Source organism: Lathyrus oleraceus, chromosome 7 (assembly GCF_024323335.1).
Source record: "Lathyrus oleraceus cultivar Zhongwan6 chromosome 7, CAAS_Psat_ZW6_1.0, whole genome shotgun sequence".
In the NCBI taxonomy this organism is placed as follows: domain Eukaryota; kingdom Viridiplantae; phylum Streptophyta; class Magnoliopsida; order Fabales; family Fabaceae; genus Lathyrus; species Lathyrus oleraceus.
This window is the reverse complement of record NC_066585.1, coordinates 503,379,859-503,451,947: the sequence shown is the minus strand read 5'-3', so window position 1 is coordinate 503,451,947 and position 72,089 is coordinate 503,379,859. Positions and strand designations below refer to the sequence as shown.

General features: G+C 39.6%; 3 protein-coding genes across 3 annotated transcripts; 2 read left to right on the top strand and 1 right to left on the bottom strand.

Annotated features, from left to right (window-relative positions):
• Positions 1–7,459: 7,459 nt before the first annotated feature.
• Positions 7,460–11,731, bottom strand: LOC127105677 (uncharacterized). Its single transcript, XM_051042876.1, has 2 exons — positions 11,401–11,731; positions 7,460–9,231 (listed from the first exon to the last, which is right to left on the bottom strand). Exon 2 carries the CDS (start codon positions 9,224–9,226, stop codon positions 7,724–7,726), a length of 1,503 nt encoding a protein of 500 aa, XP_050898833.1. The 5' UTR covers positions 9,227–9,231; positions 11,401–11,731; the 3' UTR covers positions 7,460–7,723.
• A 24,618-nt stretch (positions 11,732–36,349) lies between these two features.
• LOC127101384 (GATA transcription factor 11) lies at positions 36,350–38,944 on the top strand. Its single transcript, XM_051038772.1, has 4 exons — positions 36,350–36,518; positions 36,840–37,100; positions 37,342–37,404; positions 38,189–38,944. The coding sequence occupies exons 2-4, from the start codon at positions 36,852–36,854 to the stop codon at positions 38,849–38,851; spliced, it is 975 nt and encodes a 324-aa protein (XP_050894729.1). The 5' UTR covers positions 36,350–36,518; positions 36,840–36,851; the 3' UTR covers positions 38,852–38,944.
• Positions 38,945–40,358: 1,414 nt separating this feature from the next.
• LOC127104609 (uncharacterized) lies at positions 40,359–41,937 on the top strand. Its single transcript, XM_051041788.1, has 4 exons — positions 40,359–40,427; positions 40,566–41,565; positions 41,617–41,783; positions 41,917–41,937. Exons 1-4 carry the CDS (start codon positions 40,359–40,361, stop codon positions 41,935–41,937), a joined length of 1,257 nt encoding a protein of 418 aa, XP_050897745.1.
• The last annotated feature ends 30,152 nt before the right edge of the window (positions 41,938–72,089 follow it).

The window sequence follows — 72,089 nt, the reverse complement described above, 5'->3', positions numbered from 1 at the left end:
TCAAAGATGGAGGTAACAGAAAAGATGAATACCAACTCAAGGATGAAGGTATAACAAGGGCACAATAAGAATCGAACTGCGTTGACTCATGGTTAACAGCTCACTACCCACTCATTGATGAGGTAAACAGGACATGCCAACTCAAAGTTGAAGGCAAGCTTCAAAAGATTGATAATAACACTGCTAGGGAAATCAAATTCCAACTCATTGATGATGGTGTAGATGAAGAATCAGATCTAAGGATCATTGTGCAGACTTACAGTTGAATGCACACTACCAACTCATTGATGAGGTAGACAGAGAAATGCCGACTCAAAGTTGAAGGCAACCACCGATTCATTGACAAAGGTGTTTAAAATAATTTAGAACATATTTTCCTGGAGATGTTTATCATTACCGACTCAAAGATGACGGTGGAAGGACAAAATGTACCTAACTCATAGATGAAGGTACTCCATCAACTCAAAGACGAAGATGGAATCAGAAGTTATCTGTGCAGACTCAAAGATGAAAGCACACTATCAGTTCAACAAGGATCAAACATACCCTACTCATAGATGAAGGTACTCCATCAACTCAAAGACGAAGATGGAATCACAGGAAAATTGTGCAAGCTCAAAGATGAATGCATATTACCAGCTCAAAGTTGCAGGTACTTCACCAACTCAAAGACGAAGGTGGAATCAAAAGGAATCTGTGCTAAACTCAAAGACGAAAGCACGCTACCAGCTCAAAGTTGCAGGTAGAACCATGGAACTTTCTGTGAGGATGTTATCAACTCATAGATGGAGATAGTAATTAATTTATCCGAGGGATAACAAAGGTTACCACTCATGGATGTAGGTAACTCAAGTTTGTAAATGGGTACCAACTCAAAGATGAAGGTATAAAGGACTTGGACACAATATCTGTCATGTCTGTTTTACTGAATGAGAGTCACAAAGACTATATTGTTGCCTTCTTTTACTGGCAATTTCTGAGCTTTATCTGGAGACACGAGGTTCAAACTAGGATAGAACTAGAATGAAACGGTCAAACAAGACTTCAACTGAAGAGGAATGAACTCATCAGGATTTACAACTGAAACAACCATCTTCAACGAGGCATAGATCTCTGTGGGGAACATGACCAATAAAAGGTATTTTGCTGCTTATGAGGATACTCTATATGGAGAGATTGACTCAACCCACAATATAAACAAGAAACAAGGTGCATATGAATGCAAGCATGATATGTCATAGATATGCATGAATATTTAGTAATGAATGCATGATGGACAGACAAAACTAGGAATAACTAAAAATGTTAACAGCTGCATAAGGACTTGCTGGAGATTTGCACTGAGACTCGCTGGGGAGTAGTACAAAGACTTGCTGGGGAATTGGTACAAGAGCACCATATCCAGGTTTCTTTAAAAGTCTGTCTCTGCTGAGGTTTCTGTAGAAGAATGGAGATGCCTTCTTCTTCAAAAATACAGGAGATCCCCTGTGGTTTTTGAATTCATGAGGTATATGAGGATTGGACCTTTCCGAGGACTCCGCTGGGGATACAAGGTGTTATCCTCTAGAAATAAGATGATATTGTAAGAGAAGTCCTGCAATTCTTGAATTTGCTGATAATGCAGAAGGGATTATTCTTCTGGAAGACTCCGCTGGGGATAAAGTCCGCTGGGGATAGGTGGTATCTTTCCAGGGAATAAGAATATAGGGGAAATCTATCCTTGATTTTTTTGCTTTAATTATCATGGAGACTTTCTGTATCTGAAGACTCTGCAGAGGATTATGGTGTCTGATATCTAGTTACGAGATCTTTCCTCTAGGAGACTCTGCCGGGGAACAGTGATGTCTGACCTTTGAATATAAATGAGAATTCAGGAGAAATCCTGCAATTCTTGAATTTGCTTAAAATGCATAACACACTCTTCTTTTACTACAAAACATTACTGAGGCGGAGACATATCCTTCTATTGAATGGACAGAGAACAACAGGAGATTCCCTGTAGTTTCTGAATATCAACTTTCTTCACTCGCTGAGGGATGGAGACCTCTGTATTACTCCTGCTCAGGGAAATCAAATCTTCCTTCTCATCCTCTGCTGGGGACATTGTTGATCCCGCCTTAATAAATTACTGGGGAAATACCTGTAGTAATCCCATAGGCCAAATCTGTAACTTAAAACCTGGATCAAAGTCTTCATGATCAATTAACCGGGGAGTCTTCATGATCAATTAAACTGGGGAGTCTTCATGATCAATTAACTGGGGAGTCTTCATGCCCCAAGTGAAGGGAAGAAACTTCTTGAAATATTTCTTGCATGATCTCTTGAGGAAAACTAGGAAGCATAGCTGGGGATATCCAGAATCACAACCTCTGCTGGAGAAATATTACTGCCAAGACACTTGTGGAGATTTTTCATCATATACATATAAGGATAGTAATATGAACATGTCTAGTTGGAATCACATGATTTCAGAATTACTGGGACCACATGTCTCAATCCTTTTATTGATGTCCACAAATCAAAATAAATAATCTTTATATTTTCAAAAACTGTTTTTAATTCAAAACTTTTGTTTCAAAACATATTTGTCAAAGTAAAAGAACTTTCGTAAATTGAAATGAAAATTAAGAGTGCCAAGAAATATAGAAAGGCTCAAATTGATTTGATAGGATGGTAATCAGCCAACAGCGTGATTCCATAGATCTTTACAAATTGGAAAATGGTAATTTCGTGGAAAAAGGGTACGTTGAACTACAATGACATCATTCTCTCTTCCACTTTTGACCTGTATTGCAGCCTTGAGAAAGTTGTAGAACTGTTGAAAATATTCTGATACTTCAATGATCTTATCTCTGTTATGCAGTTACTTGCCTGAAATCCCTAACTTTTGCCTAGATTGCCCTTTCGGGTTTTCCATCTACCGGGATAATATTCTCTTTGTTTTTTTATGTCTCTAATTTCTGCTTGGACCGCCCTTTCAGGTTTTCAGTCCACCGAGACGCTCATTTTTGCCTAAGCCGCCCTTTCGGGTTTTCAACTTAGCGAGCTGTTCTTTTCATTTTTTAGGCGAAGTATTTCTTGACTGCATCTGTATTCACGGGACGTGGAAGCTCTTCACCATCCATGTTTGTAAGAATTAAAGCACCGCCTGAGAAGGCTTTCTTGACAACATAGGGTCCTTCATAGTTAGGAGTCCACTTGCCCCTAGAATCATTGTGAAATAGTATCATCTTCTTGAGCACAAGGTCACCCTCTTTGAATTCTCTCGGCTTAACCTTCCTATCAAATGCCTGCTTCATTCTCTTTTGATATAACTGTCCATGGCACAAGGCAGTCATTCTTTTTTCTTCAATCAAATTCAACTGATCGTATCTGCTTTGACACCATTCAGCCTCTGACAACTGAGTTTCCATTAGTATCCTCATTGATGGGATTTCAACCTCTATCGGTAACACAGCTTCCATACCGTATACAAGTGAAAATGGGGTTGCCCCAGTTGAAGTACGGACTGATGTTCTATATCCGTGTAGTGCAAAAGGCAGCATTTCATGCCAATCTTTGTAGGTAACAACCATCTTTTGAATGATCTTCTTGATATTCTTATTTGCAGCTTCAACTGCCCCATTCATCTTGGGACGGTAAGGAGAAGAGTTGTGATGCTCGATCCTGAAACTTTCACATAATTCATCCATCATTTTGTTGTTCAGATTGGAGCCATTGTCAGTGATGATCTTGTTTGGAATTCCATATCGGCAAATGAGATTATTTTTGATGAATCTGACCACCACTTGCTTTGTCACCTTTGCATACGAAGCTGTTTCCACCCATTTGGTGAAGTAATCAATTGCCACGAGAATGAAACGGTGTCCGTTGGAAGCTTTGGGTTCAATCATACCGATCATGTCAATGCCCCACATTGAGAATGGCCAAGGAGCAGAAATCACATTCAAAAAGGTTGGTGGTACATGAACCTTATCAGCGTAGATCTGACATTTGTGACACTTCTTTACAAATTTGCAGCAATCTGATTCCATGGTCAACCAGTAGTAACCAGCTCTCAACATCTTTCTTGACATAGAGTGGCAGTTTGCATGAGTACCAAAGGACCCTTCGTGAACTTCTTTCATCAACATTTCTGCTTCCTTTTTGTCAACACATCTGAGTAAGACCATGTCATAATTCCTCTTATAGAGCACATTCTGATTAAGGAAGAAACTGCCTGACAATCTTCTCAAAGTCTTTTTATCTTTTTCTGTTGCTCCAAGAGGATACTCCTGAGTCTGAAGGAAATGCTTGATATCGTGGTACCATGGTTTATCATCAAAACTGGCCTCAGCTGTAAACACATGTGATGGTCTATCAAGTCGCTTGATCACAATTCTGGGTACTTCGTTTGGAAAACCCACTTGATACATTGAAGACAACGTAGCTAGAGCATCCGCCATATGATTCTCATCCCGAGGAATGTGATGTAATTCAACCTTGGTGAAGAAAGTCAACAATCTTCTTGCATAGTCTTTGTATGGGATCAAGCCAGGGTGGCGTGTTTCCCATTCTCCTTTGATTTGATTGATAACTAACGCTGAGTCACCATAAACAGTAAGATTTTTGATGCGGAGGTCAATGGCTTCTTCAAAACCCATGATACAGGCTTCATATTCAGCAATGTTGTTTGTACATTCAAAGCAAATTCTTGCCGTGAAAGGAATATGAGAACCTTCTGAAGTGATAATGACTGCACCTACTCCATGTCCATAAACGTTGGAAGCTCCATCAAATACTAAACCCCATTGAGAATCTGGTTCAGGTCCTTCTTCAGGAAGTGGCTCTTTACAATCTCTGGATTTTAGGAACATGACATCTTCATCAGGAAACTCATCCTCATTATCATCGTGATCTTCAACGGGTTGGTGAGCAAGGTACTCAGCCAACACACTACTCTTGATAGCTTTCTGGGTATGATACTCAATGTCGTATTCTGATAACAGCATCTGCCATCTTGCAATCTTACCAGTGAGTGCAGGCTTCTCAAAAATGTACTTGATTGGATCCATTTTGGATATCAACCAAGTGGTGTGACTTAACATATACTGCCTCAATCTCTTAGCAGCCCAAGCCAGTGCACAACATGTCTTCTCGAGTAAGGAGTATCGTGATTCACAGTCAGTAAATTTCTTGCTTAAGTAGTAAATGGCATGCTCTTTCTTTCCAGTTTCGTCTTGTTGACCCAGAATACAACCCATAGAATTCTCAAGCACTGTCAAATACATAACCAACGGTCTTCCAACAACAGGTGGTAACAAGATAGGAGGCTCCATGAGGTACTCTTTGATATTGTCAAATGCTTTCTGACAATCCTCTGTCCAAACACAATTCTGACTCTTTCTCAGCAATTTGAAGATAGGTTCACAAGTGGCAGTCATGTGAGAAATAAACCGGGATATGTAATTCAATTGTCCTAGAAAACCTCTCACTTGCCTTTCTGTTTTTGGTGCGGGCATCTCTTGGATAGCTTTTACTTTATCTGGATCAACTTCAATGCCTTTTTGGCCGACAATGAAGCCCAAGAGTTTACCTGACCTGACGCCAAATGTGCATTTGTTCGGATTGAGGCGAAGACGGAACTTCCTCAATCGTTGAAACAGCTTCAATAGATCTACTAAGTGACCTTCTTCTGAACGAGACTTCGCGATCATGTCATCCACATAAACCTCAATCTCTTTGTGCATCATGTCGTGAAAGAGCGTTGTCATGGCTCGCTGGTAAGTAGCACCTGCGTTCTTCAACCCAAACGGCATCACTTGATAACAGAATGTTCCCCATGGTGTTATGAATGTAGTTTTTTCCATGTCTTCGGGAGCCATTTTGATCTGGTTATACCCGGAGAATCCGTCCATGAAGGAGAATATGTCAAACTTTGCTGTATTGTCTACCAACATGTCAATGTGAGGCAGGGGGAAATCATCCTTTGGGCTTGCTCTATTTAAGTCACGATAGTCGACACACATTCGTACCTTCCCGTCCTTCTTAGGAACTGGCACAATATTTGCTATCCACTCTGGATACACTGAAATGGCAAGAAAACCAACATCTATTTGCTTCAGAACTTCTTCTTTAATTTTGACGGCCATATCTGGATGTGTTCTTCTTAATTTCTGTTTGACCGGTGGACATTCTGGCTTCAAAGGTAGCTTGTGCTCTACGATGCCAGTGTCGAGACCAGGCATATCTTGATAAGACCAAGCAAACACATCTACATACTCTTTCAACAGGCTGATCAATTGCTCCTTGACCTGTGGGGATAACAATGCTCCAATTTTTGACTTCTTTCACATTTTCTTCCGAACCCAAGTTGACTGTTTCCAAAGGCTCCTTGTATGGCTGAATAGTGTCTTCTTCATTTTCAAGCTGGCGGGCGACCTCTTCTGGAATCTCATCCCACTCTTCCTCTTCAGCTTCGAATACAAAATGTTCAAAGTTGGGAGAGGGCATGATGTCATTGTGTTCAACGGGTTTAAGTAACCTGTACAAACAATTGTTTTTAGAGGACTGACCATGACATGCAAAAATGTGTTCTTTTTAAGGTTTTTTTTGTGTTACCATTTTCCGAAAAAGCTGAAAAGATAAAAGGACACAAGTGTATAGGAACACAAAAGATCTTTTTCATGGATAGTACGTTTTTGACAAAAGTGCCCATTTTACAAAATTAATGCTTCGCGCTTTGGGCTAAAGCGGAAGATTTTTGAAAACTGAAAAGCTTAATTACTTTGATATGTGGACACAATGTGGGATGTCAACTGCGGTCCAGTTCTTCATAACTACTCCAGTCGCCATTCTGTCTTTCCCTCGAAGAGCTTTTATCTCTTTTTGTAATTCCGCAAACTGATCCTGGAATTCATCCATTCTATCATTGAGACCAGGATCCTCACTTGGGGTAGGGCCGTGATAGACAGGTTCTCCTAGGTGAGGAGTATAGTGAACAACGGGAGGCACATTAGTGAAGACAGGAGCATTTGGTGGAACGAACTCTTGTTGATATCTATCTTGATTAAGATCCCTGGGTATTTCCCAAGGACGGGATGCTGTGATGGTAACAGAAGTGACTAGGACAGCGTTGATTTCTGAAGCGATGACTGTAGTGACGGGTGCTGCTGTTGTCTGATTCTGAATTTGAGGTTGATTCTGTGCCGAAGTCTGTCCTGAATTATGAACTTAAGCCCTAGCCTGGGCTTCCTCTGCTTGTAGACGGGCGGTTAACATTTGGTTGCGCATCTCTGCTGCCTGTGCTTACGCCTGGATCTGTGCATCTTGTGCTTCGGTAACCTGAGCTTGTGCTGTTTGAAGTTGAGCAGCTTGGGCTGCTTGGTTTGCTATCAATGTCTCGACCATAGCAGAAAGGCGATCAACCTGAGCTTTCAATTCTCGGTTCTCGTTATCTGTTATCTCCATTCTTCTTTTGTAGTTGGCTCTTGTGTTGTAATTATGCGTCAGCTTGAAATGGATCTTGGCGGCGGGAAGCAACTGTTAGAAGACTGGACCAAGACAGACAACCCGTATGCACGTGATGCATGGATATGCAAAATGAATGATTTTCCAAGGAACTCTAAGTGAAGGAAAAGATAGAATTGCAAACATTTTTGATAACAAAACAAAAAATTTCATTTTAAGCATTTTTATCAAAATATACAAAGTTATCAACCCAAAATACAACCAAGAAAACCATTTAAGGACATGTGTCATCAGGACGAGCATAAACAAGTAGGAGTTGTCCTTCAAGTCTCTCAATTCTTTCTTCATAGGCCTTCTGCATAAAAGCTTTCTCCTTCACCAAACTGTCTACAAGACCTTTCCATGCACCTGAGGACTGTGGAATCCGGGAGTAATCTGTTGTGCCTGAGGAAAATAAATCCTCTTGCACCCTTGGACGTTTACCTGCACGATCTTCTCCACTCTGCTCCTTTAACTGTCTCTGAAGTTCTTCATTTTCCATTTCGAGCACCTGGGCCTTATCCTTCCAAGCGTCTCTCTCTTTCTTGACCCTCTCCAAGGTGGCTTTGAGTTCTTCTTTGTCATCTAGCGGAAGGTAGGGGGTCTTCAACGGAGCGGGTTTGATAGGATCATGATGTGGGTATGGCATTTCCAACTGTATAGCTCTGGCTCTGATCCACTGGAGGTACGGCTCATAGGAGGTACAATCTTTCTTACCCAATTCAAGTCTCCCTTTGCGACAAACACGATGCCAAGCTCTTACTACTCTCTCTTTCATGGTAGGGTCCTCCTCGTTATCCCTCAAGAAAATACCTTCTAAAAGAATGTTAGGAGGCTTGTCCTTCATAGGGTAACCGAGTTGTCTCCTAGAAAGTAATGGATTATAAGAAATGATTCCCTTTGTGCCCATGAGGGGCACATTGGGGAACTCCCCGCAACTATCAATGATCTTCACATCGTCTAAAACTCTACTATACCCTGCAATATCTGACTGGGTAAGAGACATAATCCTCTGTGACCACTGAAGTCCTGACTTGCGATCCCAAAAAGCAGCTGACTTAGGAAGATGAGAGACAAACCATTTGTAGAGTAACGGTATACAGCAGACTATGGTTCCTCCTCCTTTCAAAGTACGGTAATGGATGGAATGATAGGTGTCTCTGAGCAAAGTTGGAACATGATTACCACTTAGGAAGATGCGTATAGCATATGAATCCACAAAACCTTCAATATTAGGAAATAGTAACAAACCGTAGATCAACAAGGCGAACAGATGCTCCACAATAATATCACAACCTTGACTGGCAAAATAAGAAACCTTCCCCATTAAGAACTTGGCAGTGAAACCTGGAAGTCCTCCTTTGGTGGTGAAGTTATTCTTGAATTCTGACTTCTTCATGTACAACACTTTTGCAAGAGAACTGTGCTCGGGTAACTTTTCTGAACCAGAGAAAGGTACTGTATCAGCAACTGGGATGTGAAGCAACTGGGCATACTCTTCCAATGTAGGCATGAGTTGATAGTCTGGGAATGTGAAACAGTGATAGACTGGATCATAGAACTGTACTAATGTCTGCAATAACCCTTCTTCCATCCTAAGTGTCAATAAATATATAAGTGCCCCATATCTGTCTCTGAAACCAATAGGATCTGCGATCGAAGAAACCAGTTTCTTTAGTTCATCTATCTTTGGATTGATGAGATTGTACTTTTTCACACTTCTCCGTCCAAAATCCATGTTTCCTGCAATATTTGCAATCCTCACTTTAAGTTCCTTGGAAAAAGGTTGAAATGATGGGAATGAATGCATGTCATGCATGAATGCAACAAACACAAACATGGTCAAACAATACAAGGCTCAAAGTTCATCACCAGCATGGAGTTTAGGACAAAGCCCCAAGATAAGTTCTAAGGTTCACCTGCCAAACGGGTTCTAAAAGTTCCCAAGGTTATGGATCCTTCTTCGGATAATACCGGGTTAAGCAACTGCTCGCTTTCCAATATTATTCTCAAAAGAATCTCGCTTGAGTGTGATATCGTGTATCAACCAAACCAGACTTTTGGTCCGAAGTGGTCACCGCATCACATCCTAAGTAAGGCCAAGATAAGGTAAAGGTAAACTAAGGTCCTTGGCTTCACGGGCCCTTCGAAAGCAACAATGCCTCACAAATGACTTGTTTTAGCACTATCACCCTCAAAGAGGCCTCCACCAAGCGGACAAAGGCTCAAGTCAACTCGGTAAGGATTGTCTCCTATCAAGTCAACCTGAATTATCATCCATCCTATCTCAAATGTGCCCCAAATCCGGGTATAGGATTTATCACAAGTATCCCCCAAAACCCAAAATAACAAACATTACAAACAATACAATTTAGCAAATATTCACAAAGCAAACATATAAACAAGCAAAGATAGGCTAAACCCTCAAATAAGTTTAAGCATTGTTATCCCCAGCAGAGTCGCCATTCTGTCGCGGCGGGATTTTTCACGAGATTAAGTATTGATTGAACTTAACCCGTTTGAAAAATATTTTAAATGCAAGAGTCGCCACCGTCTTTTATTTTATCCAAAAAGAGGAAGGGAAAAATAACGATAAATCCCTTTAGAGTTACGGGTTCGGGGGTTGGTTATGCAAAGGGAAGGTATTAGCACCCTCTACATCTGTGGTACTCCACAGGAACCTTTTTGCTTATGTTTATGTGAATGCTTTGCTTTTTTCGCTTTGATCGTTTGATTGGGGAGATGAGAAAAGAACTTGATTTTATTGCTTTTGGACTCGATAAAGTCGTAGACTTCATGCCTACGTATCTCCAAGGCGCAATGGAGAAATCAGAATCCACGTAGTTCTCCCAAAAGAAAAGGGGAAAGTCTGTTTTGTTGATTTTAGATTGGCGTGTCTTGCCATCTCTTGCTCGACCTAGGCGGGAGGCTTCGAGACTGACACGTCCTTTTGAAAATGTTTTTAAACTGAAAAGCCAAAGCTGGCAAAAGTTTTGAATGAGCCTAAACCCTGAAACAATACATAAATGGGCTCATCATAAGGAAGCCCAAGAGTAAGCTTGTGAGTGTGTGAAAAGGGTTTCTTAAATGGCGACCGTTGGAATCGCATCGGGTTTCTCTTTTTTGGATTTTTCGATTTTTACATAAAACGTGAACAATACGATTAAACACACAATACAGAACATAAAAAATGCGAGAAAGTAAATTATTACAACATAGTTAGCTATGAATAGTTAGTATTACGACTAGTTAGTATTACGAATAGTTAGTGGAGTTAATCGAGCTGAAACTGAAACGAAACGGTTAGTAACAACATAAACAAATATAAAAAAAACAATATAAACATTTACTTTAGACAAAATAAACATTTGATATAAATAAACATTTAATTAAAATAAATATTTAAACAAATAATTAATTTAACTAACATTTAAATAAAACATATATGCAAAATAATAATAAAAGATAAACAATATTTAGTAAACAAATGTAATATATATATATATATATATATATATATATATATATATATATATATATATATATATTTTTATATATATATATATATATATATATATATATATATATATATATATATATATATATATATATATATATATATATGTAGACAAAAATAATATATATGTACATTTAGACAAATAGTATATAATAGACAAAAATAATATATATATATATATATATATATATATATATATATATATATATATATATATTTAGATATATAATAGACAAAAAAATATATATATATATATATATATATATATATATATATATATATATATATATATATATATATATATATATATATATATTTAGATAAATAATATATTAAAACACACATGTCGGCAAGCCGGAACTTTGCCGATTTCAGAGATAAGTGAAGAATATTACCTTGTGTGAAGAGGATGAACTTCTGATCGTCCAAATGATCGACCGAAAGCTGGAAACCGTCACCGACGCAGTGCTGGCTGCCTTCGTGAGTACCTGACTTCAACGTCGCTTTTGAACGGTGAAACGACGCCGGAATGAAATGAACCTTGGATATTTGTGATCTGGACTCAACGAACTTCAAAGATATGAAATCGGTTTTGTGTTTCGGTGAATAATCGGGACGATTTTGGGTTACCGAAAATGAAGAACAAGTGAAATACGGTAATGCTTTTGGAAAAATATTTCTTTTCAATTCTCTGTTTCTCTCACCACGCGTTTTTTTCCTTACTGATCCACCTCTTTTCTTTTTTTTCCTTCTTCTTTCTTACTAACCACATCTATATATATATATTTAGATTACTTAAACAATAAGAAACCTAAAAAAATATCTAACATAAATTAATAATATATATTTAGATTACTTAAACAATAAGAAACCTAAAAAATATCTAACATAAATTAATAATATATATTTAGATTACTTAAACAATAAGAAACCTAAAAAATATCTAACATAAATTAATAATATATATTTAGATTACTTAAACAATAAGAAACCTAAAAAATATCTAACATAAATTAATAATATATATTATATATTATATAATAATAATAATAATAACCTAATATAATATTAATCCTAATTAAATAAACTAATTAACAACTAAACACAATTAATATTAAGCACAAATAATATTAAACGGCACACGATTAAAATACGATAAAATCGAGCGACACGAACGCGATAAAAATGATGACAATTTGCACAGCAAAACAGACAAATTGATAAAACCAATAAACCAGTAAACCGGTTAATCAGTAAAATCAACAACACGACTCAAACAGACTCGATTAAATCACACGGCACAACACGTAATTAAATAAACAACCCTAGGCAATAATAAAATCAACACGACATCACGAAAACGCTGACAAACACAATCACAAATAATCGGACAATACGAAAACTCTAATATATTCGAAATACAGTCAAAATACCGACAAACAAACAATTAAATAGATAAAAACGCACAAAACCTAATCGAAGCGATGCCACGCACAAAAGAGATAAGCGAGATAAATACGAGGCAACGATATCGGCCAGGTTTTGCTAAAACAACGAAATACAACACGGTAAGCAACGAAAACACACAAAACCTAATCAAACCAGTTGTCACGCGAAGTTTAAGAAATTGAGATGAATACGAGACAACGAGATTAATCAAGATGTGGTCAACAAAGCCAAAGTCAAATTTTGGGGTGCGACAGATAAAAGTGCTTAAGTACACTAAATTTGGGGGAGAGTCTAGTGAATCGACAATAGAGCACGTCGCGAGATACTTAACAGAGTCAGGGGATCTAGCTCATAATGAATGTTTAAGAGTAAAAAACTTCCCCTCCTCTCTGACCAAGGCTGCCTTCACATGGTTTACTTCATTGGCCCCGGGTTCAATCGACTCGTGGGCCAAATTAGAAAAGAAGTTTGTTGATTCTGAGTGTTGGCAGCAATCTTGGTAAAACAAAGAGTGTTCACAAGATGTTATGTGTGATGTCTTAACATGAGATATCCTATGTACCTGCTGGAGTTCAAGAACATGTTCATGCAGGATTGTTTCAGAATGCCACATACATTACCATGGCTTCTGATATTGGATGTACCTGTTGGAGCTTAAATGAAAGACATGTTCATGCAGGATTGTTTCAGATGACATACACAAGGTCATGGCATCATATATGGCTGTACCTGCTGGAAGTTATAAAAGGAATTATTGGATTATGCAGGATTTTTCCAGGATGCCAGACCCGATGTCATGACATCCTGTACACAGAACATTCAGTATGAATGTTTGGTGTTTTGTGATTGCACAATTAAAGGCAATCTTTGTATGATTGAAGATCTGATTAGCTGGCGCATTCAATCATGGATTACAACCAGATTTACTTATTTTCCAAGGAGATCTAACCAGCTGTTATAAAAAGATTTGATTGGAAAATAGATTTAGGGTTTTCAAGATGTCCAAGCCCAGCTGAATGCTTCTATAAAAAGGGACTTAGAAAACCTGTTTGATTACACAACCAATACTGAGCGAAATATAGAGAGAGATCTAGGGTTTATGTTTGTTTAGTCGTGAGACTTGTAGGTCATTCAAATCATCCATTGATGATTGAATTGGACTGATTTGTGGTTGTAATTTGTCACTCTAAAGCTGTTAAGCAAGAGTGTGTGTCTTCTTGATCAAAGTTGTGAAGCAAGATCAAGAGTGTGTCTTCTTGATTGAAACTGTGAAGTAAAATCAAGAGTGTGTAATTGAAAAGTATTTTCTTTTCTCAAGGATTGTTGTTTAAAATCACTGGTGTGTGATTGTAGGGAAATGAATGGGTTCTCATATCTAAGAGAGCTTAGGTAAAAATTGCACGGGTAGAGATTAGGTGAGAAAGACTGTAACTTGTTGAAGTGTACGGAGAGTCTTTGAACTAATTCTATTTTAGTGAATTTCCTTCCTGGCTTGGTAGCCCCCAGACGTAGGTGAGTTGCACTGAACTGGGTTAACAATTGCTTGTATCATTTGCTTTACCATTCTGTATCTTTATCCTGTGTGTGTGAACAGATATTAGTATCGTGACATTACCTTCGACATCTTATATCTGATACCAGAATTGCAATTGGTATCAGAGCAGGCATCCTGCTCTGGTTCTGGGTGAGATCTAGGGACAATACTTTCTGGTACAATGGAGAGAGATGGAGGATTTGTTCATAGGCCACCAATTTTGGATGGTTCTAACTATGACTATTGGAAACCTCGAATGGTAGCGTTTCTGAAATCCCTTGATAACAAGGATTGGAAAGTTGTGTTAACAGGTTGGGTGCATCCTGTCATTACTAAAGAAGGAGAAGCCACCACTGAGAAGAAGCCTGAAGAACAATGGTCCAAGGAGGAGGATGATCTTGCTCTTGGAAACTCTAAAGCCTTGAATGCAATATTCAATGGGGTAGACAAGAATATTTTCAGGTTGGTAAACAACTGTGAAGTGGCTAAAGATGCTTGGGACATTCTCAAGACCACTCATGAAGGCACCTCTAGGGTAAAGATGTCTAGACTTCAGCTGCTCACCTCCAAGTTTGAAAACTTAAGGATGAAAGAAGATGAAAACATTCATGAATTTCACATGAGTATCCTTGAAATTGCTAATGCCTTGGGAGCCCTGGGAGAGAAGATGACAGATGAAAAACTGGCAAGGAAAATACTCAGGTCACTCCCTAAGAGATTTGCAATGAAGGTGACTGCCATAGAAGAGTCTCAAGACATTTCCAACATGAGGGTAGATGAGCTAATTGGTTCCCTCCAAACCTTTGAGATTGGATTGAATGATGGAACTGAAAAGAAAACCAAAAGCATTGCCTTCATATCAAACACAGAAGAGGAAAACAGTCAAGATGTGGATGAAGAATGGGCCAATGAAGTTGCAATGTTGGGGAAACAGTTCAGCAGATTGTTAAAGAAAATGGATGTAAGATCCAAGGCAAATGTCAAGAACATCTCACCTGACATCAGCAATGGAAGAAGAGTAAGGTCAAATGAGAAGCCCAAAGAAGGAAAAGAAATAAAGTGCTATGAATGTGATGGGTATGGACACATTAGAACTGAATGTGGAACCTACCTCAAGAAGCAGAAGATGAGTCTTGCTGCCACTTGGTCAGATGAGAGTGATACAGAAGAGGCTGCAAATCTGGTGACTGCATTAACAGGAAAATGGGGTTTTGATGAAGACTCAAGTGATGAAGAAGTGACTTTTGAAGCATTGGCCTCCACCTACAGAAAACTGTGTCACAAAAGTGTAGAGTTGTGTAAACAGGTTGAAAGCTAGAAGAAGGGGATAACTCAGCTGGAGAGTGAGAAGGGAAAACAATTGGAAACCATCTCCAAATTGAAAACGGAAGTTGTGGCTCTGAAGGTCAAGCTAGATGAAAGTCAACAAGTTGAAAGCCAGAAAATAGTACAGCTGGAGAATGAAAAGGCAGAACATGTGGAAGCCATCTCCAAGCTAAAAACTGAAGTTATGCTCTTAAACTCAAAACTAGAGGAGAAAACCAAGTATGTAAGGATGCTAACCAATGGATCTGTCTCCCTAGACAAGATTCTCCAAACTGGACTAATCACAGGAGCCAAATCTGGTATAGGGTACCATAAATCTAAGGCTGAAAGCATTTACACTAGTTGCAAACCTCAAGCTAAACCTAAATGCAGCAATAGTAAGAGCAGTCCTAAGATATCACATCATATGTCACATCATCAGAAGAGAAAACAACAGAAAGGCAAACACCAAAGATTGAGATGTCATTACTGTGGGAAATTTGGACACTCAAGGCCCTTCAGCTATAAGTTGTATGGCTACCCTACCCCTGTTCATCAATAGACTCACTATCAATCCAGACCCAAACAACACAGGCCTATCAACAAGAAGCAATGGTTTCCTAAGACTAATGTTACAAGTCTATTAGCTCACATTCCCCTCAAAGAAGAGTGGTATTTTGATAGTGGATGTTCTAGACACATAACTGGAAACTCAAACTTGATAACTGATCTTTACCCTCATGACATAAGCTATGTAACCTTTGGTGATGGAGCAAAGGATGAAATAAAGGGGATAGGCAAGCTTGAGTGTCCTGGAGCTCCTAAACTTGACAATATTCTACTGGTCAAGGGCTTAACTTCAAATCTAATAAGCATTAGTCAGCTAGGGGATCAAGGTCTGAATATCATCTTCACTAAAACTAAATGTTTGATTATTAACAAAGACAGTGAAGTAATTATGGAAGGAATCAGGACCAAAGACAATTGTTACATGTGGAACTCTCAAATGGATGAGTCCTCTAAGATGAGTACAGTTGCTAGAAGAACCTTCGAGGGTAATGAAAGACAAGTCTGTGGGAAATGTCAGACAAGGATGTTACACCAGAAGCTAAGACCTAACCTCAAGGAAGAGAAGGTCATGATGGCCCAAACATCTGAAAAAGGGGAACATGTGACTGGTTATATGCAGTCTGAAGTTAGTGAGAACTTGGTTGGAACTGGGCCACAAGGGACTATGTGTGCAAGGAAGATTGAGATAGAAAGTGAAAGGACACCTGATCCTACACATTTGAAAGATGAAACTGATGTTTATGATGAAAATATATCAGATGAAAGCAACAATTCTCAACAAGGTTGGATGAAACTACTGATAATTATATACAATGTCACACTCGATGTCATGACATTGTATTATGACAACCTGTATGGTACAACTATGTCCAAAGATCATATTCAGCACAGCTGGACCAAGTACATTATTTGATGTCATCACTCAATTAGAAAATATGTGGAAAACAAACTCATAGTTCTACAGCATGAAATGCAACTAACTAACAAGGCTGCAAGAGATTTGTATGATGACCAACTGAAATATGAAAAGGGGAAATTAGGGGCTTAGTTTCTTGAGAAAATATGGCAATTAATGTGGAGTGGAAAAGGTAACAAAAATATTGTCTGCCCAATGAAAAGAAAAAGCCACATTAATAATGAATCATCACCTAGTATTGGAAATAGTATCTATTTCATTTGCACGCTCTGCCTGAACACAATTCTTACCATCTTCGTCAAACTACTCAGAGAACCTCTGCTAGGGCAAAGAAATTTTCCTCAAAAGTTCAACAACATGTCTCAACGTCCGTCATCATCTAGCTCAAAACCCCTTCATACAAGAACTCCCTCCATGGAGTTTCTAGATGAAGATTTGATGGACGTGACTCCTCTGCGTATGATACCAGGTGGCGTCCCAGGCTCCTCTTTCATGGCTGGAGCTAAGCAAGGTAACACTCCTGAAAAATCTTCTGATCAAGAGGACATGCACTTTACTGATCGCACCATAAGAAACCTAGTTACTAGGATACTGAATGAAGAACATGGAGTCAAGGATATGTTTACCCCTCTGTCCAGAAGGGACCCCTCTCCTGAGGTGGAAACCCAAGCTGAGAAAGATGATGACTCATCTAAGACAGAAAAGGAAGTAGCTGCTGAGGGACTATGTTCTCTTGGAAAAAATTTACCTAGCAGGTTTCCTGGTACTGCTCAGGATATTAAGGAAGAAAGGTCTGAGGAAGAAGATGACACTTTGGCCAATCTTGTGAAAACAAGTGTAGCTAATAAACTGAGAAAAAGGAAGAGTATGGCTGAGATAAAGACAGCTAGGAGAGATAAAAAGGTTGTTGGTATAGGTCCCTCCAAGTCGTGGAGTAAAGTAGAGGTCAGGAAGAGGAAAGAAAGTGAGAGCTATGAATCTGATGAGGATGTCGAAGACGATGTCCCAAACATCTCCCCTGTTAAAAGGAAGGCTTTAAAGAAGTCTCCAAACAAATTGGTTGTTGTTCATCTAGACAATATCTCTTTTCAAGTAGAAGATGGTGCTGCCAAATGGAAGTTTGTGACTCAAAGAAGGGTAGCGATTGAAAGAGAATTGGGAAAAGAGGCAGTTGAAGTAAAGGCAACTGGTCTTATGAAAACTGTTACTGCTCTGCCTCAGTGCTATGAGGGGATAGTAAAAGAATTCATGGTGAACATCCCTAAGGAGATTTGTGAAAGGAGCAGCAAGGAGGTCTGCAAAGTTTTTGTAAGGGGTAAGTGTGTGAAACTTTCACCAACCATCATCAACAAGTTCCTAGGGAGAGGAACTGATGAAGGAGTAGATCTAGAGACCACAGACAATGAGGTCTGTAGGATTATTATAGTTGGCCAAGTTAAGGAATGGCCTAGTAGGAATCACTCATCAACTGGGAAGCTCATTGTTAACTATGCCATCTTACACAAGATTGGTTCAGCTAATTGGGTGCCTACTAATCATGTCTCTACTATCTCCATTAATCTTGGAAGAATCATTCATGCAATTGGAACAAGGGTTAACTATGATTTTGGCAAGTTCATATTTGATCAAACCATCAGACATGCCTCTACAAATGTTGTGAAGTTACCCATTGCCTTCCCCTCCCTTATTTGTGGCATTATCCTGAGCCAACAACCAGGTATCCTGAGTACAAGTGACATTCCAAGCAGGAGAAAGTCCCCTCTATCCATTCATTATAAGTTGTTTGAGGGAAGTCATGTCAATGATGTCATGACATATGCCAGAAGGGAGCCTATATCTCAAGGGAGCTTGGTTGATCAACTAAAAGAAACCTGCAAGGAATTGGATAATGGCATAAGGGTGACCAAGGCTAGAAAAGAAGCTTTAGAAGTTCTTATCTATAGCCTGGAAAAGGAAGAAGTGGTGAAGGCTGGTAAGGATTCAAAGGCAAGATCAAAATCCCAATCCAGTGGCAGATCTGAAAGTTCTGAAGGCTCTGAAGGTGAAAGTGAAAGTGAAGGTGATACTTCTTCTTCTGATTAATGGTTCCTTCTTGTGGTAAAGAATAGTATGATGAGATGAAGATGGTGCAAAAGGTGTTGTGAAACTGTTCTGCTGTTGCTGTATGGATGCTGAAGTTTTTTGTTGTTTTTTTGGCAATTGTGTAATATGTGGAAGTCCTCATTGATGCCTGTTTTGTAATTTTTAGGGCTCTTAAAGAGTTCCTTGGATTTGTTCATTAACTCAGCTATCACAGTTGTGTATAATGAGGATTTGTACTTCCTGAATATTATGTTTTAACATGCTTAATGTTATAACATCTGATCTAACTTTCTCTGCTAGGCTAATGGACATTTATTTTGTCTGATTGGTCACCTTTGGTCAATTTTGACTAAAAAGGGGGAGAAGTGCTGATATGGAAGCTGTTTGTGGAAGTTGTGAGATGTATATAGCTGGAGGACAACTATTTTTAAAGAAAGTGCACAGATGTTAAAACAGAATGTTATTCTGTTTACAGATGTCAAAGAGGATGTCTGATATGGTGCACAGGTGGTGTTGTTGAAGCAGATGTCAGAATGACATTCTGGCTGGTACAGGTGCTGGAGTTACAGTAGCTGTTATGTTCATGGAGATTGTTTGTTGTGTGCATAGATTTAGGGGGAGAATGAGTACCCTTGTGCATTTGTGTGTCTTACTAGTTGCATCCATAACTAGTAATTCTGTTTATGTTGCACAGATTTAGGGGGAGGAGAAGTACCCTTGTGCATGTGTGCATTACTAGTAGCCATAAGTAGTAATTGTTTTGCTTCTGCTGCTGATTAAACTACTGTTATGTTGTTTAACTGTTGATAGTTTACCTTGTGAACAAAAAGGACAGATATATGTTTTAGCCAAAATTTGCCAAAAGGGGAGTTTGTTGATTCTGAGTGTTGGCAGCAATTTTGGTAAAACAAAGAGTGTTCACAAGATGTTATGTGTGATGTCTTAACATGAGATATCCTATGTACCTGCTGGAGTTCAAGAACATGTTCATGCAGGATTGTTTCAGAATGCCACATACATTACCATGGCTTCTGATATTGGATGTACCTGCTTGAGCTTAAATGAAAGACATGTTCATGCAGGATTGTTTCAGATGACATACACAAGGTTATGGCATCTGATATGGTTGTACCTGCTGGAAGTTATAAAAGGAATTATTGGATTATGCAGGATTTTTCCAGGATGCCAGACCCGATGTCATGACATACTGTACACAGAACATTCAGTATGAATGTTTGGTGTTTTGTGATTGCACAATTAAAGGCAATCTTTGTATGATTGAAGATCTGATTAGCTGGCGCATTCAATCATGGATTACAACCAGATTTACTTATTTTCCAAGGAGATCTAACCCGCTGTTATAAAAAGATTTGATTGGAAAATAGATTTAGGGTTTTCAAGATGTCCAAGCCCATCTGAATGCTTCTATAAAAAGGGACGAGATCCTCTTCACCAGGAGGAAGCCCTGTTCGTAGAGCCAGTCGAGATCAACATGGTCGAGATCAGCGAATATGATGAGGCCAACATGCTGGAGAAAACTGGGGAAAGCCCAGATGTTGATATAGCTGAAGTTTACCCAAGGGCTGATGAGGACTTGGTGGATTTTCTATATCGCTGCAAAAACAAGGGTTCATAGGTGTGCCTGTGCCCAAGGTGTGGTGCTGTCACCGACAAAATAGCAGCAGAGAATTTCCAGAAGCTGCAGCTGGGTAAGAGCAAAAGGAATGTGCCAACCAGGGGTTACCAGAATGAAAGAGGCTCAAAAAGGGTTGTGGGAAATAACCCAACAAGGCCTAAAAGCTACGTGTCGTCGGCAAGTGATCCTAGAGGCACTTGGATCAAGCCTCAGGAAAGACAAGACACCCCACAAGGGGTTGTTGCTGATGCTAGAGGAGGTCTAGCAATAAACTACAGGCGTGAATTCAAGTCTGAAAAGAGGACTCATATCTCTGAAAACTATTTGGGAAAGAACCCCATTACGAGGACTCAATGGAGACGTTTTCAGAGGCGTAAACAGGCCGAAAGAGACGCTGCAAGGGGCATGACCAGCGAGGCGAATACTGGGAAGAAAATTGTTGTGAAGGTCGACACAGCGCCGAAAGAATGGATAAGAGAGTACGTCCGTCGACCAGTTGAAAAATGTTCTGATGAAGTGACTAATGACTTCAATTCAGAATCTGAAGCAAGCCTCGACATCCTGGTCAACGTGGTGTCAATCCTACCACAAGAATACAAGTATGTGACTGAAGTCGAAGGATCGGTGGACAATGCTGACGCTGGAGAAATGGCTTTGCACCAACCAAGATGCTATTTTGTGATGAACGATGGTGCTGCTGAAAGCCAAGAGGCAGTATTCGAAAGACCAACAATGAGCATGAAAAACCATTTGAAACCACTGTTGATCAGGGCAAAAGTGGAAGGCGTAACCGTCAACAAAATTTTGGTCGATTATGGGGCCATGTAAGACCCCAATTTTGACCCTAAGATCCCTCATGGCATCATAACATTGCATTTGCAAAGCCTCATAGATCATAAGCATCTTGGTTCCCTTTACCTTTGGGTAGGACCTCTTGTAAGTAGGTTTGAGATCACCAAGCATGCTTGAATTGTATATTATTTCTTTTCTTATTTTGTTTACTAACCAAAAGCACAAAAATATGTCACTAACATCTTTTGTTTGTAGCTTGAGTAATCACAAGGTCAAAAGCTTCAAGGGGATCATTGGTACAAAGATATGGTCAAAAGAAGAGGAAAATAAGCATGGTAATGGTTCCCAAAGCTCTCATCCATCAAATATGCCTCCCTAGTATCTCAATTCATCATTTTGATCATAGCAAGTCAAAGGGTTTGAAGTTTGTTTCTCAAGGAAACCCTAATTCATCTGTGCACCATAATGTCTTGCTCTTGAAGCAACCTCAGCCCATGATCAAATACAATGAAGGGAAGTTCTTAAACTCATCATTTCATGCATATTTGAACTTATTTGAGTGTCCTCAATCATCAATTCATCAAGATATGAGTTGTAGACTTGAGAAGTTGATCAGTCAATTCATCTAACTAATTTGAAATGCACTGAGACCTAAATTTTTATGTGTTGGTCAAATGGAGATGATCCCAAAATAAAAATTGTTCTTAAGGACAATAGGAACAACTTTCATGTTCATCAAAAATTTATTTGAAGCTTGGAAGGTCATCTCCCATTCCAAGACATTATAGGTCATTTTGACTGAAACCCTAATTTTGGGTCAACTTCCCAAGGACATAACTCATTCATTTTTTATGATTTTGAGGTGGTATCAAATGCATTAGAAAGCAAAAGATGTCTACTTCAAATGTTATGTTGAACAAAATTTCAAAATCTCAAAGGAAATACATGTGATAATGCAAGACATTATAGGTCCTTTTGGACCAAATGCATTGAAAGGCAAAAAAGTCCAACTTCAAGTGCCCATAACTCTTTCATCAAAAATACAAATGATGCAAAATTTAAGTCCATTTTTATTGTCTTGAAAATTTCTACAACTTTTATGTTGGAGGTTTTTTCATTTGAAGTTTTCATCATCAAAACAGAGGGGCTTGAACATTGGCCAAATTTAGAAACTTTGCCTTTACATGTTTTGCACCTTGCACTTTAAACTCCAATTTCACCAATTTCCACACTTCAAATGGATTTTTTCCCAACATAACAATTGTTCCTTACATCAAAACCTTTCCAACCATTACTCACATGCTCATGTTTGGATTTGGGAAATGGCATTTTCGAAGAGGAGAAGTTTTAGGCATGATTATGCATAACATGTTGGAACTCGTTATACAAACTTGTGCATTGCCAATTCCACGACCATTTCAGATCAGTTATGAGTCAGAGTGCATTTGGCATTGAATTTGGGCCCTTTTGAATGATCATGCAAGCCCAAGAAATGAGTATCCAATTCCATGCACACGACTTTGATCACACTTGCCTTGCCTCTCCATCTATAAATAAGAGCCTCACTCCATTCAAATTGGATCCATGAATCAACCTGAAATGCTGCTGAACTGAAAACCTAACCTCTCACCAAAGGAGCTATTTCACTTTTCTTCAATTTTTTCTGATCTAAAATTCAACTACATCTGGTTGAATCTTTGGATCTAAAGCTCCTCGACCTTCATCCTTTAGTCCATTGCACTTCTGTTTTTCCAAAGGAAGCAAGGAAGCAAGCTCAAATCTCCAGAATCCAAGGTTATTCTTCAACTGGTTTTTTCTTCGAAACTCACCATTTATTGATTTATTTGCTTGTATATTGTGTTGGCTGAAGTCCTCTTCATAGAGGCAATTGTTTTGAATGCTCAATTGTTGAAATCCATGAAGTTCACTTGAACACCACAGAATTTCCATCTCTGATTTCTCTCAATATAGAGATCTAGAGTGGAATTGAGTGGTACATGGATGATGTACATCATCCCAGCTTTTCAATGATGTATGGATCGTGTATTTTGGTTAAGCTTTTGAAACCTGCAAATGTCACCGGAATCTTCATGCTCACCGGAGAAGAAGGTGGCTCCGGTGACCGTCCCTTTGCCAGATGCATTGTGGACCGTTGGATGCTTTCTCCAGTTTATATCACAACCGTTTGATCTAATGATTTTTAATAATGCCATGTGTGATGCTGTTGACTCAAGTACACCATGCGCGCGCGTCTCCCTGCCTTCAGATGTGCCACGTCAATTAATGAATCCAGATCTGACGCCTCTGGATTTTTGGCATTTTCTATTTTCTGATTTATTTTCTTTTATTTCCATTATTTTCAAAAATTCATATCTTCTTCATTTTAATTCCAAAAAATATGGGACCAATTGCATTCTTCTCCAAATAATTTCTAGTTTCTGATTTTGATTTTTAATATTTTTTATTTTGTCATTTGGTATTTTTTGTGAATTTTCTCTTTTCTGGTTATTTTTAATTCATTTTAAATAGTTTTTGATATTCAAAAAATACAAAAATATTTTCCTAACCTATTTGAATGATGATGAATCTATGAAAAATATTCTCATCAATTTTTTAATTGATTTGAGATTTATTTGAGATTTTAGTTCAATTAGGTTATTTTTATTCATTTTTAATTGATTAAAAATAGTTTCTGACTTTTAAAAAATGCTGAAATTTTTTGTCAAACTTTGTTTGACCTTGTTGAACTTGGGATAAATCACTTGGGCCTTTCAAGGTTGATTTGAAGTGATTTTGAAGTTTGACCTTTCTTTTATTTTTAATTCAAGTTTATTTTAATATTAAAAATGCCAAAAATATTTTGCTTATTGCTTGACCTCCAATCTTCATCTCATTTCTGATTTCTCATTGTTTGACTTTGACTTTCAATGTCATTTGTTCAACACACATGGATTGGTACATTTTATTTCACCTTATGCACTTTATTCTTTCTTTTTTTCCTTTTCCATTATTCATCTCTTTCTCCTTCTTCTTCTCTTTATTTTTTTGATCAATGAGTTAAACGTTGATAAGTTAGCATTGATTAGGGAGACTTAACCTTCCTTGATTCAAATCTAATTCATCTTGATCAATTGATCAAGTGAATGGCTTTGCATTAAGGATAGGTTGTTTCCTAAATTATGCAAAAGACTTAAACCAATACAAGATCAATTCTCTTCTTCTTTTTGGCATGGCAAGTTGTTGGAACTTGGTTCACTAATCAAGACTTCTAACTTGTGTTAATGGCTACATTATTATTGACCGGCCTCAGATAGTTGTGACTTCTACATAAGTCCAATTACGATTGCTTAACATAGCGCTAAATTTGCCTTATGGCACACTAACTACTAACACTAACCATTAACAATTAACATTTACTTTTGCTCTTTACTTTTAATGCAATTTACTATTCTTGCACATATTATCCATTTGCTTTTCTCTTTGCTCACTTGAGCACATGTTTATGTTAATGCCATTTGCCTTTTGCTCACTTGAGCACATAATTGTGTATATACTATTGTGCTTGTGTTTTGTTTTGATTGTTGTGAACCAAATGCAAAGAATTGGACAAAATGGACTTAGACTTTAGGACTTTCCCTATGCAAATTTGGAGTCAAAGAGCAACTAGGCATTGGGCCTTTAGAGTGTTATAAAAAGTCAAAGAGCAACTAGGCATTGGGCCTTTAGAATGCTTAAGCTTGAAGATGAACATTGAAAGGACCATATTCTAAACTCCCTCTTGTCCATTCTTTGATTGTATTATAGAACCTTTTGATCTGTGTTTTCTTTGTGCTAGGGATTCCCACTTGAGCTTAATTAAGGAACCATTACCATGAGCTTCCAAAAGAGAGAGATCCAAGATGCATTGAGGATTTTTTCCAAGTTCATTTGATTGTTGATGGCTTGAGTTTATGCTTATTTGCTTGCTTATTCCAAAGGATGGGAGCTACTTGGATCATCAATATGATCTCAAGAGAGGAACTCCTTTTGTGGTTTTGTTTCTTATTTCTTACCTCTTGCATGCTTAGGACTTTATCCCTTCTTCTTCTTCTCTCCACTCTAACCCAAGCCAAAACTTTTGTGCAAACATCTAACACTTGTTCTCAACATTAGAAATCTAAGCCTTATGCTTTTTATCTTCAAACTTTCTTTTCATAATACTTATTTTGAATTGAATCTTTAAGTCAACTTTGACCATTTTGTATATACTTCTAATTGGTAAATATGACTCATTCAAATGTCTTTTTGTGGTTTCAATGGCAACTTTCTAATCAAAACTTTTTCATAACCTTTAGCTATTAGGTTTGAATTATCTTTGTGGTAGATGTAATACTCACCTATATCCTTAGTGATGGACAATGAGTTTTCCATGCTTATTATAGGGTTAACCCGTCACTAGCATGTTGAAGCTATCCTCACATGGTGGATTTGTGGTTTTAGGTTGAGTGTTCTCCCTTTGATAACTAAAGACCTTAAGGCTTTTGGACCAATCAATTCACCCACTCCTTTTGAAAATTTTACCCCGAACTACGAGGTTTAGATCCTAATCTTTTTCAAGATGGTACGTAGGCAATGGGTTTATCCATCCAAACACAAAAATGTAAATAACTTGTATATTCTCTTCTCATCTCCTCAATCATGTTTGCACAAACAAATTTTCACAAAAACAACAATCTTACCACAAGTATGAAAAGGGCTCCCTAGGAGTACCTAGGATGTTTTGGGTGCCTAACACCTTCCTATTGCATAACCAACCCCCTTACCCAGATCTCTGACTCTCTTTTACTAGTTTTTGTTAAAACTTTTAGGTTTTTGTTCGCTTTCTAACCATTCCTTTGGATAAATAGAAGTGCGGTGGTGACTCGACTTGTATGATTTACCTTGGATTTAGTCAATATCTCTAATGGTAACGAATACCCCGCTACAGGCCACGGTCAACATTATGCCACACCATATTCTGAGGAAGATTAGCAAATATGATACCGACATCAGGTCTAATAACGTGGTCCTGTCGGACTATGGAGGAAAGACAAAAAGCACCATGGGAGTGATTATGGTGAATGTCACAGTAGGTTCAGTGACCAGACCGACACTATTCATGGTGATAGACGCTAGGCCAAGTTACAACTTGCTACTTGGCAGAGAGTGGCTACATGGCGTCGGAGTTGTACCATCTTCAGCACATCAAAGGCTGGTGATTTGGAGAGAGGATGGGGTGGCCGAAAATATCGAGGCTGACCAAGGATATTTTATGGCCGACGTGAATAATGTCGGCAAGAAGGAGTTTGAAAGAAAGTTGGCCAACATCTCTCCTTGCTTCCCAACTGAGGATGTATATGCTAATCTAAGTGAAGCTTTCGTCTCTCTAACTCTACATGAGACTCACGGCTTCATTTGGGATGTGGAACGCCTAGATGATCCGCCATACACAGGTATTTGGCCGACAAGCTGGAGGGACGTCAATGATGATGTTTGAGTTAGAAGCTCTAAGAAAGATTTCGGCATACGTTGCCGAGAACAAAATAAAGTCGGCCTTAAAAGCTGAAGAAAACATGGTTGTTGAAGCCTGTGTGCTGAATAAAGGGGGGCATATGGCTATTGGGCCAAGATCCCTAGACAAACCAACTTTGGCTAGAAAGGACATCGACATGCAGCGTCTGGACTGCATTTACGACAGCGAACCTTTAGGGTTCGAAAAAGACCCAAAGGCACCAGAGAAAATCCGACCAAAAGACCCCTTGGAAGAAGTCAACCTTGGCGAGAATGGCGAGAAAAGGCCAACATATATAAGCGCCAACATCGACAACGAACTAAAGTCTCCTGAAATCAGGCGTTTCGCCCCAAGATCATGGCAAAGATAAAAACAGAAGTAGAAAGACTCCTGAAAAGCAAGTTTATTCAAACTGCAAGGTATGTCGAATGGTTGGCCAATATTGTGCCAGTCATAAAGAAAAATGGGTCTTTGAGAGTATGCATTGATTTTAGAGATCTAAATGCTGCCACCCCAAAAGATGAATATGCCATGCCCGTGGCTGAGATGCTGGTCGATTCGGCCGCTGGTTTTGAATATTTAAGCATGTTAGATGGTTATGTTGGATATAACCAAATTTTTATTGTAGAAGAAGACGTGCCGAAGACGGCGTTTCGATGTCCAAGAGCCTTAGGGACATATGAGTGAGTTGTCATGCGATTCGGTCTGAAAAATGTCGGAGCAACGTACCAGAGGGTAAAGAACTCAATGTTCCACGACTTCATTGAAGATTTCATGCAAGTCTACATTGATGACATTGTGATAAAATCCAATGGTCAGTATACTCACGTCGACCATCTCCGAAAAGCCTTCCTGAGAATGAGGAAATGTGGATTAAAAATGAATCCATTAAAATGCGCTTTTTGTGTGCAGGCAGGTGACTTCCTTGGTTTCGTGGTGCATAAAAAGGGTATTGAAGTAAACCAAAGCAAAACAAAATCCATTATGGACATCAAGCCTCCGTCGACCAAAAAGGAGTTGCAATCCTTTTTGGGAAAAATAAATTTTCTTAGAAGATTCATATCAAATCTAAGTGGCAAAACAAAAGCGTTCTCCCCACTACTTCGACTGAAGAACGAAGAGTTCAAACGGCAGGATGCACACCAAGAGGCTTTCGACAAAATCAAAGAGTATTTGGCTAAGCCTCCAGTATTGGCCCCTCATGTTAGGCATAGGCCAATGAGACTGTACATTGCAGCCTCGGAATCGACTATAGGAAGTATGTTAGTCCAAGAGGATGAAAATTGTGTCGAAAGACCTGCGTATTACCTTAGTCGAATCCTTAATGATCCTGAAACTAGGTATAGTGATATAGAAAAACTATGTATATGCCTGTATTTCTCTTGTACGAAATTAGAGCAATATATCAAGCTTGTTGATGTTTACGTATCTTCTCACTTTGATATTATTAAACATATTCTATCTAAACCAATTTTGCATAGTCGAATTGGAAAATGGGCTTTAGCGTTAACAGAATACTCCCTGACATACGTACCCTTGAAAGCGATGAAAGGGCAGGTAGTAGCAGACTTTCTGGTTGACCATTCAATGGTCGAAATGGCGCAGAATTACGTAGATTTAGCACCATGGAGGTTATACTTCGATGGATCAAGACATAAGCATGGAGCTGGGATATGAGGAGTCATAATTTCTCCAGATGGAATTCCAGTAGAGTTCAAATACAAAATTGAAGGGATATGCACCAATAATGAAGAAGAATACGAGTCATTGATCACCGGACTTGAGCTACTGCTGGAATTGAGGGCAAGGAATGTCGAAATTATGGGAGATTCGGAGTTAGTGATTAAACAAGCATCGAAAGAGTATAGGTGTGTTAAAGAAAATCTGATCATGTATTTCGTGGTCACCATCAAACTACTCAAAAGGTTTGAGCAAGTTAATCTCCAACACATACCACGACAAGAAAACCAAAGAGCAAACGATTTGGCACAGGAGGCTTCAGAGTATAAAACGTCGAAAGACCAGGACGAAGAGATCCATGTAAGAGAGAAAGTACGGGCGACAGTGTTGTCACCGTCAGATCTGGCGATCATGAAGCTGGGGGCAGTAGATAAAAATCATTTTGAAATTTTGGCTGTCGACGACGAGGGAGGGAGTGATTGGCGTAAACCGCTAGTCAATTACCTACGTAATCCCGTGGGGTCGACAGATCGAAAGATAAAATATAGGGCCCTTAGCTACGTCTTGGTAAGTGATGAATTATTCAAAAAGACAGTCGAAGGAGTGTTACTAAAATGCCTGGGGGAAAGTGAGGCATACGTGGCTGTGTCGAGCATACATAGTGGGGCGTGTGGGGCACATCAAGCAGGTTTGAAGATGAAGTGGCTCTTGATGCGTTCAGGAGTTTATTGGCCTTCAATGCTGAAAGATTGCATTGAGTTTGCTAAAGGTTGTCAAGAATGCCAATTGCATGGGGGCATACAACATGTGCCTGCAAGCGAGCTACACACAATTGTGAAACCATGGCCATTTCGAGGATGGGCTTTGGACGTTATAGGAGAAATAAAGCCAGCTTCGTCGAAACAACAAAAGTATGTGTTAGTCGGTATCGACTATTTCACAAAATGGGTCGCATCCATAGCATTACCAAATGTAAACCAAGAAGTTGTGATAGACTCTGTCCAGAGTTACATCATTTGCAGATTTGGAATCCCAGAAACTATTACAACCGACCAGGGGTCAGTTTTCACTGGTCAAAAAGTGCAAGAATTTGCAAAAGAAATGGGAATCAAGTTACTGACATCTACCCCCTATTACGCACAGGCGAATGGCCAAGTCGAAGCTGCTAATAAGGTGATCATCATCCTAATAAAGAAACACATAGGAAAGAAGCCAAGAAATTGGTACAAGACATTATACCAAGCCTTGTGGGCATGTCGAACGTCACCAAAAGAATCAACTGGAACAACCCCATTTCTACTGGCTTATGGGCATGACGCATTGTTGCCAGTAGAAATTCAGGTCCAGGCGGTCAGGACCCAAAGGCAGTATGAAATACCTTCTGAAGATTACTGGAGTATGATGATAGATGAATTAGTCGATGTAGACGAAGAAAGAATGCTAGCATTAGACTCTCTACAAAGACAGAAAGAGAAAGTCGCCCGAGCCTACAACAAAAGGGTGAAAGGGAAAGTGTTTGCTGTCGACGATCTGGTTTGGAGGGTGATCTTGCCTATGGATAGAAATGATAAAATTTTGGGTAAGTGGTCCCCAAATTGGGAAGGACCGTTTAAGGTTTTGTAGGCCTTTTCTAATAACGCCTACGAGGTCGAAGAGTTGGCACCAGACAGGCGGATTTTAAGAGTGAATGGAAAGTACTTGAAAAAATATAGGTCTCTCCTTCAAGAGGTCAAAATTTTGGCAGACTAAAATAAATATCGAAAAATAAAGTTGGAGATAATTATGTTAGATACCAGCTGCAAAGGCACAGAAAATAAGTATACAGTGCTAAAGGCAAGAAAGATAACATTAATGTGGCAAGAAGCCATTGTTTAAATATTACAAAAATGAACTGGTACAATCGATAAAAGACGGTCAAAGCTAGCCGAATTTGGATTGGAAAGATTTAAGTTCAAAATTATAGTGCAAAGACACAGGCTCCAAGGTGCCGGCATGGGCTTTGAGCTCTTCAAGCTTCCCTTCAACGGCCATAAGCTCGTCAACAACCTCTAAAGCATCACTGGTGGTCTGCTCCATGGTGGCCTGGGCAGATTTTAACACTTCGTCGACAAAACGTAACTCCTCCTGGGTAATGGACTTCAATTCACCGTCCAAAGTGGCAATTTGACGCCGAAGGGCATCAATTTGTTGACGTATCTCAGCGGCCCGTGTTTGTTTGGAAGTCAATTCTGTCTTTCGCTCCTCTATAACCCTCAACATACTGGCGACTTCCGCGTCGGCATACGTCACCAACTCCCATTTCTCCTTCACAGAGGCCTCAGTATCAGCAATTTGGCACTCAGTGTCTCGAACGCTGTCAATATGGCGCAACATAGGCACCAAAAGTTATTCTAGAGCCGCCATTGCACATTAGGCGTAATCAGAGAGTTGGAGATCCTTTAGCTGGGCAAGTGCGCTCAAAATCTCTGGACCGACAGCAGGTTCATGCATGAGCACGAAAGGAAGGTCAGAGTTCAATGCGTGCACGCGGATTTTGTCCATGAGAGCCTTAGTTTTCGTCGCCTCAGGGCCCATTTTGCCAGAATGGAATTGCTCAGAGTTTGACGAAACATCACGCGATTTCACCAGATTGCGGAGTCTGGAAATTGCCTCTAAAGCAGAAGGCTTGATCGCCAGCCCCGGGAAGGTCGAAGGAGAAGCTGCTGACGGAGAAGTAACCCGAGGAGAAGCAGTCGACAACGAAGTAGCCTGGGAGGATTGTTGTTTGTTGGTGTCGACACCGACTGGCTCCCGTGGATCCTGCAAGGAAGATGAAGAGAGACTCGAGTCAGAACTAGTCGAACTGGAGTTCAGATGCGTCGCAGGACTAGTGACCGAATCAGAGTCACTATCACTAATTTGGAGAGGAAATTCAATGGACTCACCAGCGGTGTCGACAGATTGAAAGGGGAGATCTGAAGAAGAAACCGGCGACGCGGGAGTATAGTCAGCTGCAGGTTGAGTCGGCTTAGTAGAAGCATCAGCCTGCAGAAAGAAAATGTGTAAGAGAAGCGCAACAAAAAATCCAAAGGAATAAATAGGAAAATGGGTAAATACCTGTGTCGATGCAGGAGAGACTGCATCCTGATTTGTTTTCCCCAAGACAGTAGCGGGGGAGGGACCAATCGACGGTGAAGCTCCCGCGGTTGGAGCAGGGACCGCACCAAGGGTGGAAGCATCGACCACAGGAGTGTCGGCATCTTCGACAGGAACCTCTGAAGGAGGCGTTGTATGATGCCTCTTCTTTTTATTTTCGCCATTCTTGGAAGGAGAGTCATGTTTCTTCCTCTTGTGGCCATGATAGATTTTGGATTTATGTTGGGAGGTGTGCTGGAGACACGAAGAGAGGTTATAAGCAAATAGTCTAGCCAAAAGAGAAGACGAGCCGACAAGAAATACCTCAGTGCCCGCGGGAGCAGAGCGTTTGTGTTTTTTGGATTTTTTGGAGGCAGAAGAGACAGTAGGTTCTGTCGAACGTGGTTGACCCTGCACATAAGTGAAACATTAGCAACCACGTAATGTTCCCCTTTAGGAAACAAAAGCGAATAGAGATGCTTCAGAGAGGAGCATACAGAAGAGCTGGGTTTCTTTAAGACTTGAGATATGGGGCGCCCATCATCGTCAGAAGATTGCTTAGGAGCAGCCTGCAAGAAGAGAAAGACGGCTAAGGATAAAAGTTAGGGTCAAAGGAAATAGTATTTCAGCCAGAGTCGAACCTGAGCCTTTTGTGTCGAAGGAGTAGGCTGGTCAGCAGATGCAGAACCTGCAGGATTTAGAGGGAGCGCTGCAAATAGATACAAGAAACGCAAATAAGCGATGAAGTCCAGTTAGAAGGGAGTGCCAAAATTTCCAGAAAAGCGTTACCAAGTTGCGTGGTTTCATACACGCTAACATATTGAGGATCAATATGAAGCGGCCCTGAGTATTCAGGCAGATAATACTTCGTTGGGACCACTCTGTCGGCTTTTCTCTTTTTAGAAGCATTCTGTATGTACGAAATGGGACAATCGAACCACACCGGAACCAAATGACCAAAGGCTAAGGCCAATGGACTAGATGGCAGGGGAGGGAATATGAGTTTTCCGAAGTGAAGGGCGTAAAGATATTTGTCTTTCACGTAACCAGGGATTTTGAGTTTCAAAAGTTGGTCGGTCATTTTCGCTTTTAGTTCGACCACAACCTCCCAGATGGTCCCACGAAGATTATCTAGTCGATACACAACTTGGAAATAATTCTGGAAAGCACGAATCTATTTGACATGGAGAGCCTTACATTTGGTCGACTTCGCCTGCAAACAAACAAAAGCCTCAGTTAATTTAGAAAGTTTGGCATCAGGATCGCCAACATAAAGGGCAAAATAAGACTGCCACCAATCATGGAAATCTTTGGTACAGTAGTAGGCTGGCCGAAAAGAAAGAGAAGGAAGACGTGGTTGGTTTTTCCAAATGTTTTTAAGTTCTTCTTAGACCTCACTCCAAGTTTGACCACAGAGGATGTTGGCAAGTAGTTCCTGAGAAGAGAACAGAGGTTTGGGAATGAACTAGCAAAGGCCAAATTGCCTGGCCACAAGGTTAGGTTGATAAGCCACTAGGCCAGGATTGTTGTTGGTAGTCTCCGCCGACAAGAAGCGAGGGACTAAGAAACGCCTCAAAATGAGGAAGGATTCATTCCTATGTTCCCCGTCAGCCGGAGGGAAAGGTCTAGTAAGCCACTCAGGACCCTCAGTTCGACGGCTAAAAGGGGCCATAGAGGGTAGGAAATCGACACGAGTCAAAATGATATCGAAGATGAGGCGAAACACTCGAAGGTCTGGAAAGTTCTTGTCGATGGGTGTCAAGGGGATCAACTGTTTCCAGATAACATGTCGTTCCTATGGGGGACACGCAACCCTCCTCATGCCATAGGGGGCTACATCTTTGGAGAAAGTGGCATTGAGCCACAATTGTAGAAACCAGAAAGGGCCATGAACCAACACGTTCTTCTTTCTGGAGTTCTCAGGGTCGAAGAGTCTAATCTGGCAGACAACCTCAGATAGAGACTCGTAGAGAGAGGCTAAGATCAGTTGGCCCAAAGCAACGTCACGTTCTTGGTGCAATTGAGTTGCCAGGAGAGCAAAATGCTTGGCTATCTGCATAGACCTTGAGCAGAAAACAAAGCGGGACAACCAAAGGGTCAAGAAAACGATGTGTTCCTCATCGGTCACAGGGTCTGCAGAAGTGGCGTGATGATCAATAAAGTTGTTGTATGTTGGTTTGTGAGAGTCGCCAACGTCGAACCTCAAGGAAACTGGCGCTACAGCTTCGCAGTCGAAGACTTCGCAAGTCGGTCTCAAGCCAGTGATGGCAGCAATGTCTAGAAGTGTCGGCGTGATCATGCCACACCTAGTATGGAAGGAGTTGGTCGAACTCTCCCAGAATTGAAGGGCGGCTAATAACATGCCACAAGACTGGGGAGGGCCACAACGAACAATCTATAAAAGGGTATAGATGCCTGTCCTTTTCCAGTGGTCGATTTTCTCCGTTTCCAACCGGTCCGTCCAGGCACAAAACTTAGGACAAATCCTAGGAGGAGCGGTCTTGAAATTCCTATCGACGTATCGAAGGGAGAAGGGTTGTTGAGCAGAAATCACAGGTTCAGAAATGTGACCGGCGAGAAAAAGGGAAGAGTCGTTCTTGGTAACCTCTGGGTGTCGGTTTTCTGGGAGAGGACCTAGAAACGCTAAGGGTTCATTAGCCAGAGAGAGGAATTAATACCTGAGAGCGCCAGATTTTCTCCTTTTCTTCTACCAATGAAGGCTCAAGAACATACTCCCTGCCATCAATGTTGATGGGGCGCGTGAGTTCAGCAGCAGAAGGTTTGTTAGAGTTGGCCATGGAAAGAACAGAAGGTTTCTTCGTTATGGAGTGGAAGAGTTTTCACAAAAGCAGAAAAATAAGTGAATGCTGAATCAAGAAAGCAAAAAAGAGAAGAAGAAGAAGGAATGAGGATTTTATAGAGCTTAAACCCTGAACAGAGAAGTGGGAGCGGTTGAACTTCCAGGGCCAATATGTATACTCATGTTCTCACGCCTACAGACACGTGGAGGAGAGATGGCAAGCGAAAAGACAAACACGTTCAGTTTTGAAGACGTGAAACGACGTAGACTTGATTTTGTGCGTGTCGAGGAGAAGAAGAAATGTTCGTCATGATTGTCTGACGTCACCCACGTAGGGTAAATAGAAGTCCCACTAAGTAGAAGCGGGAACAGTAAGGGGTAATTCGACACTTTCAGAGATGCCATCATCTCATCAACGTCGACAGTCGAAAATGGCATCTCTGGGGGGCACTTTGTTACCACGAAATATTCCTAAGGCAGGTTGAAAACATGAGTAATGAAAGAGTCCTATGAATGTGGGGATCATACCCTACCAAAGATAAAGAGATGTTGGAAGCAAGCAAGAAAGGAAAAACAAACCAAAGGACGAAGCCGACAAGGAAAGTTGGCTCCGTCGACAGGCCATTATGTCGACCAACGCGAGGTTTGGGACTTAAAGAATTATAGTCAAATGTGCAGAAGACAGCTTCGCCATAACGTCTGGGCGGGAGAAATTTGAAATTTAAAATAAAATAGCAATTTCAAAAGGAATAAGAGCGCCATAATGTGGAGCAGTTAGCAAGACATGGGTGCAGCGGTTATGCAGATCGTGTGTCATAACATCTGCTAGTTTCTAGGAGTTAGCTTATGAGTAGTTTCCTCTAGTTTAGTATAAATAGGAGTATCCCACAAGGGGCTCGAGGTATTCACTTTGTACTACGAAATCACTTGTAAGAAAACTTCTCATTCCCAGCGCGAGGAAGCAAGAGTTTTTTCTGAGAGTGCTATGTACGTGAATCACCACATTTATTTCAATGCAACTTCCCTACTTTTCAATTGTTCCCGTTGAACATTTTATCTTAATTTCTTTTACTTTTGAGTTATCATTTTGCGTTGTCGTTTACGCTGTCGACACAGATTCTATTACGATAATAGAGTTCACCAAAAGCGTGTTCGTCATATACCTCTTTTGAATGTTGTAGCGCTGTCGGTCACGAGTCACCTATATGCGATAACATTGTTTAAAACCGTTCGTGTGGAAAAACCCTACGCTTGTTCGACACTTTGTTAGGAGCCGTTCCTCACAAAGTCATTCCGTCGAAGTCTGGACAAGCCTCACTTGCACTAGCACATGTCCCAGGATCAACTGGTCGATCCTGCAAGTAACCCTTCGTTTTAAAACCTAGGGAGGACCGGCAGTTGTTTACCAATTTCCACAGTAAACACCTGATCGATGGAAATCTTCGTGCATCACGTGAAAATCCTATAGCACCTCCACGACGCACCCATGTGTTGAATCAGTGTCCGTAATTAACTACAAACTTGTTGTATCTGAACGTTATTAACTAGGAACATGTGGTATATCTTAAAGAAGCTTCCTTAGTAGGATCCCCATCCCATCTCCACCATGGAGGTACGCCTCAATAACGACCCTGGTGAATCGTTTCAAATTGGAAAAATAAAACTTAAAATAGCAATTATATCTTTTCAAATTGAAAAAAAAAAACTAAATTAAATCTTACTAGTTTTTTTCATAAGATCAAAATAGATCTTCGCGCATTATCCTCACAACTTTTGTTATTTTCCGTATCAACTATAGATCCTACTACAACTTAGTTTCAATATTAAAAAAAACTATCACCCAATAATTACTAAAAATAATATTAAAAAACATTCTCAATCAAAGAAAACAACAAACAATAAAAAAAGTTTGTAACGTGGAATATGAGAAGAAACATGTCACATGGGGCAACTAAGAAAAAGAGGCAAAGATTCATTTATATTACAGTTAGGACAGCTCAGACCAGACAGCATCATCAATCAAGTGCAGCAGCAGATAAGGGCTTCCTCATCTCTTCATCATTCACTCTACCGCCACCGCCGTTTAAACTTCCAGTTCAGTTCCGGTAAGTGTTTTCAAATCTCAATTTTGTTTGTTTTTTCCGACACACTCCCTTTGTTGTGTTGGTTCTTCAATTGCAGTATGAACATTGTACACTAGCTGGTTATCTTATCAAATTTGTACATGCAGTTGTTTTAAGTTTAATAACTAGGAGTAGTAGAATAAATGTGAAGTAGCATAAGATCCAACATCGGTAACAATTTGAAAAAATGAATAAATTCAAGTGTCGGTGCAGATGTCCGATACGACACGGACAGGTAGGTGCTATGTGTTATGTGTTATGGTTGAATTTCCAACCACTCATGGACGGTTTTGACCTTTTCAGGATAATGCTAATATGAAGAACTGTTGGTTTTTCGACAACAATTTTAACGGTGTGTCGGATGAGATTCTTGGTGATGTTGTTGAGTTTTTTGATTTTCCACTTGATGATGATGTGGAAACTGATGTTGTGGAACAAGATTGGAATGACCAATTCAAACACATTGAAGAGCCATCTCTTGGTGTTTTCTCAGTACCATCGTTTGATTTGTGCGGCCAAACTCAAAATGAGAAACCAAATCTTGTGAACAATTTCTCTGCTTCTGTGAGTTTTTTGTTTCCGTGGTTGATACTTGATAGATTAGTTATGTGCATGGTTTGAATATGAGCATTGGACCATACATTTTGATTATCTGGGTCATGTTTTCGGTGTTTGGTTACTAGGGAAGACTAATTTGTTTGATAGGGTTTGAAACTTTGATAGGGCTTGCTTTGATGACTATATGACGTTTTGTTGGTCAGGATTTTTAGCGGGAATTGAGAATTACTACAATGATGTTATGCAGGAACTTTCTGATATTGACAGAAGAAATATTGTTAATTCGAGCTTAAAAGAACGACGAGGACTAGTAAGTGAAAAGGGAGAATTTGATGATTATAATGATTAAGTATCCTTTGATGAAACTGTTTTTTAAATGTCTTTTGATGATTTTAATGATTAAGTATCCTTTGATGAAACTGTTTTCTAAGTGTCTTCTAGGGAGATTGATCAATACGATCTCTTATCAAGTATTAAGATACAAGTATGTTTCTTTGTATAATCTTATCCTACTCAAACCTTAGTTTCTCTAAAACTTTTGTATCACGTACCCATACTTGTATCCGGTACTAGTACCGAACCCGTACAACCTATCATAGACATATATAGACCCTGACACATGTAGAACATCAAACACACTCTTAATTTGTAGTGCCATTTTTAGAATATCAGACACTCTTAATCTCAAGTGTCACTACGTAGAACATCATACACACTCTTAATCTCACATTCTTAAAAACGAACATCAGACACATTCTTAAAAACGAACATCAGACACACTCTTAATCTGAAGTGTCACGTGTAGAACATCAGACACATCCTTAAGAACGAACACCAGACACACTTTTAATCTGAAGCGTCACATGTAGAATATCAGACACATTCTTAATCTGAAGTGTCAGAGTGTCTGAAGTGTCACGTGTAGAACACATTCTTAATCTGAAGTGAAGTGTGAGTGCTACGCACATATACTATTGAAAATTTATCCTTTTTATATCCATTGCTTCGTACACATTTTTAATCTGAAGTGTCGGTGTCTGTCTGTCATTTGTGTATCTGATTGTATTATATTTTGTGTTTCCACAATAAAACAGCTTCCAAAGACTGCTGGAGCTAAATATGGCAAAACTATTCCAATCCAAAACTTCTCTTTCAAGGGAACAAATTTGCTCCAATGCCAAACCTACAGCCCAGTTTCAGTTTTTGAAAGCAGTAGTTATTCCTCAGTTGAGAACTCCAACTTTGAGTTACCATTGATCCCGGCAAAGCGTCCTCGCAGTAAACGCCGGCGTCTCTCAAGCTTCAACAAGCTTTTCTTAATTCAATTCATACCTCCTTTTCAAAAACATCAATCCAAAACACAGCGTGCTGGTAAGCAAAAAAGAAAGGATATCTCGCAGCGGAGAGTCCAAAGAAAGCCAACGAAAAAGGATAATACCTCACAGCGCGCCGATGATATCAAGATGAAGAGATCCTCATTACAGGAATCAGTTACCCCCAGAAAATGTACTCATTGCGAGGTGACAGAGACTCCGCAATGGAGAGAGGGGCCTAAAGGTCCGAAGACCCTATGCAACGCGTGTGGAGTTCGATACCGGTCGGGCCGCCTCTTTCCTGAATACAGGCCTGCAGCTAGCCCAACCTTTGAAGCATCATTGCACTCAAATTCTCACAAGAAGGTTATAGAAATCAGGAACAAGGTGAACAACGAGACTGATAAAGGTTCTTCTATTTTGTATTTATCATCAAACTTTTGAGGAAATTTTCTAGGATAATATTATTATGTTAGAGATATTATTGAGAAAGAACAAATGTTAGTCCTAGACAATATTCTATTTCTTTAACGTTAATTTTTGTTTTTTTTGTTTTGGAATATCTTATTTTTGCTACCATTATTTTTTAAGCAATTCTTAAGAGAAAATTAATCAAAATCTAAATTCTGCTATAAATTCAAATGATTGAATATTATACTTAACACAATTTTAAGGAATGGGAGTGTTCACCTGTTTTTTATGCGGTGCTATTATATATATATATATATATATATATATATATATATATATATATATATATATATATATATATATATATATATATATATATATATATATATATATATTTTGGTTTAAACTATAGTTTAACTAATTTTAAAGTTTCTAACCTAATGACCGATCATTTTTCCAAAAAGATAAATATAATGACTGATCCAGGAATCGAAAATAATTTTTACTAAAAGAAACTAAAGAATATTAGTGGACCCAATTTCTATAAAAGAATGTAATGGACCCAAGTTGGTCCAACCCAAAATAATGGACCAGATTCCATGTAGATTGAGCCCATCCCTTTGATGAAGCTTGTCGTAAAAATTAATTTGATTAATAACGTGTTTTTAATATTTTAAAATGACACCTCACTCATACACCCTCACTCACACTTTTCACATTCACTCCCACTTTTTACATTCAATCACATACGCTCGTTATAAAAGGAAAGCACTAGCATGAAGAGAAAAGGGGAAACTCATTACAAACCATAATCATTACCTCATTCAAACCTCACTTTTCACCTCATTGAACCTCCATAACCATCATTCTTCATCCTTTATAAACCATTATCATCTCCACCACTCATCACCACCAATTCACCCTCACCATCACTACTTCACCCTTCATCACCTTCATATTTAACATCGGGGACATATGTTTGTTATGTTTTTGAGTTAATGTTAAATTTGGTGTTTGAGAAGTTTATTAACTATTTATGAAGTTATTTTGTTATGATTTTCCGCTGCATCTTGATAAATATTTTGAAATTTGTTGTGGATTGTCGTTGGTGACACCTTGAATTATCGAGTAATGATTTTATATAAGTTTCAGGGTTTAGGGTGTTACGTTAGTGGTATCAAAGCAGGTCGGTCCATCTGGTCAGTTTTTTATAACATTGTTTGTTCCCTAGTATGCGATGAGTGTATGAACATCGTCGATGCATTGTTTCTTCTAATGTCTGTTTGCTAGTGTGCATAATGGCTGGAAGAAACCACTTAGCGGTCATTGATGCTTTGGAAGCGATGACTCAAGTGATGTAAGGTCAGCATAATCAGATTGGTGATGAGTTCCATGGATTCTAAAGTTTCATAGAAACAATCTAATGACGTTCAAGGGCAGATATGATCCTGACGGTACTCATACATGGCTTAGAGAGATTAAGAATATTTTTCGAGTGATGACTTGCACTTAAGTTCAGAAGGTGCAGTTCGGTACTTACATGTTGTTAGAAGAGGCCGAAGACTGGTGGAATAATGTGCGACAAAGGCTAGAGGTTATTGGTACTGAGGTTACTTGGGCTGTGTTTAGAACTCATTTTCTAGAGAAGTATTTTCCAGAAGACATGTGCAGTAAGAAGGAGATTGAGTTCCTCAAGCTAAAGTAGGGAAATATGACAGTTACTGAGTATGCTGCTAAGTTCGAATAGTTGGTGAAGTTTTGTCCACACTACAATGATGCGAGTGCTAAGGGGTCAAAGTGCATCAAGTTTGAAAGCGAACTGCATCCTGAGATCAAGCAAGGTATTGGTTATCAGGAGATTCGTCGATTTGCGACACTGGTGAATAAGTGTAGGACATATAATGATGATATCAGGGGCCTTTTTGCTCACTATAAGAGTCTTAATGAGAAGAAAGGGAACAACCAGTATCGTGGAAACCATATAGTGCTCCAACTGAAAAAGGGAAGCAGAAGGTCTCAGATGAGAAAAGTCCAAGTAGGGGAGAGACTCCCGCTTTTATCAAGTTCTTTAATTGTGGTGTCACGGGTCATCGTGCCAATGAGTGCAAGAAATTCTGAGAAGAGATGCTCCAAATATGGAAAGACTGGACATCTTACTGCTGATTGTAAGAGTAATAGTCTTACGTGCTTCAACTGTAGGGAGCCAGATCATATTAGCACTCATTTCCAGAAACCCAAGAAGGTGCAGTTTGGAGGGAAGGTCTTTGCTTTGAATGGGTCAGAGATTACTAGCTCAGAAAAATTAATTCGAGGGACTTGTTCTATTAATGGTATTTTGCCGATCGCTATTATTGACACATGTGCAACGCATTCTTTTATTTCTCTTGAGTGTGCTGAGAGGTTGGATCTAAAGTTGTCTTCTATGGTTGAGAGTATGGTTATTGATACCCCAACTAATGGTTCGGTGACTACGTCGTGGGTGTATTTGAAGTGTTCGTTGACTATTTATAGTATGAGTTTTGGGATGGACCTAGTCTGTCTACCATTGGATAAACTCGATGTTATCCTTGGAATGAACTCGTTGGAGTTCAACCATGTTCATATCAACTATTTCAACAAGTCGGCGTCGTTCCTAGAGTTTGATGCAAGTGACGACTTATTTGTGTTTGCCAAGAAAGTACATGAGTTCATGAAGGATGAGGTTGTGTTGTTTATGATATTAGCTTCTATGAAGGCTGAAAGCAAAGGTGTGATTGGTTAATTACAAGTGGTGTTTGATTTTACATAAGTGTTTCCAGATGATATCAGTGATTTGTCACCGGTGTGTGAGGTTGAGTTCACCATAGACTTAGTACTTGGTACTAGTCCTGTGTCGATGGATCCGTATAGGATGTCTGCTTCAAAGTTGAGTGAACTGAAGAAGAAATTGGAAGAGTTGCTTGATAAGAAGTTTTTTGCGAAATCGGTATTTCATCCCTTTTTTAGTGTCCTACTGAGAATTTTCATGTTGAGACTTCTTGTATTTCTTATAAGACCTTCCTTCCATCTTCTTTTATCAAAATTTTCAATAGGGATTTGTAAATACTTCCATGTACCAGCAATCTTCAATGAGCGAATAAGAACAAGCCTTTCTTTGGATCTTTAATTCCTTTTTTATATCTTCTAGTAGTTTTCTTATCGTGATGTATTTAGCGATGTGTGTCATTCAACTAATTTATAATTCTCCTTCACGTTCTTCATCGATGGCACATATAGTTTAATTTGAGGATAACAATTCCTAATGGATCACAATTTTATTGTAGTCACGTGTCTCAGAGTTGAATGCTTTAGATATGAGGTATGCCTTCAAATTTTGTTCCTTTACTATGTCAAGGATTTCTTCTTTTTGGAATTTGTCCATGGCAACTATCACCATAGTCAAATATTTCTGCATAATTGCATTTTTGGCTTGGTATTCCCCCTACACCTGTGACGTGACCTGTTATGAGTCAAACTTTATCACCATTTCATCCTCCATCTCAAGTGTTATGCGCAGTTCGACCAAACAATATTGACGTTCACTTTGGTAGTTAGAATTAGGGAAGTTAAATCTTATTGTAACTACCAACGTGAGACCATGATCACTTCCTAAAATAAGTTTAGCCCTATCGCCTTTTGCATTGAAGAGGCGTCCATAAATATTATCCACTTGAATAACGTGTTTTGTTCCTCGGTTGTGGTTTTTGCGATGAAGTCGGCCAAGGAAATGCTTTGAGCACCTTCTTTGGTTCTTAAGAAATATCAAACTAAAAAAGTTCCAAAACTCAATTTTCCATCCTTCCTATTAGGCCTAGTTTGAAGAGTGTTTTTTTCATGGGGTAACATGTTTTTATCATAATGGGGTATGCTTGGAAATAGTGTCTAAATTTACTTGACTTGGTTACAAGTATTAAGCTGATTTTGTCTATCTTTTGGAAGTGTACTTCTGACCCTTGTAGTATATTTTTGATGAAATACATTAGATCTTGATAGATGTCTCATTCATGTACCAAGACAACCACTAAGACTTCTTAAGAAATGAAAGATATAAGATAAGTAGAATATTGTCTTCAAAAAAATACACCTCTTTCAGTTTAGTTTATAGGGTTGTCGTATTAACAATGACCTAACATTTTTCCAGGTTGACTTCTATTTCCCCTTTCTATGAGGTAGTATCCCATAAATTTCTTTGTCCTTAATCCAAAGATGTATTTGTATGAGTTTTTACTTGTTAAAAGTACAATACATGACAATCCCTAGTGAATAGGGGTTGTTAAAGACTTTAGGGTTTGTTGTAAGGTTTAAAGCTAGCACACGTAAGAAGATGAGAAACTCCATTTGTATATTATTTGTGTGAATATGAGATTCTCCCCTCAATCTCTGGGTTGGGGTATTTATATGATTTCTTTGGCCTGGATCCCAAGTGCCTAGAAAATAAAAACCACTTCTAATAGAACGTGGGAACGGGTAGTTAATCCCATATTATTCAGAAGACAATGTTTAATTACCCATAACGTCTTCCACATTATTATGGACTAGAGACATATCACTTCCCAAGTTTTTTCGTCTCTAGAAAGCTATCCCAAACATGGGCGACATATCTAATAAATGGGTGATCGATCTAGAATACTGATGATTAAAAAATTATTATGGACGAGGCTTTACATCACAAGCCTCTCACGTCGCCCCTTGCGGGCCCTTCATAAATATACAAATACACAGTCCCTTAAGCATTAGGGTTTGGAAAGGGCAAAGTGATTGAGTATTGTTTTTCCTCCGCTTATCAAGACAAGCCCCTATCGCATGGGACAATATCCTATTGTATGAGGCGAGTCCCTATTGTATGAGGCAATTCCATTCTTTGTGAGGTAATTCCATCTTGTATGAAACTGAGATATGTCTCCAAGTGTCCAAGAGATGAATCATACATCATCTAGGGGAAACCCCAAAGATAAGTCGATGGGAAAGCATGCAAGGTATTTAATGCTATCAATGATGACCTAGCATTGAGACACCAAATTAGATTTAATCTCTCACTTGTGTCAGAAACATGTAGAGTCTTTTATTTATTATGAGAAACACAGGAGACTCTTGATCATCCCTATTTTCCTAACCCTTATTAAAGGGATTCAACCCTAATTCTTCCACCTCTTTGCACATTTTCTCATTGAAGACCCCAAAAGTCTCTTATGTTTTATTCAAGAACTTTTTCATATCCTCAAGTTTAAGCCCCCTTTTTTATAGGTACATGTTTGATATCATTCCTTATCCATTTTACCTTTATAGTGATAATTAGAGGTTTATACGAGAATGGTGTAAGACCTCAATTTTGACCCTAAGATCCCTCATAAGCATTAGCATTAGGATCATACATTGGCATCCTCCTTACCCCTCTTTCATTGGGTTTGTTTTGGGAGAGATCACCAAGCACTTTATGATCATATTATACTTGTATTTTATCATTTCACTAACCAAAATACCAAAAATATGTCTTTGTATTTGCCTAACTCTTTTGTAGGTAGGGCATGATCTCATTGATTCATCAAGATCACATCTAGGGTTTGAGACCCTCATGAACAAAGAGAACAACCAAGAATTGATCCAAGAATGGTTATGAACATCTATATGAGTCCCAATGTTCTCTACATGTTATATTGATCAAGTTTGCTTCAAGAGTCTGAGGGTGATTTGCCTTGGAAACCCTAGTTTGACTGGGTATCTTGAGTAACTTCTCCAGCAAGCTATCTCACCAATTGATCAAATTTATCAAGGGGCACATCAAATTTCATCATATTATTCATATATGATCTACCATGAGCCAATAAAGTCAAGAGATTTGGAAATTAGCAAGTTGGTTAATAGTGGTTGGCCAGATGAATTCATCTAATCAAAACTGGGTCTCCCTAAACCTTATCTCCTACAATTTTCACCATATGAAAATGATTCCAAGAGAAACCTTACTCTAAATGACATTATAAACAACTTTCATGTTGAGACCTAGAGCTAGTTTTGCTTGGAAAGTCATTTTCTATGTTGAAACATTATAGGTCATTTTGTCTAAACCCTAATTTGAAAGTCAACTTCCCAAGGCCATAACTTGCTCAATTTTTATGAGATGAAATATTTCCAAGTTGTATAATCAAACTCAATGTGTCTACTTAAACTTTTATGTTTGGAGTGGGAGCTGATTCAACTTCTTTGAACATGTGATATGAGGCTACATTATAGGTCACTTTTGACCTATACCATTGATCAAGTGATTTTTCCAAACTTCAAAAATGCATAACTCTATCATTTCTAATCCAAATGACATCAAATTGGTGACCATTTTGAAGGACTTTGATATAGATATAACTTTTATGAAGACACTTTTCTCATTTGAAGCTCCCATAAAAAGTTAAGCAAAGTGGAATATTGAGACATATGGCTTGACACTTAGAAAATTTTTGATATGTCGAATTTTTCCAAACTTCCACCTCAAATTTATCCAAGTTCCAAGCTCCAAATGAAAAAGTGTTTAACATAAAACTTGTTCCTCTTGATCTCACCTTTCCAAAGAGCTTAAACTCATTCATTTTGGACTTGAAATGCATAGGCTGCACATGGCTTAAACAGGCTGATATCATTTGGCATGGATCCAACTTCAAACATCAATGTTCAATTGCCTTGCATTCTATGCTAGCTCCAACACATCTGATAATTCATTTTGGACTTCAAGCTATTAGTTCATGGGCCTATGCGCGTCCATGCACCATGCTATCATCCTTTGCCAAATTTGGAAGGTTGAAAAGAGTGTGCAAATATCACATGGATTTGGCTATATATACAACTGCATTTGCTCATAAATGACACACACATCGCGCCAACTTTGAATCTTCATTGAAAACCCTTCACTCTCATAGGATAACCCTGATAAATTCATTTGAATTTGAGCTTGAATCTCCACTATTTTGGAATTTAATTCTCCAGGAATCCATTGCTTCTAAACCTTTCCATTCCTCTCCTGCAAGAAATTGAAGTGAAGCCAAGCACAATTCAGATCAAGATCCATAGTGTTCAGACCTCCATTGAAGGTAATTTGCAGAAATTTTAAACTCTTCGATTCTCTCAATTTATTGCTCAATTCCATTGATGCTTGAGTTGTCTGAAGTCCTACCAATGTAGACAAGAAGATTGAGTTAATTTGAGGCCAAATCGAAGCAACTCAGATCATGAACCTCATTTTTCAATTCCATATATCTCTTAATATATTTGGAATTGGAGTAATTGGAGGTCATATTCGTGCTCAATGATGTTTTTTCTTTAAGATCATGTCCCTGTTTTGCATTTTGGCGATGGTTCATCTCAACCAGTCTGGTGGAGCTCACCGGAGAAGACAACCGGAGCTCTGGCTTCGGTGATGATATGTCTTGAGTCTGAACCATGGGATCCATCTTCCACGTTTTAATCTTAATCGTTCCTTATGAATACCATGTGTACAACGCTGTTGACTTGAACATATGTGGAACGCGCATTATGGATCATCAGATCTGCCACCTCAATTAATGAGGGAGATCTGATGGTCCATGTATTTTAGCAATTTCTGAATTTCATTTTAATTCCATTTTCTTCAATAATTCATAATAAATTTAATATTGATCCAAAGAATATGAGACTTTCACCAAAAAAATTCAAATATTTTTCTCTTCCATTTTTGAATTAAAATTATTTTTTGGATCATTATTAATATTTTTAATGAATTAATTGATTTTGGATTTGTTTTTAATTATTTAAAAATATTTTTAAGTGTCCAAAAATTATGAAATTTTTTCTCCAAGGTCCTTTGACCTTGTTTGACCTATGATAAATCTCATGGCCATTTATTTGGTGTTTTGATGAGATTTTAGGATTTGGACAAAACATATTTGAATTTAATGCATTATTTTATTATTTTTAATTGAATAAGTGCCATTTTAATTGTGTTGACCATTTGTATTTGTCGCAACCTACAAAAATAGTGTGCAAAAAAACAACCGGCGAAAAAGAAATGACAGAAGAGTCGCCACCGTGCGTTATTTATCCCAAAGGAGGGAAAGGAAACGCTCAAAGTAAACCTGGGGAAAGGAAAGGAAAAGACAAGGTCTCGCAACCAAATCTTGGGATCGGGAGTCGATTATGCGAAGGGAAGGTATTAGCACCCCTACGCATCCGTAATACTCTACGGGATCCACTCTTGTTGTTCTTGTCTAAAGGGTGTGTGTTTATATAATGTATTATTTACTAAAAGAGGGGTCAAAAGAAAATGACTCGCACGGATGTCGCATCCACTGCATACGTATCTCATCTGAATATGAGAATCAAAGTTCTCGTAGCTCGGCTACCTATGGGTTAAAGAGAAGTGTGCTCGCTAAGATATCGCGTCTTATGCCTACGTATCTCATCTGGAATGAGAATCAGAGCAAAATGTAGTTCAGCTAACTACGGGAACAAGGGTCTCGATTGCAACTAGGGCAAGAGAAAGGGAAAGTCTCGATCGCAACGAAGGCGAGAGAAAAGGATCGCAGCAAGGGCGAAAGCAAACAAGGATTAGTTGTTAGTTGTCAGTCAAACTCGGTAAGACATCGCATTTTGTGCCTACGTATCTCATCTGAACATGAGAATCAGAGTTGCCGTAGTTCGACTACATATGGATTGCCATCTGAACATGTACTTACAAAGGAGGACACCAGTTTGTCAAAGGAGAGTGGACAATGTTTTCACGTCCTAGCAGCAGGTGTCGCAGCTCGCTGAATCGAGTCTTAGGCAGTTACCTCTTTGCAATAGAACAAATTGACATGCCACAGGATCGGAGACGCACAGAATAGTCTAAAAAAAATGGGGAAGCTCTGCCCTAGAGTTGTCATGCAATATGGACCTAAGTGTTAGGATTTACAAATGGGAACATCTACCTAATGTTAGCATGCAAAAGAATAAGGGAATTCTACCTATGTTATCATACAAAGAATAAGGGAATGCTACCTATGTTATCATACAAAGGGTTCTACCTAATGGGTGTTACCTAAACGGAACAAGAATCAACGAATGGAGCAAGGAGAGGATAAGGGTAGATGGCGATGCATGAAGCAATCGACTTACAAGAGAAATGGCGATGCATGAAGCAATCAACTTACAAAAGGAAGGATGAATACGTGCTGGTTCTGTTAAGTTTGGAAAATGATTACTCGACGTTGGATCGAGGTTTTGATCTTGTTATGAAATGGTTATCAGATGTTTGTTTTAGTTCTTGTATTAACAGGTGAATAAAGAATGAAAAAATAAACATTATACACTTCATGGGAGAGGGGTACATTTGTTATGAATGGGGATTGTCCATGGCAATCAAACAATAATATTATGTGCCTCATACATCATACAAGTAGGCCACAGTTATCAAACAATCAGATAAGCAATCAAGCATATGATCAAATCAAAGAATTAAAGAATGAAATAATGAAGCATTAGACAATGCATGAGAAATATAGACATGTTAAGCAATCAAACAATAGAAGCATGGATGAAAGAAACAAGTATAACAAATATCAGATGAATCAGACAAGTGAAACTATGCACACAAAGGATCACTAAATAATTTAATCGGAAAATGATGCAAGGCTCAAATAAAATCAAGATGAAAGGCCTCTAATATGTGGCATATGAGATGAACAAGGGAGGATCAAAAGATCTCTTCAATTTCCATAAGCAATCCCTAAGTCAAACATCAATCATAGAAAAGTCAACCGAAAAGTCAAGTCAACTTGAAAATTATCAAATAAATAGTAAATTAATCACAAAAATTATGAAAAATTAAACTAACTAAGGTGGGGTCAGGACATCATCATCCCCCAAAAAGATTTCAAAAATAATGATAATTGATTATTGAATTAATTGAATCAAAACAAAGGTCAAACCAAAAGTCAAACAACAAGACTAGATTAGAAATAAATCAAGAATAAATAGTAAATTAATCACAAGAATTATGAAAAATTAAACTAACTAAGGTGGGGTCAGGACATCATCATCCCCCAAAAAGATTTCAAAAATAATGAAAATTAGTATATAAATTAATTGAAATAAAACAGAAGTCAAATGAAAAGTCAACCAAGAAAACTAGGTCAAAAATAAATCCAAAATAAATTAAAAATGGGAAATAAAATTCCAAGAAAAGGTCAGATTGACCATGAGACATTGGTCAACTCTCATCCCAAAAATCAGAAGTTAAAATTAATTCTAAGTCATGAAAATAAAATAAATGAAAAAATGTGTATCAAAATGAACCATTTGAAATAAATAATTAAAATAAAATATTAACATTAAATAAAATATGAAAATAAAAATTAAATAAATTAAATAAAATATTAAGGAATATAAAAAATATTTTTTGGTATTTTTATAAATAAATAAAATATTTTTATTAATTAAAAAGCAAAACAGAAAATAAAATAAGAATTAAAGAAAAATAGAAAATAAAATGAATGTATAATGGTTGATGGGCCTGAATGTGGGAGTGTAGGTAGCAGCGCTTGGTAAGGCCCGGGTCCAGCAGGAAAAAACGTGACAGCAAAATAAAAAAAGGTTCAATTAATTAAATCATGTCACACATGCAGTCAATTGGGCAAGGGGAGTTTTAGTTACTAGAAGACAAAAAGAGGCGGACGGACGAGATTAAGGGATATGCACGCGATCTGGCGGCCACGAAGGCGCCACCTCACCGTCTCCTCATGCAATGTGAACGAATTAGTAACATGCAACAAAAAACGCGAAAATGCAGGCCAATTTTCTCCAACTTCTACACAACATATCTCACTCTATGGTGCTCCAAATGAGATGATACAAAAAGAAAAATTCAAGTTTGGAACATGTAGAACACAATGGTGTCTTGTTTTATGAAAAATAATGACTTTAACATAGAGAAAAGCGAACAACAAGGGGGGCTCATGCACATTGATTCAACAAAAAATAAATGTTACAAAATCCAACTTAAAAGCAATGTCTCATATTGAAGGGTTCATGGACAAGCATGGCACAATAACAACATAAAAAATAAGCATGGAAATAATGGCAAACAAGCATGGTAATGGCATGATAGTATGGTGAACAAGTATGGTTAGCACAAGTGATGAACAAGTATGAATGAGCATGGAATGAGCAAGGCCATGGAAGAGAGTAGCAAACTTACCTAGTGGAAGACAGTCTATTGCCTCTTGATAGTGGAGGAATGGAAGGAAATGAGATGCTCTTCAATGATGCTTCAATGCTTGTGAAATTGAAGAGGAATGCAACATGAAATGAAAACCAAGCTTGCCTTTGCTTTCCTTGCCCTAAAGTTCTGCAGCCACCACCCTTCAAGTTAGGGTTTCTTGTGTTTATATATGTTGGATTTAAGTGTTCTAAATGGGCTTGAAAGGTTTGTTTTGATTATGTGCAACATGTGCCAAAAGTGAGGTGTATTAGAAGATCTAATTGTGGCTAAAGTTAAGTGAGTAAACCAAAAGCAAATGGCCAAATGAGGTAAAAAGTGTGTGTTGGTCGTTTTTGGTTTGTGCAGCATGGCATGGAAATAAGTCCAACAGGGTGACTTTGAGGCTTTGTATCTTGATGAGTACATGTCCAAATGGCAAGGCAATGCAAACAGTAGAAAGAGGGCATGGAGCTTAACATCTTTCATGTTGAACATAAGTTGAAATGATGAGTGGAAAGAGGTGAAAAATGGCCATAAAGTTCAGGTTCCATAGCTGCAAAATGGTTGGGCCAGTTTGGCCTAAATGCTGTCAAAAAATTCAGTCTATGATACCAACTTTAGATGAGTGTATCTTTCAAACCAATGATCCAAATAGGGTGGTTCCAAAAAGGTGTGAAAAAGGACATATCAAGGTACAATTGTCATGAAGAAAGTATTTTCAAAAGATTCCTTGAAGTGCAAGAAATCTGGCCCATAAGTCTTGACAAATTTTGGACTTAAAATTTTTTCTAAGTGTCCTAAAATAATGTCTTACTTTGACCAAGCATAACTTTCTCAATTTTAATCCAAATGAAATAAACTTTATATCTCTAGAAATCTTGGAACAAGAGGAACAAGTTTCATGTTGGAGAAAGTTTCAAATGGAGCTTGCATCTTGATGGAAAATGGGCTTAAAATGGGTGCAAAAACCATAAAAAAACTTGCCTTAAATGGAAAGTCAACTATTTCCAAATTTAGTAACTTTTCCAACTCCTGATTAAATGATGAATCCATTATCCAACCTTGATCAAATTTCACATGTAGGCTCCCTTAGGCATGAATTTTGAGATTCCACTTTCAAAATGTCAGGAGTTGACTTTTCTGGCCCCACAGTTGACTTTTCCCAAACTGCCTGATTCCCGATTCCATTGATCAATTGAAGCACCTCTGGCTCAAATAAAGAGCTGATTTTTTGTATGTAGACCCTTGTGGTCATATAGAGGGCCATGGAAAAGAGTTTCACCCAAGGAATCAGAAATAAACCGATTTTATACCAAACCCTAGTTTAGGGCAAAAATGACTAGGAACTGATTGCACTGATTGCCAATGGATCTTTGTGAGATAATTGTGGATCTTCTTAGGCCAAGATGCCTCTATAATCATGACATGAATGAGCCCCTTCACTTCCAACCAAACCTTGCCTATTGCAGGTAGCCATGAAACCCTAATTTCTTGATTAAGTGCAGATGCACACTTTGAGAGCTCTGAATCTTCCACTGATGAACTGAGGACCATAATAAGACATATAGAACCTCTTGAGACCCTTGAGACTTGTATACATAGAAAATGAAGTCCAATTCTCAGTCTTGCTTTGTGTGGGCTCCTTCTGTTAAGGAATGATCAATCAAACCCTGATTTCCCAAGTCACCGATGTAGTATGCAATGAGTATGATCTAGTATGATGCTAATGCAATGTGAAACATAATTCCATGCTTCCATTAAAAATGAAGGGTAAATTTTGGGGTATTACAGCTGCCCCTATTTAATCAACTAGAGACCCGAAAGGAAGATAACAACGACTTTCGCACTTTTGAGGTATCAAGGGATTGAATACAATAAAAACCCGGAAATTTACACTGAAGTGAAGTGAAGTAACAATGCCTGTCAGAATCGGCAAAGAGGTAGTTTTGAAAAAGGAATCTGTCTGGTACGGTGAGAGTCAGTCTGATCACCGAAAAAGAGTGGTAGTCTGAATATCAAAATAAATGGTCACAGAGAAATAACCCATGGCCTGAATGCCGCTCATTAGTCTGAATCCTGGAAATGACTTTGATCTGAGCATCGGGAGATACAAGATTATCAACAATCGGTCTGAACACCGGGAAACTGGCCTGAATGCCAGTTCGGTCTGAATACCGGAAAATTGGCCTGAATGCCACAAGTTGCGTCGACCTGAACGTCGGAAACTTCTTTGATTTGAACATCGGAAAACTGGCCTGAATGCCACTTCGGTCTGAATACCGGAAACGGGCCTGAATGCCATAAGTTACATCGACCTGAACGTCGGAAACTTCTTCGATCTGAATATCAGAAAGTTGGCCTGAATGCCACTTCGGTCTGAATACCAAAAACTGGCATGAATGCCATAAGTTGCATCGACCTGAACGTCGGAAACTTCTTCGATCTGAATATCAGAAAGTTGGCCTAAATGCCACTTCGGTCTGGATACCGGAAACTTGGCCTGAATGCCATAAGTTGCGTCGACCGGAACGTCGAAAACTTCTTCGATCTGAATATCGGAAAGTTGGCCTGAATACCACTTTGGTCTGAATACCAGAAAATTGGCCTGAATGCCACAAGTTGCATCGACCTGAACGTCGGAAACTTCTTCGATCTGAATATCGGAAAGTTGGCCTGAATGCCACTTCGGTCTGAATACCGGAAAATTGGCCTAAATGCCACTTCGGTTTGAATACCGGAAAACTTTACATGCCTGTCAGTATCGGGAAAAATAAGGAAAAATATAATTGAGGCGACACGTGGGCCAACGACCTATGTTGGGGATAATAAGTCATGAACAACCTTCAGTCTGAGTATTGGAAACAAGCTTCTGGTTTATCACTTGGGATACCAAGAATGTTTTATGCTTCACATGCGTATGTTTGAATTTTTCAATGGCGTAATGCTCCATGAAAATGGAAATGCTATGCGATTTGGGAGGATGCAATGCAATATGATTCTACACGCAGGGATGCAAAATGCTGGGGAGAATGCCAAGCCGAGGCAAGGAAATCCGCTGGGGAAATGATCATAATGTTCTGGACCCAGGCAATGGTGTTGGATATACACAACACGATGAACTCTATGGGGAAATGACCGGCCATGCGGTGTTCTGGCAATAACAAAATACCGAGACTCTGACTGGGGAGAGAATGGCACTGAAAGCTTGCTGCTGAGGAAAGCGATAGTGGTTCTGGCAACCAAAATCTGCGAGAAAGATGACTCAGTCGGGGAAGCAAACACCGATACAGTACCGAGATTCTGCTTCAAGGAAAGAGACCATGGGTCTAGCGTCGAGATCATCGATCTGGCATCGAACTCTGAGGAGCAGCTGCTTCTGCTGGGAAGATACAGTCTGGCACTGTCAACTCTGTTAGGGATATACAGTCTGGCACTGTCACCTCTACTGGGGAGTGTATAATCTGAAACAACCGCGATCATCTGCTGGGAACCTTAAGGAAGTGCCCCGAGTGTACCTGTTCTGGATAGACGATCCAAAGCACTTAAAATTTACGGCAATTTTAAATGTTTATTGAGCATGTACCTGTAAAGCTCTTATGTTTCATGATGCAATGTTTATCAAAAATTCGGATGTCATTTTTGCAAACAAAACAGTAAAATGAAAATGAAAATCGCGATATACTGAATAACGTGATTTTATTGATTGAATGGCCTCTGAATAGGCATTTACATCAGGAAGCAATCCCTGGAAAGAGGCAATCACACAAAAGATAAAAACAGAAATTAATCTAATGGCAATGTGAAATGGATTTCTATCGGGTTCCAATTCTGCTATGACTCGCTCGTCTTCAAGATCCTCCAGATGATCAGCTTTTTGAAAAAGGTGATTGGACTGTTTCATATCCTTTGAAAGTTTCCAGTCATCGACACAAGATGAGATTCAGAACTACTCATAACGCAGTCATTCGCTTAATCCCTAACTTTTGCCTGGATCGCCCTTTCGGGTTTTCAATCCACCGGGATACCTATTTTTGCCTAAGTTGCCTTTTCAGGTTTTCAACTTACCGGGTGTACAATCTTTTCATTTTTAATCCCTAATTTTTGCCCGAACCTTTTCATTTTCTTGGTTCGCCGGGATGCCCATTTTCGCCTGGACTATTCTTTTTATTGTCCAGCGGGTCTATTTTATGCGAAGTATTTTTTAAGTGCGTCTGAGTTCACAGGGGAAGTGAAGTCTTCACCATCCATAGTTGCAAGCATTAAGGCTCCACCATCAAAAATCTTGGTGACAATATATGGTCCCTCATAGTTAGGAGTCCACTTTCCCCTGTGATTTGTCTGAGGAGGAAGGATCCTTTCAAAACTAGATCTCCGACTTGGAAACTCCGACGATGCACCTTCTGACCAAAGGCTCTCTTCATCCGACTCTGATACAACTGCCCATGACAAATGACTGCCATTCGTTTCTCTTCGATAAGACTCAACTCGTTGAACCTCGTCCGAATCCATTCAGCTTCATCTAACTTGACATCCAACAAGACTCTTAGAGAAGGAATCTCCACTTCAACAGGTAAGACTGCTTCCATACCATACACAAGGGAGTAAGGGGTTGCCCCGATCGACGTACGCACTGAAGTACGGTACCCATGCAAGGCGAAGGGTAGCATCTCATGCCAATCTCTGTACGTAACGACCATCTTCTGCACAATCTTCTTTATGTTCTTATTCGCTGTCTCAACAACACCGTTCATCTTGGGACGATAAGGGGAAGAATTGTGATGTTGAATGTTGAAATTCTGGCACAACTCCTTCATCATTTTGTTATTGAGATTAGAACCATTATCAGTAATGATTCTTTCGGGAACCCCATAGCGACAAATGATTTCTTTCTTGATGAATCGGGTAACCACATGTCTGGTGACCTTTGCAAATGACGCTGCTTCGACCCACTTGGTGAAATAGTCGAGGGCAAAAAGGATGACGCGATGCCCATTGGAGGCAGTCGGCTCAATCTTTCCAATCATATCAATGCCCCACATAGCAAACGGCCACGACAAAGACATCACATTCAGAGGATTTGGCGGCACATGCACCTTATCAGCATAAATCTGGCATTTATGACACTTCCGAGCATATTTGAAACAATCAGATTCCATGGTCATCCAGTAATAACCCGATCTCAACAATTTCTTAGCCATTGCATGTCCACCGGCATGAGTACCGAAGGAGCCTTCATGAACTTCCTGCATTAACATGTCCGCTTCGTGTCTATCCACGCATTTGAGCAAAACCATGTCGAAGTTGCTCTTATACAGCACACCGTCTTTGTTCAAGAAGAAACTGCCGCCAATCTTCTCAAAGTCTTTCTGTCATTGTTGGATGCCCCTGTAGGGTACTCTTGATTCTTCAGGAAGCACTTGATGTCGTGATACCAGGGCTTGTCATCAACTACCAGTTCAGCAGCAAACACATACGCGACCCTACCAAGGCGCATAACATCGATCCTAGGAGCATGGTTCCACCGAATCACCTTGATCATGGAGGATAAAGTAGCAAGAGCATCTGCCATCTGGTTTTCATCACGAGGTATATGATGCAACTTTACTGTTGTGAAGAAAGTCAAAAGTCTTCTCGTGTAATCTCTGTAGGGGACCAGAGTAGGCTGGAGAGTATTCCAATCACCATTCACTTGATTGATCACCAGAGTTGAATCTCCGAAGATGTCCAGAGTTTTGATTCTCAAATCAATGGCTTGCTCAATTTCCAAGATACAGGCCTCATATTCAGCTTCATTATTGGTGCACTCGAAAGTCAGACGAGCGGTGAAAGGCATGTGGACACCTTTCGGACTAGTAATGACAGCACCAATTCCACTTCCTTTGGCATTGACGGCCCCATCGAACGTTAAAGTCCACTTTTCATCTGGATCAGGTCCCTCCTCAACAACTGGCTCTTCGCAGTCTTTCATCTTGAGGAACATGATGTCTTCATCTGGAAAATCAAACTTCATTGGCTCATAGTCTTCAATCGGTTGTTGAGCAAGATAGTCTGACAGAATACTCCCCTTGATGGCTTTCTGGGATGTATACTGGATGTCGTACTCTGTTAGTACCATTTGCCAACGAGCAACCCTTCCGGTGAGAGCTGGATTCTCAAATATATACTTGACTGGATCCATCTTGGAGATCAGTAAGGTTGTGTGAGTCAACATGTATTGTCTCAAACGCTTAGCAGCCCATGCAAGTGCACAACATGTCTTCTCAAGCATTGAGTATCTTGACTCGCAGTCTATGAATTTTTTACTCAGGTAGTAGATGGCATGCTCTTTCCTACCTGTCTCGTCGTGTTGACCGAGAACACAACCCATGGAATTATCGAGTACTGTCAAGTACATAATCAGCGGTCTCCCTGGGACTGAAGGCATAAGGATAAGAGGATTCTGCAAATACTTTTTTATCTTTTCGAAAGCCATTTGGCAATCATCATTCCACCTGATAGCCTGATCTTTTCTTAGCAACTTGAAAATTGGCTCACACGTGGCTGTTAGGTGAGAGATGAACCTTGCAATGTAGTTCAACCTCCCTAAGAAACCACGAACTTGCTTCTCTGTTCTTGGCTCAGGCATTTCCTGTATCGCTTTTACTTTGTCAGGATCCACCTCAATCCCTTTTCCACTAACAATAAAGCCCAGTAGCTTTCCAGATCTCACCCCGAAAGTGCACTTGTTCGGATTAAGCCTTAGCTTGAATTTCCTCAAACGCGCAAACAGTTTCCGCAGATTCACCAAATGTTCTTCTTCTGTCTGAGATTTGGCAATCATATCATCCACATAAACCTCGATTTCATGATGAATCATATCATGGAAAAGAGTTACCATAGCCCGTTGATACGTCGCCCCTGCATTTTTCAGACCAAACGACATCACCTTGTAGCAGAAGGTGCCCCATGGGGTTATGAAAGTTGTCTTCTCCATTTCCTCTGGTGCCATCTTGATTTGATTATAGCCAGAAAAGCCATCCATGAAGGAGAATACCGAGAACTGAGTCGTGTTATCCACCAAAACGTCGATGTGAGTTAATGGGAAATCATCTTTAGGACTAGCTCTATTCAAATCCCGGTAGTCAACACGCATCCGTACCTTTCCATCCTTCTTAGGTACGGGGACAATATTTGCAACCCATGGCGGATAATTGGTAACTGCTAGAAACCCCGCATCCAATTGCTTCTGCACTTCTTCCTTTATCTTGACAGCCATCTCTGGTCTTGTTCTTCTGAGCTTCTGCTTAACTGGAGGACAACCCTCTTTGAGAGGCAAACGGTGTACCACAATGTCTATGTCCAGCCCTGGCATGTCCTGATAAGACCAAGCGAAGATGTCAACATACTCTTGCAGCAATTCAATCAACCCCTTCTTCACATCGTCTTCCAAAGCAGCCCCTATCTTGATTTCTCTCTTGGCGTCCTCGGTGCCGAGATTAATCACTTCAGTAGACTCTTGATGCGGTTGAATGACCCTTTCCTCCTGTTTTAACAGCCTGGCAAGTTCTTCAGAGAGTTCACAGTCTTCATCACCCTCTTCTTCAGCTTGAAAGATCAAATTTTCAAAGTCGAAGCGATCCATAGCAGAATCGTTATCAATAGGATCCAGTGACGTGCATCTGCATGAGTGATGGTATGTGCTTATGAGTGTGAACAGTGACTGAAAACTAAACAAAACATTGCCAATTTTTTTTAGAGACTGCAAAAATAGAAAGACAGTGAACAAAATTTTTGAATGCAAAAAGACGTCCTTTATTTATGATAAAAAATGCAGGTAGTCACATAGATGAGCCCTAGAATGAGTCATTACGCCCTGGGCGGAACGTAAGACTTGGACATGCATGAACAAACAAGGAAAATTACTCTTCAAGAAGAGTGACTTGGACGATCTCCTCAGAAGACCAATTGTTGATGACTTCACCCGGGACCCTCAGATGCACCCAGTTGTCAATGTCGCAGTCACTATCCCCATCTTCATCGTTGATTGCAGATATCTGGCCATACTGTATGATGTCAGCACTGGAGAAAGTAATCGGCCCCTGACGAGTATGAGGCATTGAAGCTGTAGAAGTGAGAGTTGGCTGATACCCAATCCCGAACTTATCTTCCTTCATCGGTAACTCCACCAGACATCCCCAACCGGGAGCAACACCTGAATCTACTAAGGCCTGTGCCTGCTTGAAGGATGAGATAGAGGCACCTGCTTTAACCTCTTCCACTAGAGCTGCATCCTTGATCCGAACTTCCTCGAAGGCCTGACACAGGGTCTGATGAATTTCACCTTCTACCTCTACATACTTGAATGTAGACAGGTTACTGACCAGAATGTCCTCCTCACCATAGACGGTGATAATTCTTCCATTGGCTGCGAATTTGATCTTCTGATGCAGAGTTGAGGAGATTGCCCCAGCACTGTGGATCCAAGGACGACCTAGCAGGCAGCTATACGAGGGACTGATATTCATCACATAGAAGACGGTGTTGAAGGTTTGTGATCTAATCTGAATTGGAAATTCTACCTCTCCAAACATCGACCTCTTAGAACCATCGAAGGCTCTCACAATGAGATCGGAAGGCTTCAAGACCAAACCTTCTACTTCTAACCTCGACAGGGCTCTCTTGGGTAGCACATTGAGAGAGGAACCTGTATCCACCAGAACATGTGATAACACAGTGTCTTTGCATTCCATTGAGATGTGCAAAGCCTTGTTATGATTGCGTCCAGCTGGTGTTAAGTCAGAATCAGTAAAACCCAACCTGTTGCTTGCATGAACATTGACAACGATCCCTTCTAATTGGTTTACTGAGATCTCCTGAGGCACGTATGCAGCATTGAGAACCTTTAGAAGTGCCTCCCTGTGTGCCTCCGAGCACAGCAGGAGTGAGAGAATGGATATCTTGGACGGAGTCTGAATCAACTGATCGACTACCTTGTAGTCGCTTTTCTTTATGATTCTCAAGAGCTCATCCACATCCTTCGCAAAAGTAGGCTCAGAACCAGCCTGGTGTGTAGAGGTACCCTCATTCGTAACTTGTTTGCCTTTGGTCTTCGCTGTGGTATCAGCATTATAAGTTTGGGTGACGGGTGGTGAGAACAATCTACCACTCCTGGTGAATCGCCCGATTCCACCAACATTGTCCACTGCGGGATCTGTTACTTCCACTTCAGATTCAAACTTCTTCTCTATTTCCAATGGCTGCTCCACTCCATGATCGTGCGTGTACACACTCCCCCCCATAATGCCAAGGAATGGCCCTTTCGCTGGTGAAAGGTAAAGGACCAGGGGTCGTGATGGTCATAGTGGACGGTCGCACTGGTGGCACCGGTTGCGCTTCTGACACACTGATCTGAGCAGTTGGATAGAAAATTGTGATAGTGGCAACATCACAGTCGTACTCAGAAATCTAATTCATTGAAATGCAAGCATTCGAAACATCGGAATCAAGTTCAATTACATCAGAATCAACCACATTGTTTGGGATATCAGCAACAACATTGGAAAAATTAAATACATCATTATGAATTACACAATCAACAGGATCAACATTTGTGAATTCATCAGCAGCATCTTCAAACACCTCTTCATCAACCCCTTCAACAGACTCTTTGACAGACAAGTCTTCAACTTGGAGGATACCATTGTCAAGCAAGGCCTGGATACCCTGCTGCAGCTTCAAACAACCTTTGCTCTGTGTAGCACAATCCAAACAACCCTTCCCACAACCGGGGAAAACATCGGCCTTCAGCAAGTAACCTTTGATATCCAATAACGGAGGCTTCAACTTCAACACATCTTTGATGGACTTGGCTTCGCCTTCCACCATATTAACATTTGCACCACCATGCTGCGGCATGGGATTGTTGACGACATTAGGAGCTGGCGCAAAGTTGATGGCCTTTGAGTCTATGAGGTCCTGAACTACGTGCTTAAAAGCTTTGCAGTTCTCAATATTATGGCCAGGTGCCCTAGAATGGAAGTTACACCTAGCTTTGGCGTCATAACCCACCAGAAGCCTGTCGACAGGAGGAGCCAGAGTGCGTAACTGCACAAGTTGTAGTTGTTGAAGACTAGGAAGTAATTGAGCGTACGACATTGGAAGAGTGTCGAAACGCCTGTCCATCATCTTTTGCCTCTGTTGGTAGGCGGGTCTGTTACCCTGTTGCTGTTGTTGGTACTGAGTTGGTTGACGTTGTGGTTGTTGTTGTTGTAATGGTGTTGTAGCCGGAATGGTCACAACTGCAACATAAGGTTGCTGATGGTAGGTCTAAAAACTGTTCCTTCTGATACCCATGTTCTGATAAGGAGACACAGCATTAACATCCCCTTCTCTTCTCTTCTGTCCCTGAATGAATGGCTTCTTTAAACCTGATGATGATCCAACTCCATTCTGGATCTTGCATGTTTTCAAATAGTTCTCCACGCTCTCACCGGTAGAGACTACATCAGCAAAGTTGGAGGCGTTACAACCCACTAGGCGCTCCAAGTAAGATCCGGGCAAAGTGTTCATGAACATGTTTGCCATCTCCTTCTCCAACATCGGAGGCTGAACACGGGAAGCTGTCTCTCTCCAGCATTGAGCATATTCCCTGAAGCACTCATTGCTTTTGAGAGACAGATTCTGAAGTTGGGTTCTGTCCGGTGCCATGTCAGTGTTGTATTGGTATTGCTTCACGAAAGCCTCAGTCAAATCCCTCCAGCAACGGATGTGGGCTCTGTCCAGCCTCATATACCATTCCAGGGATGCCCCAGCTAGGCTGTCCTGAAAGAAGTACATAAGCAACTTTTCATCGTCAGAGTATGCAACCATTTTGCGGAAGTAGGCTTGCACATGAGTCTTTGGGCAAGAGCTGCCATTGTATTTGTCAAAGACTGGGACTTTGAATTTCGGTGGCACCCTCACGCCCGGGACCAGCCCCAAATCAGCAACATATACCCCCAGAGGATTTTGTCCTTCCACTGCCTTCAACCTCTCCTCTAATCTTCTAAACATGGGGTTCATGCCATGGCCCATGCCAAAGTCTTCCTGCATCAAGGTGAACTGATCGTCCTGATCATCATGGACGGGCTGTTGACCGGAGTTGACATGTGGGATCGGGGTAGGCCACGGTCCACTGGGTCCGTTAACCTCTCCAGCTGGAGGATCAGTCACCGTCTCTGGTTGATTAGTGGCAGAATTCCTCTACATCATCTGTCTGAGCTCTTGCTGTCCTTGAGCCACCCCTTGGACCACATCCATGAATTGGTTCATGCGGATTCTCATCTCAGCGAGTTCTGCTTGTAGGCCCTCCATAGCTCTCTGCTGGTTTCTGTGGGTACCGTACCGGTGAATTCCTGAATCCGCTATCCTGCTAGTGGAACACCCAACCAAATGAGAACACCGCGGCGGTACCTGTCATGCAAGACATGCTATGGATATGCAAATGCAATGACATGTTTATCAATTCCAAAAGGTATTCTAACCCCTTGATTCCAGTCTCTCGTCAGATAAAAAGTGTAAGAAAAACCCCGACTAGAATCAAGAAGAAGATATCAACCCATGGGAATAGATAAACATGTGTTGAATGATGTGAATGCAAAATGATGTGATGTAATGCAGTGACATGGAAATCAGGACTGCCATATCTGCTTGAACATCTGTCCGGTTGCACTGTCTGAAAAGGAATCCACCGAGGAATATAATACGAGATCAAAGTTCTGCTCCAGAAAACCGGGTTGATTGAAGGTTAAGGTTTCCTGAATTTAGCCCGCCCCTCACTGGTAGGTTCTAAGAACAGAAGTTTGTCAGCTTCAGTCCTTCAGTCGAGAATAATACGTTTACCCCTGAAGGTTTAGCATTATTACAAGATAAAAGACCTCCACCGACTCCCCTTAACAGGATATCCTAAAGCAAGTTCCCAGCCCCGGGGTCCTCGGATTGAGCAGCGAGAATGCGCCCACCAGAGCTAACATAAACACGTCTCAGAGGAGAGGCCTCGACTGAGTTCTCGGGAAATGGTCACCAGAGTCGATGATTTCTAGAGGAACATCTGTCGTTATGGAACACCCATAGGACATAATATATCCAAAAGAAACCTCGTCTGGGTGTGGGTCTCATGAACGACTTAACGTAGCAACATGCCACGTAAGCTTCATGACTATCCACTTTAACACCTGTGTGTACACTCAAGCTTGGGTAGTGGGCTTATCTCTCATAAAACATCCCACCCCAACAAACAACCAAACCCAACAACAAATACAACAAATCATATGTACATAATGCAATAAGATAAAGCAGGTAAATGCTGAAAAATAAATAACTGTACAAAAGAATAAACACCCAACAAACAAGAAGCCTACAAAAGCTAGGAGGGACTCGCTTAGGGAAACCGGGTCCCCAGCAGAGTCGCCAGCTGTCGCAACCTAAAAAAATAGTGTGCGAAAAAACAACCAGCGAAAAAGAAATGACAGAAGAGTCGCCACCGTGCGTTATTTATCCGAAAGGAGGGAAAGGAAACGCTCGAAGTAAACCTGGGGAAAGGAAAGAAAAAGACAAGGTCTCGCAACCAAATCTTGGGTTCGGGAGTCGATTATGCGAAGGGAAGGTATTAGCACCCCTACGCATCCGTAGTAACCTACGGGAACCACTCTTGTTGTTCTTGTCTAAAAGGTGTGTGTTTATCTAATGTACTATTTACTAAAAGAGGGGTCAAAAGAAAATGACACGCACGGATGTCGCATCTGTAGCGGGGTATTCGTTACCATTAGAGATATTGACTAAATCCAAGGTAAATCATACAAGTCGAGTCGCCACCGCACTTCTATTTATCCAAAGGAATGGTTAGAAAGCGAACAAAAACCTAAAAGTTTTAACAAAAACTAGTAAAAGAAACAGAGATCTGGGTAAGGGGGTTGGTTATGCAATGGGAAGGTGTTAGGCACCCAAAACATCCTAGGTACTCCTAGGGAGCCCTTTTCATACTTGTGAAGGCTGTTGTGTTGTGAAAAATTTGTTTGTGCAAACATGACTGAAGAGATGAGAAGAGAATATACAAGTTTATTTACATTTTGTGTTTGAATGGATAAACCAATTGCCTACGTACCATCTTAAAAGATTAGGATCAAAACCTCGTAGTTCGGGGTAAAAATCTCAAAATGAGTTGGTGAATTGATTGGTCCAAAAGCCTTAAGGTCTTTTGTTATCAAAGGGAGAAAACTCAACCAAACCACAAATCCACCATGTGAGGATAACTTCAACATGCTAGTGAGGGGTTAACCCTATAATAAGCATGGAAGACTCATTGTCCATCACTAAGGATATAGGTGAGCATTACATCTACCTCAAGGATAACTCAAACCTAATAGCTAAAGGTTATGAAAAAGTTGATTAAGAAGGTGGCCATTGGAACCACAAAAGCACATTTGAATGGGTTATATTTACCAATTATAAGTATGTACAAAAATGGTCAAAGTTGACTTAGAAGTTCAATTCAAAGTAAGTATTAGGAAAAGAAAGTTTGAAAATCAAAAGCATAAGGCTTAGGTTTCTAATGTTTGAAAACAAATGGTTAAATGTTTGCACAAAAAGTTTTGGCTTGGGTTAGAGCGGAGAGAAGAAGAAGAATGGCTAAATCCTAAGCAAAACAAAAAGAGAAAGGATAAAGGAATCAAAACCACAATGGAGTTCCTCTCTTGAGATCATATTGATGATCCAAGTAGCTCCCATCCTTTGGAATAAGCAACCACAAAGTATAAGCAATCAAACAAGTCTCATAACAGATCCTCAATGTATCTTGTTTCTTCCACTTAGATGAACATGGCAATGGTTCTCTAATTAAGCTCAAATGGAAACTCCTAGCACAAAAGCACACACATCAAAAGTTCCATGAAGTAAAAGAAGAATGGACAAGAGTGAGTTTAGATATTTGGTTCTTCTAATCCATCTTCACCATTAAGATCCTTTTACTCCAATTTTGCATAAGGAAGGTCCTAGAAACTAAGTCCAATTCTCCATTTCTTTGCATAGGGAAAGTCCTAGAAACTAAGTCCATTTCTTTGCATTTGGTTCACAACAATCAAACAAAACACAAGCACAATAATAATATATACACAATTATATGCTCAAGTGAGCAAAAGGCAAATGGCATTAACATAAACATGTGCTCAAGTGAGCAAAGAGAAAAGCAAATGAATAATATGTGCAAGAATAGTAAATTGCATTAAAGTAAATTGCATAAAGTAAATGTTAATTATCAATAGTTAGTGTTAGTAGTTAGTGTGCCATAAGGCAAATTTAGCGCTATGTTAAGCAATCGTAATTGGACTTATGTAGAAGTCACAACTATCTGAGGCCGATCAATAATAATGTAGGCAACAAACACAAGTTAGGAGTCTTGATTAGTGAACCAAGTCCCAACAACTTGCCATGCCAAAAAGGAGAAGAAAATTGATCTTGTATTGGTTTAAGTCCTTTGCATGATTTAGGAAACAACCTATCCTTAATGCAAAGCCATTCACTTGATCAATTGATCAAGATGAATTAGATTTGGATTAAGGAAGATTAAGTCTCCTTAGTCAATGCTAACTTATCAACCTTCAACTCATTGATCAAAAAGAAAAAAAAAAGAAGAAGAAGAAATAGATGAATAAGAGAAATGGAAATGGCAAAATTAAAATGCATTAATTGAAATACAATGTACCAATCCTCATATGTTGACCAATAACATTGAAAGTCAAGGTCAAACAATCAAAAACAGAAGTGAGATGAAGATTGGAAGTCAAGAAAAGAATAAAATATTTTTGGCATTTTTTAATACTTAAAAATAACCTTGAATTAAAATAAATGGAAAGGTCAAACTTCAAAATCACTTCAAATCAACCTTGAAAGGTCCAAGTGATTTATCCTAAGTTCAACAAGGTCAAACAAAGTTTGACAAAAAATTTCAGCATTTTTTAAAGTCAGAAACTATTTTTAATCAATTAAAAATGAATAAAAATAACCTAATTGAACTAAAATCTCAAATCAATTCAAAAATTGATGAGAATATTTTTCATAGATCTATCATCATTCAAAGAGGTTGAGAAAATATTTTTGCATTTTTTGAATATCAAAAGCTATTTAAATGAATTAAAAATAACCAGAAAAGAGAAAATTCACAAAAAATATCAATTGATGAAATAAAAAAAATTAAAAATCAGAAATAGAAACTAGAATTTATTTGGGAAATAATGCAATTGGTCCCATAATTTTTGGATAAAAAATGAAAGAGATATGATTTTTTGAAATAAAAGGAATTTAAGAAAATAAAAACAGAAATTATAAAATGCAAAAAAAGGAGGAGCGTTGGATCTGAGCTCATTAATTGAGCTAGCAGATCACACGCTCCTAAGGCGCGCGCCTATGGTGATCCACGGTCAATGCGTGCACATGTGAAACAATAGAAAGTCATAACAAACAATGGCTAAGATTCAATCTGGGAAATAGATCCAATGGCCAGGATTTAAACTGGAGATGATGAAGCCACCGGAGCCACCGTCTTCTCCGGTGAGCTTGGATTTTCCGGCCAAATTGCAGAAATTAAAAAGGCAAACAAAACGTGCGATCTATACATCATTAGAAAGCTGGGATGATGTACATCATCCCCGTACCATCCATTTTCCCTCTAGATCTCCATAGTATGAGAAATCAGAGATGGAAAAATCTGGTGTTCATCATGAACTCAATGAATTTCAAAAATTAAAAGCATAAACAGATGCCTCCATTGAGAGGACTTCAGCCAACACAAAATCTAAGCCAATAGGTCAAAGGATTAGGAGAATCGAAGAAAATACCAGTTGGAGTGTATGCTTGAATTCTGGTAGCTTGAGCTTGATGCCTTGCTTGCTTTATCAAAACAGAAGTTCAATGAAGTGTATGATGAAGGTCTAGAAGCATTAGATCTGAGAATACAACCAGATGAAGCTGAATTCTAGATCTGAATTTTTTTGAGAGAAATGCAATTGCTTCTTTAGTGATGGTTAGGGAGAGAATTCTGCAGCATTTCAGGTTGAATGAGGCGTGTGAAATGGAGGGAATGAAGTCTCTATTTATAGAGGAAATGGCAGGGAGAGTGTGAAAGGATCCGTGTGCATGGCATGTGAAGCTTCATTGCACGGGCTTGCATGATCATGCACAAGGCCCAAAAACAATGCCAAATGAGTTCTGCACACTAGCCAGATGGAATTGGACGTGTGAAATGCAAAGGCAATTGCTCATGTAGCAAGATTTCAAGTGAATTATCCATTTGTACCTAAACAATCATCTCTTCGAAAGTACCATTTAGAAAATCCAAGCATATGCATATAGTTAATGGTTGGAAAGGTCCTTGTATGAGGAACAAATGTTATGTTGGACAAAAACTCATTTGGAGTGTGGAAATTTATGAAATTTGAGTTTAAAGTGTGATGTGCAAAACATGTCAAGGCAAGGTTTCTAAAATTGGCCAACCTTCAAGCCCCTCTGTTTTGATGATGTAAGCTTCAAATGGAAAAACCTCCAACATAAAAGTTGTAGATCGTTTCAAGACAATCAAAATGGACTTAACTTTTGCATCATTTGAATTTTTGATGAAAGCGTTATGGGCACTTGAAGTTGGACTTTTTTGACTTTTAATGCCTTTGACCCAAAAAGACCTATAATGTCTTGCATTATCACATGTATTTCCTTTGAGATTTTGAAATTTTGTTCAACATAACATTTGAAGTAGAGATACTAAGATTTCCAATGCATTTGATCCCACCTTAAAATCATAAAAAATGAATGAGTTATATCCTTGGGAAGTTGACCCAAAATTAGGGTTTCAGTCAAAATGACCTATAATGTCTTGGAATGGCAGATGGTTTTCCAAGCTTCAAATAAATTTTTGATGAACATGAAAGTTGTTCATATTGTCCTTAATAACATTTTTTCTTTTGGAACCATCTAGATTTGACCAACACATAAAAAGTTAGGTCTCAGTGTATTTCAAAATAGTCAGATGAATTGACTGATCAACTTCTCAAGTCCATGCCTCATATCTTGATGAATTGATGATTGAGGACACTCAAATAAGTTCCAATATGCATGAAATGATGAATTAAATAACTTCCCTTGATTGTATTTGACCATGGGTTGAGGTTGCTTCATGAGCAAGGCATTGTGGTGCACAGATGAATTAGGGTTTCCTTGAGAAACAAACCTCCAACCCTTTGACTTGCTTTGATCAAAATGATGAATTAAGATGCTAGGGAGGCATATTTGATGGATGAGAGCTTTGGGAACCATTACCATGCTTGCTTTCATCTTCTCTTGGCAATATCTTTGCACCAATGACCTCCTAGAAGCTTTTGACCTTGTGATTGCTCAAGCTACAAACAAAAGATGTTAGTGACATATTTTTGTGCTTTTGGTTAGTAAATAAAAATGGGAAAAGCAATGATATACAATTCAAGCATGCTTGGTGATCTCAAATCACTCACAAGGAGTCCCACCCAAAGGCAAGGGACCAAGATGCTCAATGATCCTTGAGGCTATGCAATGCAATGTTATGATGCTATGAGGGATCTTAGGGACAAAATTGGGGTCTTACAGATGCCCCTATTTAAGGTCATTCTAGACGGAGAAGGGAAGGTTAAAATCTTCGTCTCGACGAGGTAGAATGGGCTTAAATAATAACAAAGAGACGAATTTTGGTCCCTAAGAGACCTCATGATGCAAATGTATGTATGTAAAACGATAATACTTTGTGGGGATATGTGTCCACAAAGGCGTAAAGACAATCAGGAGACACTAACAATCCACATGAGTGATACATTCCATGGGTCAAAAACCTGGGGACTCTTATGGGGATAAGAAAGAAATGCGTGAGCAGGGCATGACTCAAAGTTGTGGAGCAGAATTCCAAAGGGAATAAACCAATGGAAAGACATCGAGCTGACTCGAATACGCCCGTATTGGGGAATATGCCAATACAGCAAAAAACGATCCACAACGGATACTTCGCTGGGGATGTCTAAAAAGACTCTCCTGGGGAAGCAGCGAGATGAGGTGTTACCGGTTACTGGGTAACAAGCTCAATGAGACATGTGATCTGAACACCGACATAAGGGTCAGAGATACAACATGCTCGGGAAGACTAAATATCTAAGACCGGTATAAGGGTGAGAGATATCAATCAATCAAATCATCTGAGGAAGACCTAGAAGGTATATTTCAACTCAAGAAAATCTGACTCCACAGGGGACAAAAGTCATAATAGGGAGCAGAAGGGAGGAACACCAGGGATGCCGGTTACTGGGCATATAATAGGTGACCAACCAAGGCATGAATTGGGGAATATTCCCAAGACACTCATCATCCAAAAGAGGGCTAAAAGCAAACTCGATTATAGGATGGATACTCGACTCCGCAAACGGGAAACAAATCTTACTCAACTGGGGAAGAACAAAAGGCTTCAACCGAAGAGTGCATGAGATATACTATCTATTACCGTCAGAACGTAGATAATATACTCGCATGGAAGATTATCCACAACCGGTTACTGGGTTAATAAAGGATAAATCAACCGAAAAGAAAAAGGCATCGGGATACCGCAACTAAGTATATAATGATGACCAATCCAGGGGAGAAACAATCGTCATCAACAACAAAAGGGTAGACGAGAGATGACTCACTGGGGATAAATTGCATAAACAGGGCAATTATCTAGGAAAAAGAGGGAATATCAACATCGAATATTGGATGAAGATAACCACCAAGGAGGGGATTACACCTACCGGATACTGGGTAGGAAACCACGAAAAAGTAACCGTCATCGATTATGATGAACCAAAGGTTAACTCTGCAAAGGGGAGAAAATAGGGTTTACAACTACCGGTATCAGGGTAGAAAACCACAAACTCCGCCGGGGATAATATGAATGATTACCGATTACGGAGCAATTATTCATTTATACCGCGGGGAAACAAAGGAAACAGCTTCGAGGGGCCAATTTAGGATCAAACCAAAAAGGAAAACTGAATCAAGACTTGTCCTGGTGAGGATATAACTCAACAGGGGAACCCATCCCAATATATGTGTTGGAGGAAGCGAAAACAACTGTCGTCCACGAGGATATAACTCAGTGGGGAATGCGGAAGGAATGATAAACACTATCTGCTTAATGTGCTGACTCTACGTTGAGGGACCAGACACCGACACCTGCTTGGGAAACGTATTACCAACTAGCAGAGAATAACAACAGAGGATATATGGCAAAAAATGCAATATGAATATTCCAATGTTCGAAAATTGTATGCACAAATGCGTGGTTTATGTATGATGAATGCTGACAAATAGACATTTCTAACACAAACAAGCTTCACAGGAATAAACACGCAAACATCCGGTACTACCCCTCAAGAGAGAAAACCAAAATCACCAGAGAGCAAACGATCTGTCGGAGATCAGAGATACCAGGAAACAACAAAATCTCTGCAGGGGAGGAATCAATAGTCAACCCGGCTGGGGATAGGAGTTACAATGAGACCACATCCACCACATGAGCAACTCTACTGGGGAGTCTATCAGATGGATAAAGGGATTCTAGAGAATTAACTACCAAAAAGATCACATCTACTGAGAAGGAAGGATCGTCACTCTACTGAAGGGACAGGTGGTGAACATCTCAACAATCACACCACTCTGGGCTTCGGAAGGAGAAAAAAATACAGTCATGCCAGGAATATGAACAAATATCTTACCCTGTTGGAGATCAAACCACCCTTGGGAGAGCACTGAGGATCTCTTAAGTATCCTTTCGTCATTGTGAATGTTCACTTTGTTTAAAAACAATTTATAAAAAATTTGATTGTTTAAAACAATGATATTTTCTCAATTAAAGCATGTGAAACATTTGTTGAATCGAAACAAATAAGAGTGCAAACAATTGGATAACAGGCTCAAATTTATTTGATGGAATGGTAGTCTGCAAATGGCAAGACTCCATAGATCTTTACAAGTTTGAAATTGGTGATATATATTGGAAAAGGGCTACATTGAACATAATGACCATTTCTCCACCAATTCTGAATTCGATGTATTCGAAGCTTCGGTTGATGACGAATGAACAAGAATCTCTGACGGATGATAATTGTAGAACAAAGTCTTGCCAGGATGCAGTTACTTGCCAAATCCCTAATTTTTTCCTAGATTGCCCCAGGATGAGGTACTCGATCTAGCGGGATACAAATATTCATTTTTTTTCATGTCTCTAACTTTTGCCTGGACCGCCCTTTCGGGTTTTCAATCCACCGAGACGCTCATTTTTGCCTAAGCCGCCCTTTCGGGTTTTCAACTTAGCGAGCTATTATGTTTTTATCTTTAGGCGAAGTATTTCTTGACTGCATCCGAATTCACAGGACGAGTGAAATCCTCCCCATCCATAGTTGTAAGTATCAAAGCACTGCCTGAAAAGGCTCTCTTAACAACATATGGACCTTCATAGTTTGGAGTCCACTTGCCCCTGGAATCGGGCGCGAAAGACAAGACTTTCTTGAGCACAAGGTCACCTTCTCGGAACACACGAGGCTTGACCTTCTTATCGAAAGCTTTCTTCATTCTTTGCTGATATAACTGACCATGGCACATGGCAGTCAATCTCTTCTCTTCTATCAAATTCAACTGGTCATAACGACTCTGAACCCATTCAGCATCAGTCAACTTGGCTTCCATCATGACTCTCATTGACGGGATCTCCACCTCTACTGGGAGTACAGCTTCCATGCCATAAACAAGAGAGAAAGGGGTTGCTCCTGTTGAAGTGCGAACAGATGTACGATATCCATGCAAAGCAAATGGCAGCATTTCATGCCAATCTTTGTACGTAACAACCATCTTCTGGATAATTTTCTTGATATTCTTGTTAGTAGCTTCAACAACCCCATTCATCTTGGGTCTGTAAGGAGAAGAATTATGATGTGCTATCTTGAACTCACTACACAGTTCTTTCATCATCTTGTTGTTCAAGTTAGATCCATTATCAGTAATGATCTTATCTGGCACACCATACCGGCATAGGAGTTGATTCTTGATAAACGTCATGACCACCTGCCTGGTCACATTTGTGTATGACGCCGCTTGAACCCACTTGGTGAAGTAATCAATTGCTACGAGAATAAATCTGTGTCCATTGGACGCTTTCGGCTCAATCATGCCAATCATGTCAATTCCCCACATGGAGAATGGCCATGGTGATGAAATCATATTCAGAAGTGTCGGGGGAATATGGATCTTATCCGCATAAATCTGACATTTATGGCATTTCTTCACGTACTTGCAGCAGTCAGACTCCATTGTCAGCCAATAGTAGCATGCTCTCAACATCTTTCTAGCCATGGCATGTCCATTGGAATGAGTACCAAATGAACCCTCATGGACCTCAGTCATTAATAGGTCCGCTTCGTGTCTATCCACGCATCTGAGCAGAACCATGTCAAAGTTTCTCTTATAAAGCACATCGTCATTGAGGTAGAAACTGCCTGCTAATCTCCTCAAAGTCTTTCTATCCTTCACAGATGCCCCAGGCGGGTAAATCTGGCTCTGAAGGAAACACTTAATGTCATAATACCATGGCTTATCATCTTTCACTTCTTCTACTGCAAATACATGAGCTGGTCTGTCCAAGCGCATCACAGTGATATTGGGAACTTCATTCCAAAGTTTAACCACAATCATTGAAGCAAGCGTGGCAAGAGCATCTGCCATCCGATTCTCATCTCGAGGAATATGGTGAAAGTCAACCTCAGTAAAGAACGTTGATATCCTCCTCGCATAATCTCTGTAGGGAACGAGACCAGGCTGATTCGTTTCCCATTCACCTTTAATCTGATTAACAACAAGGGCCGAATCCCCATAAACATCAAGATGCTTGATCCTGAGGTCAATGCATTCCTCCAATCCCAAAATACAGGCCTCATACTTAGCCATATTATTCGTGCATTTGAAATTTAGCCTTGCTGTAAAAGGAATGTGTGTGCCGTGAGG

Excerpts from the sequence above, each read along its gene's own strand:
- LOC127104609 (XM_051041788.1), top strand. The coding sequence starts at position 40,359 with ATGTTGTTAGAAGAGGCCGAAGACTGGTGGAATAATGTGCGACAAAGG. Across the intron at positions 41,566-41,616 it reads TATGAAGGCTGAAAGCAAAG|ATGATATCAGTGATTTGTCA; the intron begins GTGTGATTGGTT and ends AAGTGTTTCCAG. Across the intron at positions 41,784-41,916 it reads AGAAGTTTTTTGCGAAATCG|CAATCTTCAATGAGCGAATA; the intron begins GTATTTCATCCC and ends TCCATGTACCAG.
- LOC127105677 (XM_051042876.1), bottom strand. The coding sequence starts at position 9,226 with ATGGATTTTGGACGGAGAAGTGTGAAAAAGTACAATCTCATCAATCCA.
- LOC127101384 (XM_051038772.1), top strand. The coding sequence starts at position 36,852 with ATGAAGAACTGTTGGTTTTTCGACAACAATTTTAACGGTGTGTCGGAT. Across the intron at positions 37,101-37,341 it reads TGAACAATTTCTCTGCTTCT|GAACTTTCTGATATTGACAG; the intron begins GTGAGTTTTTTG and ends GATGTTATGCAG. Across the intron at positions 37,405-38,188 it reads TAAAAGAACGACGAGGACTA|CTTCCAAAGACTGCTGGAGC; the intron begins GTAAGTGAAAAG and ends ACAATAAAACAG.